Below are 72,089 nucleotides of genomic sequence, written 5' to 3'. Positions count from 1 at the left end.
CATGTTCTAGTGACTTAAACAATTCCAAGAACTTGGTTTCTCTTCACCTTTTCTTTCTGACTTCGAAAACAAAAAACTGCTTTACTGAGATATAATTTACATGCTATAAAATTCACCCATTGAAAATATGCAATTAAATAGTTTTTAGTATAGTTACAGAGTTGGGTAGTCATCCCCAAAATCAATTTAAAAATATTTTTCATCATCTCAAAAAATAACCTCTGTACCCTTTAGCTATTACCCCCTAGAATCTCTATACGGTGTTCCTCATATTCCTAAGCAACCACTGTTTACTGTCTGTATCTCTAAATTTGCCTATTTTGGACATTTCATATAAATAGAATCATACAATATGTGATGGGTTGTGACTGACTTCTTTCATTTAGAATATTTTTCAGGTTTATCCATGTTATAGCATATATCAATACTTCATTACTTTTTATAACTGAATAATATTCCATTATGTAGATATACCACATTTTGTTTATCCATTTATTAGTTGATAGACATTTATATTGTTTACATCTTTTGGGTATTATGAATAATGCTGCTATGAATATTTATGTATATGTTTTTGTGTAGAAATATGTTTTCAGTTCTCTTAGGTATACACCTAGGAGTAGAATTAATTACTGGGTCATATGATAACTATATGTTTAACTTTTTGAGGAAGTTGCAGATTACTTTCAAAGTAACTGAAGCATTTTGCATTCCTACCAGAAGAGTACAAGGGTTTCAATTTACCCTTATCCTCATCAATAATTATTGTTTGTCTTTTTGATCATAACCATTCTAGTGGTTGTGAAGTGATATTTCACTGTGATTTTGATTTGCATTTCCCTAATGATGTGAGCATTTTTCATGTTTTGATGGCCATTTTTATATTTTCTTTGGAGATAGATGTGTTCAGATCATTTGTGCACTTCCAAATTGAGTTGTAATTTTATTAAGAGTTCTTTATATATTCTGTATACAAGTTCCCTATCAGACATATGATTTCCAAATATTTTGTCCCTTTATGTGGATTTTCTTTTAATTTTTATGATAGTATCTTTTGAAGCACAAACTGTTTTAATTTTGATGAAGTTTAATTTATCTGTTTTTTTGTTACTTGTGCTTTTAGTGGCATATCTAAGAATCTAATGAAAAAGACTTACTTACCCCTGTTTTTTTGTAAGAGTTTTATAGTTTCAGCTCTTACATTTAGGTGTTTAATCTATTTCGAATTAATTTTTGTATATTGTGTGAAATAGGAGTCTGATTTCATTCTTTTGTGTGTGGCTATCAGTTATCCAAACACCATTTGTTGAAAAGACTATTCTTTGCCCATTGAATGGTCTTGGTATTGCATTGAAACTGAAGATCAATTTGAGAGTCTAAATAATAGTAATTATTTCACTCCATTAACATAGGAATGTTAATTTGCAAATGAACATAGGAGTTTCCATTTATTCAGATCTTTCAGAATTTCTTTCAGTAATGTTTTATAGTGTTCAGTGTAAAAATCTTGTACTTACATAATTTACTCCTAAGTATTTTATTATGTTTGATGCTATTGGAAGTGGGATTGTTTTACTTTTAATTTCTAATTGTTCGTTGCTAGCAAATAGATATATAATTGATTTTTTTTTGTATCCTGCAATGTTGCAGAACTCACTTATTAGTTCTACTAGCTTTGTTTTTCTTTTTTATAGATTTTTTTAGTATTTTCTAAATAGAAGATCATGTCATCAAGGAATAGTGATAATTTTACTTCTTTCTTTTTCGGGGTTTCTTCTCCTTCTCCTTCTCCTTCTCCTTCTCCTTCTCCTTCTCCTTCTCCTTCTCCTTCTCCTTCTCCTTCTCCTTCTCCTTCTCCTTCTCCTTCTCCTTCTCCTTCTCCTTCTCCTTCTCCTTCTCCTTCTCCTTCTCCTTCTCCTTCTCCTTCTCCTTCTCTCTCTCTCTCTCTCTCTCTCCCCCCCCTATGTTTAACTCCCCACATCCCTCCCTCTTTCATATGCATTTCTTTCTATCTTTTTGCCAAGAATGACTTGCTTGTAACCCCTTAGTATAATGCTGAATAGAAGTGGACCTCCTGTCATATTCCTGATCTTAGGGGGTAAAGCTTTCAGTCCTTCTCTATTAAGCATGATATTAGCTGTGGGTTTTTGCTGATGTCCTTAAACAGGCTGAGGAAATTTCCTTCTATTCTTAGTTTTGTCATGGTCTTTAACCATGAAATGGTGATGGATTTTGCCAACCCTCATACATTGTTGTTAAATCATGCAGCCACTTTGGAAAATGGCCTGGCAGCTCCTTAAAAGATAAATATAGAATTAACCATATGACCCAGAAATTCCACTCTTAGGAATATATTCAAGGCAATTGAAAACATATGCCTATACAAAAATTTGTAAACAAATATTCATAGCAACATTATTCATAGTAGCCCAAAGTGAAGACAATTCTATTGTCTGTCAACTGATAAATGGATTAACAAAACCTGGTATATCCATCCTATGGAATATTATTCAGTCATAAAAGCAACAAAGTACTAATGTATGCTGTAATATGGATAAATCTTGAAAACATTAAGCTAAGTGAAAGAAGCCAGACATCAAAGACCACATATTGTTTGATCTGTTTTTGTGAAATATCCAGAATAGGCACATAAAGACAGACAGAAAGTACATTAATGGTTGGCAGGGTCTGGGGAGATTGGGAATGGGGAGTGACTCTTCATGGGTATGGTGTCATGTTCTGGAATTAAGTAGGGATAATGATTGCACAACTTTGTGAATATACTAAAAGTTACTGAACTGCACACTTTAAGAGGGCAAACTATATGGCATATGAATTGTATTTCAATAAAAATCTCTACCTGTTCTTTAAGCTTTATTGGTCTTCCTCAGCTTCTACTCTGAAGTGATGTATTCGGTTCTTCCTGTGAGCTTTTATCTTTTAGGCAGAATTCTTTTATAGTAACTCCTGTGACCTTGACATATTATTATTTGTGTGGCTTTTAAAAGTCCAAAGGGGGTATTGTTAAAGTCTATGTCACCTTTAGAGACTGGTTTGTTAGCCACACAGTTACTGGGCATTATAGTAGAGAATTTGCTGTGGTCCAATCATGATTCCAGCCTCGCCATCCAGAAATTGTATCTTGTCAGTGTTCCAGAGTTACTCAAACCTGTTCATTCCTAAACTCACGAGAGTATGAACATGAGCCCAGAACACCATTATGGTAATTTTGATTGAGATCAACTGTCTAGTGCACTGGTCATATCAGTGTGTGTTCTTCCTCTGGGTATCTACCAATGGGAATAGCAAAAGCCAGAAATTTGCTTGGTGGGCACGAAATCAGAACAGTGCTGTGATTCAAAAGCTTGGTACAAAAGGCACTCAAGTCAAAAGCAGCTTCACAGCAGGGCTAAACCAGACAACAGAATTGAATAGTGTTTATCTCTGTGGCTTTCCTTTATCCAAGAATCGCCTGATTCTTGTCCATCTTGCTTCAAGTCCAGGAAACATTTGTCTCTCAGCTTCCTCTTTACAGAATTTTTATCATTTCTTACATGTTGATTTTATAGTTCAAATCCTAGACAGCAGCCTGGCAGTAGCCTCAGCCAATGCTCAATGAAACTGTAAGTTCCATCTGTGTATCTCTTACAGCATCTAGCACAAAATTGTGTGTTATAAATATGACTGAAATGAATTATGATATAATTTATTATCTTCAAAAGTATAACTTGCTAGTTACAAAATAGTCATGGGGACAAGCACAGCATAGGGAATATAGTCAATGATATGGTAATAACTATTACCATATTATTGTTCATTTAAAAGTAATTGCAGTTTAAAAGGTTAAAAGTTGCAAAATCTGCAATTACTTTTGCACCAACCTAATATGTATAGTGCCAGGTGGGTACTAGACTAATCGGGGGATCACTTTGTAAATTATATATATATAAACCACTGTGCTATACACCTGAAACTAACATAAAATAATATTGAATGCCAACTGTAATTGAATTTTTTTTAATTTAAAATGTAAAATGTTAGGGAAAAAAAGACCAGTAAAATAAATAAAATGAAATCTTAATTGTCACTGTCAAAAAAAGCCAACACATTCATTGGTAATGTTCTTTTCCTTCATACAGTTATGTATGACAATCACAGAAATGTAAAATTCTGTCGATGTGGCTAATGTCAATTTCTGAAATTATACAGCTACTCTATCTGTATTTTGAGTAGATTTACTCTGAGGATTATTGTCATGCGGGGGACCCTGCTCGCTGCACCATTCGTCGTGCTGGGCGGCCTGCGGGGTCTCTGCTCCCACTCCCCTCATAACGCAGGATATGGTGAGGCCAAAAAGGAACACCCAAGGAGCCATAGATGGGGGAGTCATACCACTATATTCTCCTGGTGGCACTATACTCTCACTGGAGGCTGGATCCACACTGTCCGCAAACCGCCATCCACACTTGCCAGCCCAGCCGCCATCTTCTTGCTAGCCCCCATTCTTTCTCTTTTTCCTCTCTCTCTCGTAGCCACAGCAGTTATATTGTAGCCAATGGCTCACTGGTTACAGCTGATGGCCATGCAATTACAGTTGGCCATTTACTACCTGAGCCAGCACCTGTCTATGTGAGGCCGAGAGCCTGGAAACTACTCTCTGGGGCTCCGCCCCCACAATTATCTGCATTGTTTTATGTAGAAGTTACTCAAATAAAGATGCCTTAAAAATAATTATTGCTAGTTCACTACCTTCTACTTCCGTAGTCCTCAAATTTAGGGGGCTTGCTAGTACACAGGTTGCTAGGCCCCAACCCTAGAGCTTTTTACTCAGTAGGTCTGGGATGTGGACCCAGAATTTCATTTCTGTCAGGCTTGTTCTCAGGTGATGCTCATGTTGCTAGGCTAGGACTAACTACTCTTTGAGAATCATTGCTCTGCTTCATACTCTTTGGTCTTCATTGTTTGAATTGAAGCCCCAAATTGTGGTCTGTGGACCAGAGCACCAGCCATACCTGAGAGCTTTTTAGAAATCAAGGATCTCAGGCCCCACCTGTGACTTCTGAGTCAGAATCTGCATTGTAACAAGATCCCTCAGGAACTTAGTATGCTGTTATTAAAATTAGAGAAACACTGACTCAGAGCATTGGGAAAGGTCACTTGTAGAAGAGGCCAGAGAGATGTTAAGTGAAAGATGGTCTAATGAAAAGTAACAGGAAACTATAAGTGTGTTAGATTGTGCATCTTTGAACTACCGTGTTTCCCCGAAAATAAGACCTAACCGGAAAATAAGCCCTAGCATGATTTTTCAGGATAACATCCCCTGAACATAAGCCCTAATGTGTCTTTTGGAGCACAACTTAATATAAGACCCGGTCTTATTTTCAGGGAAGCATGGTAAGCTGAGAGAGAGAGAGAGAGAGAGAGAGAACACAGTAACTAAATCAGTCAAGGTCTCAGCAGGACAGATGGGAGAACTCAAAGACAATATTAAAGAATCTTTAATGAAGACACTATTTGAAAAGGTGTGGGCAAGTCAAGTTAATTTATAATGCATGGTGAAGCATTTAGATAATAATAACAGTAAAAATCTGTTACCACCCTTAGGCCTAAAGTAGGGACAATGGGAGGAGCTGTAGGGGGTAGAGCACAGGTAAATATCCAGATCTCTTTTTCTTCTCATCCTTTGGTGTCCTCAGTTTGCTATCCACTGGCCAAAACCACCTAGAAGATAGAAGGCAAGAAGCCTAGCCAATACGATCCCTAGAAGAGCCTCCTGGGGGCACAGAGGAGAGTTTAGAAGACTGAGGTCTCCCCCTTAAAAGGACCACTTGCTGTTCATGTACTAGTCAGGACAGGTCAGGCCAAACATTATACTCTTCAAATGAAAGTATGTGGGGAAAATGTCAGTTATCTTGACATAGAAAATTCAAATATTCCCTTTCTACCTGCAACCCGAGAACACTCTAATGGCTGCCACAGAAAGAAAAAGCATGTAAGGCGATGTGTAGTGCAAGTTAGTGAGCAATGGGTGAATTTGCTGACCAAGTTTGTCTTCGGAGCTCATATGGTAAGTTGAGGCCCTGCAGTGGAAAGGTAAATAGGTAGCTGATCATCTCTGTGATTCTAGAAACTGTGCAAAGGCTGGGGGATCTTTACTGGTATGAGCATAGTGATAAATGATTAAAGCCAGAATTCATGTGGGAACAAGAGTGAATGGGGAAATTATTCCCTTGAGTAATTTTGAAATGTCTTAGTGTGGATTCTCTCCCTCTCTTTTTACAGCTTTACTGAGATATTGTTGATATATAAAGAACTGTACATATTTAATGTGTATACTTTGAGGAGTTTGGACACATACAAGCACCTATGACGCCATCACCCCAATCAAGGTAATAGATATATCCAGCACCCCCCAATGTTTTCTTATGTCACTTTGTTGTTGTTTTTTGTGTAAGAACACTTAACATGAGATCTATCCTTTTAACAAATTTTGAAGTGCGTAATACCGTATTGTTCTATATTGCACAGCAGACCTCTAGCACTTATTCATTTAGCATAACTGAAACTTTATATCCATTGAACAACAATTTCCCATTTCCCCAAGTCTCAGTTCCTGGCAACCACTATTGTATTCTCTGCTACTGTGAGTTTGACTAGTTTAGATAGCTCATATAAGCGAAATCATGTAGTGTTTGTCCTTCTGTGACTAGCTTATTTCACTTAGCATAAAGGTCCTCCAGGTTAATCCATGTTGTCACAAATAGCAGGATTTCCATTTTTTAGGCTGAATATTTTATTGTATTTCTGTATCACGTCTTCTTTATCCATTCATCTGTTGACAGACACTTGGGTTGTTTCTGTATGTTGGCTTTTGTAAATTAGTGTGCATTCTCCTGAAAACTGACACTCCATGTGTAGCTTACCCTAGGTCAGAGCTTCTCAAAATTTAATAAATGCATATAAATCACCTGAGGATCTTGTTCAACGACATAGGCTTGTTCAGTACATCGAGGGTGGGTCCTGAGGTTTTGTATCTTTAACAAGCTCCCAGCTGATGCTAATACTGCTGGACTGAGGAATACAATTTAAGTAGCTAGGTACAGAAAGATTTCCTTAGGTGCAGAAAATCAAGAGCAATCCTGATCCCACTACATTGAAATTTTGCTGTCTTTGACCTTTGAAAAATTGGTGGTAAATTAGAGAAGATCCATGGAAGGAGGTAAGGATGGCTCATGTCAGCCATAAAACATCATGAGTTTCTCGGAGCTTCTAACTCATTCTCCTTTCTCCCACCAGAACAAAGCTATAGAATTTGTTCTTTTCATTTTCAACTTCCTGTGTCTTAGCCCTTAACATTAATCTCATACGTATGTACCCTATCAACAATCTCTTCAGTCTTTAAGTGAACGTGGTTTCATCCTATTACAGATGTTGAAACAGGAATCACATTTCTATTTAGTTTGTGTTCCGTATTTACTTGGAACTTGTTTCTCATGTACATAAGTCTAATATGAGGCAGGGAAAAATACAAGTTTCATTCTACTATTTTTGATGATAAAGTATATTTCAGTCCCTTTGAGCAAAAGGCATAATACCAGTCTATAACATGGCATACCTAACATTTCCATGGACATAGAATCTTTGGGAGTAAGTCATCAGCATTGCCTGATAATACAGCTAAAAAGTAAAAAGTGTGCCTAAAGGACAAATCAGAAACCTAAACTGCCTCCTTTAAGAAATTGCAGATCAATTTGGCAGTGAACAATCAACAAACACATACAACCTGCCATGCATTATGGAAGATATTGTGACAATATAGATAAAACAAGGACTCAGGATCTAGAAGATGATAACATCAGGAGGAAGACAAAATCAACATGTGAAACAACAAAATGTGATTGGTCAAGGAAGACTTTGCCATCTTAAGTTGGCTGTACACCATATACCACATACAAAAAGGACATTCCGGTGCTGAGTCACAATTTCAGACATGAATCACTCACCCCTCAAAACTCATTCCACCTGCTCTTAGCTATCAATTTTACAACTTATTCTGTTCTTCCTTTGCTATTTACCATGATTGTAAATTATCTCTCTAATCCCAATTTTAGATTAATCTGGACTCTTTTCAACCCTTTTGGTTCTCTACCCACCCGTCCTGACTCAGGCTACCTTGACTAATACAATACCTGTCCCTGGAGACCACCCAATCTCATGATGAGGGCTTTTACAGACTAGACCTAAGGCCCATGGGTACACTAAAAAAAGTGATATTTGAGTTGTACCTTGAGGAAAAGAGTTTGTCAAGTAAAAAAGTTGGGGAAAATGTTTATGGTTGTGGTAGGTATGATTTTTAAGCAGTGACAATGATAAGGGCTTTGGTGCAATGGCATGCAATAATATCAGATATACACCAGGGAAATAAAGTTGAAAAGCTACTCACAAAGTGCCATGATGTGATCCTCCTACAGTGGAGTGATACCAATTGTTCTTCCATATGTTTTAAAGCCATTGAGTACGATTCAGTTTCCAGTGGTCCTCAATGCAGGATAAAACCTTGATTTTACTGACACCAGATTCTGTTTTGAAGCACATGTGTCCTGAGGATTCACAACAATGGTCACTTTATGTCCTGAGGATTCTCAACAATGGTCCTAGTTATTTCTAAGCCTAAATATTTCCCTAGACCATCTACAAGACACATTGATCTTAAAATGGTATTATCATATTTTATGGGACAGACAAGCAGGCATTGACAAAAATTAGATTAAACAGCTTCACAAATATTTAACTAATATAATTTTGTCCAGTGGACCCTCATGTGCTTTTTGACCTTTGTTTTCTCAAAACACCACTCAGACTACCACCACTGTCAGGGAAAGAGATTAATAGTCTAGCAATAAGATTTAAATTTAGAATGAAATACCACTAAAATGTCATGTTGTCTAAAACACTGGGGCAAAGTCAACCCAGAATATTTGGTTCATATGGAAACCAGAAAAACAGAGAGAAATCCATGCAATGACCCATGGAGAGTTGACACATGTGCTGATGCTCTGCATCCATCATTTTGAGGAGAACTCCCAGGTTGATCCTAAACATAGCTCATCAGAAGCTACATCTGTTCCCTTTCCCCAAGATGTGACTGTGCTCTGGCTTGATCAGCTGCCTGAAGATTTTAAGGCCCTTTTGTCCTTTCCCTATATAAATAGCAAGGCAAGGCCTTTTGACTTCACGTTGGAACACTATCAAAACTCAACAGGTGTCAGCCTTTGCTGACCTCTGGGGACCTTACCTCTTTCAGGGAGGGAACTGTCTACTCTTCCCGACAGGCATAGCCCTACAATCTGACACCACAGGATGACAGCTGGTCTCCTCTCACAACACATGCCAGCAAGGAGGAAGCTCAGTAGCAACAGCTGAGATTACATGGCACTAGGCAATCCTCATAAACCACCCATTAGAGTAAAAAAGAAAGAAAGAAAAACAGAACTGCTGAGAATCTTCTGTTTCCAATGAATTCCATTACGACAAATGTAAAAGATTTAGGGTTGCAGGTTATCATCAGAAATACCCAATTACTTATAAGTAAAAGTCATGTCTTTGTAATATGGTAAATACAAATGCAAATTGAACTTGTTAAAAAATGTTGCTTATAGGAAAGGATTGAAGATGATGCTGCTGCGTGGATTTCTTTTCTTTTTCATTCTTTTCTTTTTGCTGTGAGATATTGGCCTCCAAATCTGGGTTGCCAAATTATGCAAATAATAATAGAGGATGCCCAGCTAAATATTCATTTCAGGTGAAAAATTAAAGAAAAACTTGTTCAAATATGTTCCAGGGAATATATGGGATATACTTATACTAAAATATATGTTTGTTGTGAACCTGAAATGCAAATTTAACTGGATGTTTTGTATTTTTTTTATCATTTGACTCTACATCCAATAATCTTCCCTTCCTGATTCCCTATTGCTCTCCTCCTGAGACCGTTAGTGGTATTCCCATGCCAAACACAAATTTATTCCAAGCTTTGGATAGAAATTAAACCTCGGCCGCATGCCCTCAATTGGATTTGACTGGACATGACTGGGTTTTACTCTCTGTATAATGCTGCTCACTTCTCTCTGCTTATTCCAATTTTCATACATATTTAAATAATCCATCTTTTGTTTCAGAATACCTTATTAATAACTGCTTTGTCAGGGGAACTCTGACAAGTATATTAAATGAAATTTAATTTAATTTGATTAATATTTGTCCTGTGCTTGAGTCAGGCCTGATCTGGAAGGAGAGGGGCTGGTGAGGTGGCATGTAAGGAACATTCTGTTTCTTCTGCTTCTGATGGACTATGGAGTTGCATTCAATCCCAAAAAGAATAGATCAATGTGGCTTACCCTTCAGCACAGTTAAATAAATACTTACTCAATGCTCACTATATACCACCTGCTGGACTACATGCTGATGATGTAGAAATGGGTAAACCATTGCCCAACAAAACTGACTCTTGTAGGGAGTCCCGCATACATAATGAGGGAAAGATGAACTTTATTTGGTAGCATCAGGAAAGGCTTCACAGAAGAGGTGATGGAAACAGCAAATCTATCCTGTTAGGGAAAGTGTATCAGGGACCAGAAGTTCTTAGAAAGTGTAATAGCTAGCCTATTATCATGTAATTTCCCTGGCCTTTCTCATCATCCAATGCACATTTGTGGGATTACTCGCTTCATTCCTGCATGTTAATAGTATTCAATGGTAAATTTTAGAAAGTTAACATGTAGTTATTACTATGGGGCAGGGAATCCATACATGGCTCTGGAGTTTTATGAACCTCCTTAAATTATATATAGAAATGTATATGTACAGATAATGTGAATTTTTTTAGGGAAGAAGTGTTTATAATTAAAAAAAAAAAATTCTCAAAATGTTCTATGACCTCCCAAAAGTTAAAAACTCGGTCACAGAGAAATCAGATAGAATGTTGATCCAAAATAGCATAGCTTATTATAATCAATAAGTATAATCAATAAGTAATAGTGAATGTCAACTATAATTTAGTATATATATATATATATATAGTCATAGGATGTGGAATACAGCATAAGGAATAGAGTCAGTGGACCTGTAACAGCTATGTACAATGTCAGAGGGGTAGTAGATTGGGGGAGGAGGGTTGTGACTTTGTGAAGGGTAAATGTCTAACTATTACATTGTTTTGTACACCTGGAACTATACATATATGGAGAGAGAGAGAGAATCAACTTCCTGCAGAGCTGTTATTACAAGCATTGGAGAACAAAACAAGAGGCACTATGTTTATACAAAACTAATCTCAAGATTTGGAGAAACAAAATGAGAACACATGATCAAAGTACTGTATTTAACATACAGTCATACTACAGAAGGGGTACTGAGGGATTGTGTGTTCCATTAGAGCTCATTTTCACTCACCAGTGAGAATCTCCCTGGCTCCATGAATCTCCAGGTAGAAGATTTCATAACTGTCTCAACATTTCCTAACTTTATACTATTCATACTGATAAACATCAACTCATGAAACCACAGTTTAATAAAATTCAGAACAGGTCCACCAAAACACTCAAATCTATTTTTCTCTTACTTTTATTTCTTTTTAATTTTCTTCATAATCTGATTCTAAGAGGAGAATATTTATCAAGTGACTATTTTGTCATTTCCACAACCCTAGGAGGCATAGGTGTGTTTTTTGTTTGTTTGTTTTTTAATTCCCACTTTACACATGAAGGGTTTGAGACTCAACAAAGTTAAGTTACTTACTTATGTCTGGAAATCTAAAAAGGGCATCCTGAGTATTGGTTGTCAAAGCAGGGTGGAAGCAGGTGACTATGCAAGGAAGTAGAGGGATCCAGGCTAAAGAGAGGAATTGAGGAGGGTTGTGTTACATTTGATGATGCAGCTACTTACCTGCTCTCTGTATTTCCAGGTCTTTTAACAAGTCCATGATTATCCCTCATATGCTTACTGGAAATTTGCTGTTTTCAGTACTTTTTATTTTATGTGAAAACGTTACTGAATGCAGATGTTACAATTAAACACTATAATTTTATGTACAATGCAATAATGGAACACATTATCATGGCATTTCCTGGGCTTTGGATCTTTAATAAATAATCACTTTATGGAGCCAAGTGAATCAAAGAGCTATGGTTTTGTTCTGGTTGAATAATGTAGTTTAGATGAAAGCAAAACTAACAATGATAAAACCAAGCATCTATCCAAGAGATATTAAAATTTGGTAGTTTATCCAGTCCAACATTAGATCCTGGTACAGAGACCACTAATGCTCACCAATTTACATGTACTCCTCTGCATTTCCCAGCCTCCCTTGCAGTTCAATTGGGGCCATATTCCTGCCATATGTCATACGTTGCTTCCAAGTCGAGGCATTTAAAAGCCATGGTGCCGCCTCCATCCCTTTCATCTCATATTCTGGTAACTTTGGGGGACAAAAGTTACAAGTGACATAGCTATGAGATGGAGGAAGGCCATCCAATCCACATGGGCTTTCTATGAGTAAGAAGGAAATATTTAGTGTGTCGAGCCACTGAAATTTGGGGGGTTAATCTTTTGCAGCTGCCCCCAAAGTATAGTTACAAACCAGCAGTACCAGCCCAGCCCTGGAAACTTGCTAGAAATGCAGACTCTCTCTCTCTCTATATATATATATATGGTCTCTCTCTCTCTCTCTCTCCCCCCAATGGTCTTAACCAGAATCTACATTTTATCAAGATCTCTGGGTAATTGATGTACATATTAATTTGAGAAACTCTGTCATAAACTATACCTGAAATTCTGGTAATTTGGACTATTAATAACGATATTCAGGTCTGGGAATTCTAAACCTGATTTAACACCAAAGTCAATATAGTGTGTATTTTTAAAACTACAGAGCTATAAGACCTACTAGATAAGAATCTCTAGAGGTGAGCCCAGGAATTTTTATTTGTTAAAACTTTCCAGTGATTCTGATAATCAACTAGGTTTAGAATTTTGTCTGTTCTAATTGGGAAGACAGATAAACATACACCACCAGCTTAAATTTTGCTATTTCATAATATTATGAAATATATAGATCTTCAAAGTTTAGTAAATAGATATTCTATGAGGAGGACTTAGTATTTATATGTAGAGTTGCAATTAATAATTTTTGTTACTTGTTATCTGATCCTGAAATGCAAAGTGAATATCCTTTTTTCTTAGGCTCAGAAACACTGGGGGACAGCAGCTGAGCAGTGGGAAGAGGACAGAATGTGCGGCCTCCGTCAGCTCTGCTTTTTCGAGCTATCTGGCTTACTTCAGCCCTTTCTGGGCTAACCACGTCTCCGAGTTTAAAAAAGACCCTGCAGCTGTCTTTATTTAGCAGCTTCTTTATCAGAATTAGGTTGTTCCATTTCCCTTTGTGTACAGACATTAAAATACTGGGACTTCCCTAATTTTTTTTCTGTCTCTTCCTCAAAACTGCACATGCACAAAAAGAAGCATTATAATCTAGTAAACTCACTACCAAAGAACAGGAGAGAGTCTGGCTGCTTCATGAAACAGCCAGGTAGAGTCCTTCCTCTAGGTTTCTCACTGGCATGGTTGTTATTTTGCATATCATTTCTAAAACCTCCTCTCTGTCCCCTTGAACCAGTTTAGCAAACTTCAGCTCCCTTCGTACCCTCTCTTGGCTCCTAGCCTTTGGTTTCTGAATGTCTTTCAGCATGTCAACAACAGGAAAATCTTTACATATGGTTTTGCATAGTTTTCTCATGACAACACCAATTTTAAATTACACACAAAAAAAAATACCCTTGTGTTTTCATAGCATGGTACATCAAAGACAATCATTCAAGATGGGTGACATAGCTGAGTGGACATTTGACTGATTTCATGGAGACTCCTAGCCATGTTTAGAACAGAAAGGACATAAGCTGCAGAAGCTAATGAAGATATGCCATTGATTTCAAGGATTTAGGGACAATGGAACATGGCTGGAGAGGAGGGGGAAGCACAAGTCCCCAGGTTCTGTAGAAACTATGGACTCAAGGGAAGGGGAAAGATGAATAAAAAGGGTAGGATGTCAGAGGTGAAAGGAACAGATCCTGAGGAGGAAAGGAGAGAGTGAGGGGACAGTGTTGAAGGTAAGGATTTGTTTTTCATGGATTAAGTAGCAGGTCCTTCTCATGAAAACTAAACAATCTGTGATTTGTTTTTCAGTGCCATAGAGTAGGTACACACAAAGCAAACTGGACTGAAGATGAATGAAAATGTCATTCAATTCAAACAACTGGTTAATAATTGGTTAGTATCTGTGTGGGGTGGTGGTCGTATTAACAGGCTTATATGTAGATACCACCTTAAATGATCCTTCTTCCTACGCAGGGTAATCAGACTGGTCAAACGTGAAATACATAACAATAGCAGAATTGTGAAGTAATATTAGATTTTCTTTTAATGCCGCCACAAATTATAGTCTACCATGACGTTTCTCCTCCACCCCTCTCTCTCATGACTTTTGTGTTTTATCACCATCTCAGTTTCACCTCTTCTCTGACCTGAGGTCACTCTAAACTAAGACTGCTTTTGGCTCTCTTTTCATCTCTTTCTTTAAACTGCTTTCTCTCATTCTTCCTTGCCCTCCAGTCTGTGCTTTCCCTTCACATCATCTGTTTCTCCCTGGAGGCAACATTTTTTGCCTTCTTTTAGTTTTAAATAGCTAATTCAGAGCTGCCACCTAGTGCTTCTATGTAAGGCCTTACAAAGGCCTAACAGTTTTTCAAGAGAAAACGTGCAGTTGGAAGACCTCTGTGAGCAGTGCTGAGTTCCTCAGAACTCATTGTGGAATGAACAGTGAGTCCTATGTGCCATCCATGGCAGAGACAAAATAGTTCTTCTGCCCCCACAGAGAGATACTTGGCTGGGAATCTCCAAAACAGGATTCCTCCAAGCCGGAAGCTACCATTATGAAAGGAACCCTGAGGTTGAGACCCCAGCAAACTTGATTCTTGGAGAGAAGGATGACCAGACATTTGTAAGAAAGCCATTGTGTTCACCAGGAGATGCAAATGGAAATGCGTTACTAACTGCCCTTATGGCTTTAGCTAAAATGGATCATACCTAGGAGTCTTGATTTTCAGTTCTCTGAATAAAGGGAGGGAAAGAAGAAAGGAAAGGAAATAAATAAAATGAAGAGATATGGCAAACCTAGTCTGTGCAGAAAAAAGTTAGCAGAGCAGACCTGAGGCTGCTGTCCTGTGAAAGGCCTGCTTACAAGGCTGGCTCTTGGCCAGAGCCTGGGAACTTAGACTTTGGAAGATTTTCATAATTTTCTGAGAAGAAAGCCTTACTGTACCTAAACTGTTTGTGCAAATGTGTGCCTTCTGGGAGTCTGGAATTTTGATACATGCTTAGTAGAGGGTGCCTGCATGCCCAGCCCCTGATAACCTTGCACACTGAGTTTCTAATGAGCTTCCCTGATAGATAGCATCTCACAGGTGTTGTCACAATTAGTTGCTGGAGGAACTGTGTAACACTGCTTGAACCTGGGAGAGAATTCTCAGAAGCTTGAATCTGTTTTTTTCTGGAATTCACCCCATGCACCTTTTCTCTTTCTGATTTTTATTTTGTATCTTTTTACTGTAATAAATCATATTTTGAGTCCTGTGAGTCCTAGCAAATCACTGAACTTGGCAGTGGTCTTGGGATCCCATGACATATTGCCTTTCTGCTGTCGTTTAAACACTTCCATTTTTAAAACTTTGTGTTGACTTTATAAACTACCTGAGAGAAATTTTGATTCACCTTTTCTGTAGCCACTAATTTTGAGTTTGTTTGAAAAATTACATCAAAATGAATAGTCTTTTGAAATGTTTGCAAGGTGAGACCAATGGAGAATGTTAATGTGCTTTAGATTATGTACAACTAATTAAACAGTTCACAACCGAGATGTTGGCAGCGTAGTGCCAAGTGAGAAGCAGGTCAGAGCAGAGTCAGAAATTTGAGTTGTGAGGCTTGGTGCCTCCCCTTAATTGCTCTGAGCTTGAGTTGTTTAAAGTCTATAATAAGCTCATGGTAGTACCTACCTGTGAATGTAGTTTTTGAAATTAACTTGAGGTAATTTATGTAACACACTTGACACGGTGCCTGGCACATTCTAAGTGTTTGTTTGATCAGTGGTGGACATACGTAGATGTTGTTAATGAACAATACAACAGACCCAACTTAAAGATTCTGTCAAGATCATTTCTAGGGCAATCTGCGATGCAGAAGCCTCCAGCTGAACCTGGGAGGCTCCAGTCACATCTGGAACCACCCCAAGATGTGTCATTTTAAGACCAGTGTAGACTACCCGGGGGTGAGCCTACCCCTCACAGACCTCTACTGAGTGCTTCCTGCACACACTCCCCATATCCCCAGCATAACGTCAATCTCTTACAGGTACCTGCAGGTGAAGGTAGACTTCAGGGGTTTCCTTAAATCCTTCCCCTAAACTTCAATAGTGCAGTCACCAAGCAGTGTAGAATGATTGAGGTGGAAAGACACATGGCCCTATCTGTCTATTTCACCCCACATGGCCCTGGGAAAGTCACTTCTCTAAATCTCAGTATGCCTCACTGTAAAATAAATTAATTAAAAATGTCTGTTCTCTGCCACCTCATTTGACACTTGTCGAGAAAGAAAATTTCAGATAAAGTTGGCAAAATTTCTTTGGGCGTTGTAAAATACAATACAGAGAACCACTCAGTGACTGCTCTGCGTTTTTTCTAGGGTGGCCATAAAAACCATTATCCATGGTTGTTTGGATGTTTGGCAGAGAAAAGTGACAGGACCTAGGATTTAATGACAAAAGAGATATCCTGCTATTACATTACGCTTGAAAATATAAATTGAGAGGGGTGTAAATGTCTAACTATTACATTGCTTTGTACACCTGAAACTGAGGTATGTATGTATGTATGTGTGTATGTATATATATATTCACACACAACACACACACACACACATATATATATATATAATGTATATATATGCATACATTGAGTCCTAGGTGTTTATTTTGATGCCACAAAGCCTGGCAAAAATCAGATCACCCTCCAGCTTGAGCCGGAGTAATAGATAATGAAACCACTGCTTTGGTATTTAATTGCAATAGCTGGTATCATCCTACTTTTTTTTGGTACAGTGATGCAGCATGATTATTTGGGATTGATTTATTGCTTTGTTGTGAAAACTTGTTTTTCATTGATTTTTTTTCTCCTCGGCGCTCTCCTTCACTAATTGATTGATTTGATTGTAAAAGCTTTGCCTCCATCTCTGAAGATGGATTGGAATAATTATTGCAGCCTGCTGTTTAATCATTTTGCCACACAATTACTGCTGCTATTGTGTTCTGCACCAGTGCTTTATTAGCTGTAGTAATTGTCGTCGAGTTTAATAATTTAATATCACACTTGGAGATGATAACTTGGTCGTTATTCAGGGGCACTCCTGTGGAACCTGCAGGATCCTGTGCAAGTGAAAGCCTCAGTACCTATTTCTCCTGCTTTGTAACATTTTAAGAAATACTTGAACATTCCACCTTCCAAACAACTGTGGCCATAAATGCCCAACCTGAAGATGTGAAATGGGGTATTCCATAGCTTAGGGGATGCCAGTTGTTTAGAAGCCTGAGCCTGCAAGTTGTAACACTTTTCCTCCCTGAGTGCCACCATCTCCAAGCTTTGGGGTATTATGGGATATGCTGCACAGGAAGAACATAATATTGTTCTTTGTTAATTGTGTCTCATGATGATACTTTCTGATAAGCCTGTCAAGCTCCTTCACCAAGGTTCTTTCTTTCCTGAAATCAGAATAAGCAGAGCAGAGTAACCTTCAGAAGTAAAATGTAATGGTTTAACAGTGTGGGGTGAAGCATCCTTTTCCCTGCCCTCACCTTGTTGCAGGGAGTTGGGTGAATTCTCCCTACGGTCCTGCAGCCCAGCACACAGCTTGCCCTGTCCACCTCCCTGTGAAAAGAGACTAGCACCAGTGCCAGATGCTGCTCCGGACTGCTCTAACTTGATTTCAAAACTCAGTCCTAATTCAACTGCACATAAACCGCATACTAAATGATTTGTGCAGTGTTTTGCTTTCCATGTAATGAAGACAGCCACACTTGTTTGTGAAGATATTTGAGATTCTCATAAAAGAGCATTGTTTAGTGTTAAGTTGTATTAATAGTCTACTACATCAGTGTTGCCCAGATTGGAAGCAAAACACTTTGGATGCTAATTCTGATTTCCTCTTTTGTTTTCTCCTTTAATCACAATTACAATACTTACTCAATCAGTTGTGAAGAAAACAGTTTTTAAAAAACACTCACTGTTTAATAACCCATAATTCTGTCCCTCCATCTCTCTCTTCTCTCTCTCTGTCTTTCTCTCTCATGGGTGCATGCATATATACCATTGACATTATTATTCCTATTATCTCTCATGCCAATACCCCTGATTTTGGAGCTTATAATTTGGACAAATGCTAATCTACAAACCCAGAGGAAGTAAGCTGTCCAGACTTGTTTTGACATTCAGAACTGGACAATTTCCCTCCTTGCTTTATTTGATTTTTTTTAATCGAGGTATAAGAAAAAAATTGGAATGTACGAATCTTTAGGTAAAATCTTCTCAAACGACTTATGCTTAGAAGACATTCATATTTCAGAATATTTTGCAATTACAATTTATTATATTGATTTTTGTTAAGCTAAAGAATTCTTTCCCAATCCAACTGCACTGCTGTCAAGGAAGTCGTGTTGGCTGGAGAACAAATTGCTGAATTTGCAAACAAAGGACACACAGAGGCCTGGCAACAATCCATAATCTGAAAACAAGGCTTTTACGTTTTTTTCTGTAGAGCATGTTGACAAGTTAAGGAGAGACACCTAGGTCTGAAAGAAATCTAATGTTTTCCATTTCCCCCTCAATGGCAACTTTAGGTATGTATAGATCTTGCTGTGAATTTGCAAGTTAGAAGAGAGAGAATGCAACCCCATCTGACTGTGTCAGATAGAAAATCAATAACAACAACTAACTTCTGTCAAGTGAGCTACCATCTTCTGACCTTCCTGAGCACTTCTGCTAATCTTCAGAAAATATATCTGACTCAAATTGTTTCTAGGAAAGCATAACAGATTCTTTCTCATATGAGTTAAGTGGGAGAAAGCCAGGATCCTATAGCTGTATTTGCATCAAGTGTATATAGTTTAGTAGATGCTTATGAGATAAGCATCTTTTGATCTGTTGGAATAGATTGTAAGTACTGAGCATTTTGCAGAGATACCATGTACTTTGTGTATTTATTTTGTATAGAATTATCTATACCACTTTATCAATTCTAATAATAATAGTGATGTGGCTGGCTGAATAATGGCTCCCCACATTATCCAGGTCTTAATCCCTGGAACTGTTACCTTCTATGGCAAAAGAGACTTTGCAGATGTGATTACGTTAAGGATATTGAGATTGGGAGATTATTTTGGATTATCCAGGTGGACTCCAGATGCTATCACAAGTAGCCTTATAAGAAGCAGGCAGAGGAACGTTTGACACAGGAGAGAAGGTCATAGGAAGGACACAGGGAGAAGCTAATGAGCTCTCTCTACATTCTGATGATGGTCACAAACAAGGCTCTGTGGGTCTAGGTATATTTGTAAGAAGCTACTGTTGCTATATAATCTTAATAAGTAGAATTGGAAATGAATATAAACAAATCTACTCATCTACATATCCCTGCCTAAATGGTTCCAGGCATTTGAATGATCATATATCTGCACTTTCTGTTATCCTACTGTCTAGCTATTGGAGTTATATTAGCTTGGTTGGATCCATTAATGTCAAGGTCTTGGTCCTTTTTTAGTCCCCTTTTAATAAATGTCAATATAAGGATGATAAGATATAGTGACATAAGATGCCAAGGACTAATTCTAAAATACGTAAATATTAGAGGTAACATTAGATACATCAGGACGAAGGGAGAGGTTGAACATTCTGTCTTCCTCTCTTTATTAGTTTCCCTCTACCCCCTCAGTACTCGAGTCATAGGGATTGGGGTAATTATGGCAATGGATTGGAAAACAAGATGGGATTTCTGAGAGATGACTTAAGAACTTATTGTGAATTTTAGAGCTCATTAAATTTTGTTTAAGCCCCTCTTTCCCAGTTTATATTCAGTAAGATCATTTTTTATTTACTCTCCCAGCATGGCAGATGCTATGTCTCCAATAAAAACTCCTAAGATCCTGCAGCCTAGTAATTAATAGTCCTTTTTAATGTATGCATATGATACTCCAGAATAGCATGAAGCATAGTAACAGGGGACAGGATGCATCCTTGTCTCTGAAACAGTCATGCCCTTTGAAGGGCAGTTTATGTGAATTTAAAAGCCCTTTCTTAAGCTTGGTATGTCTAGATATCCTTTACTATCACAACATCTAATGAAGATATATTTGTAAATGGAAATGTAAAAACTGTTGTAAAGTGGCACGAAATAATGGAGTTGACATGTGGTTCCTTTAAAACTCTAGGTGAGTTAGATGAAAAGAATGGAGTTGCTTCACATTATGGTACGATATGACATCTCCCACCAGTGGTGGTGTTCACTGTCGTTTTTTTCACCCCTGAAGTATTTAAGATTCAAAATGATCAATAACTCTGTGAGCATTGCAGTTGAGTGATTTCCTACAAACCTACTTTGCAAAAGCCTAGGAAACACTGATGCCTACTGCTTCTCTACATGCTCCCTAAGCTATAGTCAGAGAGAAATATGGTGTAGTTCCTTAAATACATATGTTGTCTCACATAATGTATTTGTGCCTTTTTATACAATTTAGGGAAATTCTTGGCTAAAGATCAGGAAAAGCTTTCTTCTTTTTAGGCCCTAAAGGAATTTTTTTCCACATATATTTATATAGGTGTGTGTGTAAAGAAGTCAGCACTCTAATAGTCAGCCAATAGAAAGATATTTAATAAACTTTTTTATTTTCTTCCACTAACTGAAAAAAAGAAAGAAATTACAGACTATCCTCACTGGTTTCTCAGCCCTTTGCTATTGAGGTATGTTTTGCCTCAGTAATTTGAACAGTGAAGACATTCTCTAATTTAAGAGGAAAAAGTAGATCTTTCATCATGTAGACCTTTCGATCCCACTTGCTTACTCAATATCAGACTGGCGGTGAGTTACTTATTTTTATACTCAAAATTATTATAGTGGTAATACTGAATTATAACGTTTTCTTTCTCACTTGAGGCATGGGAAGTGGGCTTCCTCTAATCCTTAGCAGAAATATTACAAAATAGCAGCCATACGAAAATTTTCACAATGTGAAAATTAAAAACTGCACAGCATCTCATTTTCTTGTTGTCTCATATTGTAACTATCGTGAGACTGCAATAGCCCAAGATCTCCTAGGTGTTATGGGTTGAATTGTGTCCCCTGAAAGAGATATTAAAGTCCTAAGCCCAGGCACCTGTGCATATGACCTTATTTGGATATAGAGTCTTTGTAGATGTATTCTAGTTAAGATGAGGTCATTAGAGTAAACCCTAATCCAATATGACTGGTGTCCTTATAAGAAGAGGAAAATGCCATGTGACCACATTAACACAGAGAGGAACACTGATGACACAAGCAGAGACTGAAGTGGTGGAACTGTAAGCGAAGGGATGCCAACAATTAATGGCCACCACCAGAAGCCAGGAAGAGGCAAGGAAGAGTCTCAGCAGGAGCATGCCCCCCTTGATATCTTGATTTTGGACTTCTAGCTTCCATAATGTGAGAAAATGTATTTCTGTTTTATGTAAGCCACTCAATTTTTGGCACTTTGTTTGGCAGCCTAGGAAACTAATATACCATGTGAAGGAAAGATTATCACTTGACAACAAGCTAGGAAGCCAAGATGCAGAATATTTCAGGGATCTCTTAAAGCATTCTTCCTAATTGTTGGGGAACAATAGGTGCAATACCCTTAAGGCATTGTAAAAACTGTATTAGACTACTATCCAAGGCAAAGCATGAACGAAGGACTGGTATTGATTAAATGGAATTGATAAAACGATGATATTCAATGAAACATAGACTAGCCCATAGCTTCTAGGTAAGGATACTTTTACTCTTAGGAGCTTGGAATCTACCATCCAAAGGTTCTTAATTTATGTAATATATCACCTTTATTGCCAGATCTGCTTAATTTCTGAAGATAAGGACTCTTCATTTCATACTGATTTTTTTTTTATGTAATGTCAGATAAGATTGCTTCCTTTCAGTGTGATCCACGTCAAAGTAACTAGCCCCAATCCATCTCAGTTCATTGGATCTAAAGATGTTAATCCTTGCTTAAAAGAGTTTTTACCCAAATATTCCTTCTGAATATAAGATTTTCTTTCCCCCTTGGCTTTGAGACCAGGGATACCATCATGTGAGTACTAACAGTAACAATTGAAGTTAAACTGACACGTGTAATTTATCAACCAGTATTAGATTTGTCTAGGCTTTTTTTCAAGTGTCAGAGAAAAATTTTAATAACCTGTAATGAATGGAACTCCAGGGTTGAGTCAGAAAAAAGAATACCCCTTGTGTAGTGGTAGCTAGAAATGGAACAGTTGCCAAAATAATGCAATTGATTGAAGAACAGAAGTGAACTGACACTTCGGACATTGTATTGAGTAACTTCCAGTCTCAATTCTTTAACTCTATTATTAAAATTATGCCAAGTAGTTGAACACACATTTTATATTCATAATTTTATTTTACTTTATTATTTCATTTTAAAAACCACTTTATAAAGTATGATTGACATGTAAAAAGCTATATATATTTAATGGTTATAACTCAATGAGTTTGGAGGTAAATATACACCTGTGAAACCATCATCATCATCAAGACGACAGACATATACATCACCTCCCAAAGTTTCCTCCTGCCCCTTAATTAATCAATTAATTTGGGGGTAAGAACACAATATAATATCTACCATTTTTAGTATGCAATACGATACTTTAGCTATAGGCAATATGCTGTGAAGCAGATCTCCAGAACTTTTTATCTTGTATAACTGAGACTTTCTACCCTGTGCCCATTACCTCCTCATTTGCCTCCTCCCTCTACTCCCCAGCAATTGGTATTCTACTCTCTGCTTTTATAGTCTATTTTAGATACCGAATTTAAGTGAGATCATATAGTATTTGTCTTTTTGTGTTTGACTTATTTATTTAGTATAATGTCCTCCAGGTCTATCCATGTCATTGCAAATAACAGGATTTCCTTCTTTTTTTAAGGCTGAATAATATTTTGTATGTATATATCACCTTTTCTGTATCCATTCATTTATTTATAGACACAGGTCATCTCCTAACCTTGGCTAGTGTAAATGATGCTATAAGGCACACGTCAATGCGGATATCTCTTCAAGATCCTGATTTCAGTCCCTTTGTATGCATATACAGAAGTGGGATTGCTGGATCATACAGTAGTTCTATTTTTAATTTTTTGAGGAACCTCTATACTTTTTTCTAGAATGGCTGTACCAATTTTTATTTCCACCAACTATATACCAGGTTCTCTTTTCTCCACATCCTCTATAAAAATAACAATCAACCTGACAGGTACAAGGTGAGGCCTCATTGTGGTTTTTGTTTTGCATTTTCTTGATGATTAGGGGTGGTAAGAAACTTTTTCATATATTTATTGGCCATTTGTATTAATTCATTAGAAAAATGTCTATTCAGGTCCTTCTCCAATTTTTTATCATTTTTTTGGTGTGTTCTGTTTTTGTTTTTGTTTTTGTTTTGCTATGGACTTGTAGGAGTTCTTACATGTTTGGAATATATTCCCTTATATCACTTATATGGTTTGAAAATATTTTCTCCCATTCCATAGGTTACTTTGTACTTTTTATTTTATTTTATTTATTTATTGGGTGACAATTGTTAGTAAACTTACGTAGATTTCAGGTGTAGAGTTCTGTATTACAGTATCTATAAATCCAATTGTGTGTTCACCACCCAGAGTCAGTTCTCCTTCCATCACCATATATTTGATCCCCTTTACCCTCGTCTTCCACCCTGTTCCCCACTCCCCTCTCGTAACCACTAAACTATTGTCTGTGTCTATGAATAGTTTTTGTTTCTCATTTGTTTATCTTGTTCTTTTGTTGTTTTTGCTTTATATACCACATCTCAGTGAAATCATATGGTTCTCTGCTTTTTCTATCTGACTTATTTCGCTTAGCATTATAATCCCAAGATCCATCCATGTTGTTACAAATGGTAGTATTTCATCTTTACTTACTGCTGAATAGTATTCCATTGTGTATATATGCCACAACTTCTTTATCCATTCATCTGTCGAAGGAAATTCTGGTTGTTTCCATGTCTTGGCCACCGTAAATGTAATTTTCTTGATTGTTTCCATTGCTGTGCAGCAATTTTTTAGTTTGATGTAATCTCATTTGTTTATTTTTGTTTTTGCTGACTGTGCTTTTGGTACCATATCCAAGAAATCATTTCCAAGACCAATGACAAGAAGATTTTCCACTATGTTTTCTTCTAGAAATGTTATGGTATAAGATCGTATGTTTAAGTTTTTAATACATTTTAAGTTTATATTTTTGTGTAATATCAAGATAAGGGTCCAATTCTGCTCTTTTCTGTGTGGATATTCAGTTCTCACAACACCAGTTGTTTAAGAAACTATCCTTTGTGCCTGTTCTTGACACTCTTCTTGAAGATTAACTGACTGTATACAAGTGGGTTTATTTCTGGGCTCTCTGTTCTGTTCCATTGTTTTGTGTCTGTTTTTATGCCAGGGCCATGCTGTTTTGATTACTATAGATTTGTAATGTAATTTAAAACCAGGAGTTGTGATGCCCCAGCTTTCTTCTCCTTTCTCTAATAGCTTTGGCTATTCAAGGTCTTTGTGGTGTCATACGAACTTTTTTTTTTTTTTTTTTTTTTTCCTATTTCCATGACAAATGCTTTTAGAATTTTGATAGGGATTGCATTGCATCTATAGATCAATTTTGGTAGTATGAACATTTTATCAATATTAAATCTTCAAATCCAAGGACACAGATTATATTTTCCTTTATTTGTGTCTTCTTAAATTTCTTTCATAAATGTATTATAGTTTTCCCTCTATAGGTTATTCCACTTCTTGGTTAAATTTATCCCTAAGTGTTTTGTTATTTTTGATACTATTATAAATGAAATTGCTTTCTTAATTTCTTTCTGATAGTTTGTTGTTAGTGTATAAAAACACAACTGATTTTTATATATTGATTTTGTATCCTACAATTTTACTGAATTTAAGTTAATTCTAACAGGTTTTTTTTTTATCTGAAGTTTTAGAGTTTTCTATATATATGATCATGTCATCTGTTAACAGAGACAATTTTGCTCCTTTCATTCTGATTTGGATGTCTTTTATTTATTTTTTTTGTCTAATTCCTCTGGCTAGGAATCCCAGTACTATGTTAAATAAAAATAGTAAGAGTGGACACCCTTTTCTTGTTCTTAAAGGAAAAGCTTTCAGCTTTTTACAATTGAATATGATATAGCTGTGAGCTTGTCATATATGACCTTTCTACATTGAGGGTCATCCTTCTATACTTAATTTACTGAGAGTTTGTATCATAAACATTTTGTCGAATGCTTTTTCTGTATCTATTGAGAATATTATATGATTTTTATCCTTTATTGTGTTAATGTGTTGTATCACATTATTATTTTCCATATGTTGTACTATGTTGCATTCCAGTGATAAATCCCATTTGATCATGGTGTATGATACTTTTAATGTGCTGTTGAATTTAGTGTGCCAGTGTTTTGTTGCAGATTTTTATGTCTATATTCATTAGGGATATTGGCCTATAATGATCTTTCTTTTAGTGTCCTTGTGTGACTTTGGTATCAGGGTAATGATGGCCTTTTAAAAGGAGTTTAAAAGTGTTATCTCCTCTACAACTTTTTGGAAGAGATTGAGAAGGATTGGCATTTATTCTTTACATGTTTGGTAGAATTCACCAGTAAAGGTATCTGGTGCTAGGCTTTTCTTTGTTGGGAAGTGTTTGATTACTGTTTCAATCTCCTTAGTCATTATTGGTCTGTTCAGTTTTTTCTATTTATTCATGATCTAGTCTTTGCAGATTGTATGTTTCTAAGAATTTATTCAATCTTAAAAGTTATTCAATTTCTTAGCTTATAATTGCTCATAGTGGTCTCTTATGATTTGTAGTTTTTCTGTGGTATCAGTTGTAGTGGCCCTCCTTTCACTTAAAATTTTATTTATTTGACTCTTTTCTTTTTTCTTACTTAGTCTAAGAGTTTACTTTTTCAAAAGTGCAACTCTTAGTTTCATTGATCTTTTCTATTGTTTTTCTAGTCTCTATTTCATTTATTTATGTCTAATCATTATTATATTTCTTTTCTTCTGCTAATTTCTGCTTACTTTGTTCTTCTTTTTCTAGTTCCTAGAAGTATAAAGTTAGTTTGTTTATTTGAGTCTTTCATTTTCCTTAATGTAGGCCTTTATCACTACGTCACTATGATCTTCCTTCTTAGAACTGCTTTTCCTACATTCCGTAGTTTTGATATGTTGTATTTCCATTTTGGTTTTCTCAAAATACTTTTTGATTTCACTTTTGATTTTTTATTTGACCCATAAGTTGTTCAGGAGTGTGTTTAATTTTCACAAATTTGTGAAATTTCCAATTTCCTCCTGTTATTGATGTCTAGTGCCATACCATTGTGGTCAGAAAAGATACTTGATATGATTTCAAACTTTTAAATTTCTTAAGACTTGTTTTGTGGCCTAACATATGATCCATGCTGGGGAATGTTTTGTGTGTGCTTGAAAAGAATGTGTGTTTTGCTACTGTTGGATGGAATAGTTTGTATATATCGGTTAAGTCCATTTGGTTTATAGTGTTATTGATGTCTACTGTTTTCTTATTGATTTTCTGTCTGGATAATCTATCCAGTGTTGATAGTGGAGTATTAAAGTCCCCTGCTATCATTGTACTGATGTCTAATTCTCTCTTCAGTTCTGTTAATGTTTATTTTTATATTTAGGTGCTTCAATATTCAATGCATTAATATTTATAATTGTTATATCCTCTCAATAAATTGACCCCTTTATTATTATATAATGGCCTTCTATGTCTCTTGTGACAGATTTTGAGTGAAAGACTATTTTGTCTGTTACAAATATAGCACTTCTGGCATCTTTTGGTTGCCGTTTGTATGGACATTTTCTTTCCCTTCTTTATAGCCTGTGTATGTCCTTAAAGCTAAAGTGAGTCTCTTGTACACAGCATATATCTGGATCTTATGTCTTTTACCCATTTAGCCACTCTGTGTCTTTCGATTGAGGAATTTGATCCATTTGTATTTAAAGTACTGATTAGTAGGTAAGGACTTACTATTGCCATTTTAATGGTTTTTCAACTTTTTTTCCCCCAGCTGTACAAAGGAACGTAATAGTTAGACATTTGCACCCCTCACAAATTGATAACCCCCAATCTACTACCCCTCTGACATCATGCATAGCTGTTTACAATACTATTGACTATATTCCCTATGCTGTACTTTACATCCCATGACTATCTTGCTCCTTTCTTCCTCTCTTGTTATCTTCTTTTGTGAATTCATAATATTTTTTCTTTTGTAGTAGAATGCTTTCATTCATTTTTCTTTATATTTTGACAGTACTACAGGTTTTTTCTTTGTGAGTACCATGAGACTTACATAAAGCATCTTATAACAGTCTATTTTAAGCCAATAACATGTTAACTTTGATCACACATAAAAACTCTACACTTTTACTTCTCCCCTCCTACATTTTATGTTATTGATGTCACAATTTATATCTTTTAATATTTTGTATTAACAAATTATTGTAGGTATAGTTATTTTTAATAATTTTGTATTTTAACTTTTATATTAGAGTAAAAGTGATTTTTACCTTACCCTTTTATTAGAGTGTTCTGGATTTGACTATATATTTATCTTTACCATTGAGTTTTATATTTTCATATTGCTAATTAGCATCCTTTCATTTCAAATGGAAGAACTTCCTTTAGTGTTTCTTATAAGACAGATTGGGTGGTGACGAACTCCCTTAGTTTTTGCCTCTATGGGAGAGTCTTTATCTTGCCTTTATTTCTGAAAGATGCTTTGTCGGATAAAGTATTCTTAGTTGATAGTTTTTTCCTTTAGCATTTTGAATATATCATCCCACTGTCCTGTCCTGCAAGATAACTGCTGAGAGATTCTGGTTGTCTCATGGGACTCCCTTATATGTAATGAGTTGCTTTCCTCTTTCTGCTTCAAAGCTCACTCCTTGTCTTTAACTTTGACAATTTGATTATAATGTGTCTTGGTGAAGACTTTATGTTCAACCTATTTGTAGTTCTCTGGGTTTAATGAGTCTGGATATTCATTTCCCTACCCAGATTTGGCAAGTTTTCTATTATTTTTTTTTTCAAAATAAGTTTGTTTGTTCCTTTCTCTTTCTCTGCTCCTTCTGAGATTCCCATGATGCATATATTGATTTTCTTGCTCATGTCATGTAAGTCCCATAATTCTCATAGACGTTCTCCACGTTTTTAATTTTTTTCTTTTTGTTCTTCTGACTGGGTAATTTCAAATTATTATGATCTGTCTTTAAGATTTTTGATTCTTTCTTCTGCTTCACCTGGTCTTGTGTTGAAGCTCTCTGTTGAATTTTGCAATTCAGTCATTGTGTTCTTCAGCTCCAGAATTTCATTTTTTATGGCTTCTATATCTTTGTTCTCAAAAAGTTCTCATTTTTTTCATGTATAATTTCCCTGATTTTTGTTTAGTTGTCTCTCTATCTGTGTTCTCTTATAGCTCACAGAGCTTTTTAAGATGATTATTTCGAATTCGTTTGCAGGTAGTTTGTAAATGTCCATTTCTTTAGGATTGGTTACTAGTGCTTATTTTTTGTTCCTTTGGTGGTGTCATGTTTATCTGATCCTTCATGATCCTTGTAGACTTACACTGATGTCTCTCCATTTGAAGATGCAGTCATTTTCAATCTTTACAGACTGGTTTTAGCAGAGGAAGCCCTTCCCTAATCAGCCTGGCCAAAGATTCTAGATGGAGTGGCAGTAGGGGGACACAGACAGGTCTGATGCTGATATCTGCAGGTAGGCAGGCCTGGTGCCAGAGTCCTCTGAGATAAGAGTGGCACCTGGGTCCATCGGTTTGGGCCTGGAGCCTGAGTCAGTGGATGCAGGGATGGGCCTGGATGGGGGCAGTCCTGGTGCTGGGATGAGCCTGATGCCTGGGATTTATTTCTCCATCTTGTTCTGTCTGAATGTACAACTGTAATCTGTTTATTATTACCTCTTTAGTAAAAATTCTTCCCATATAAACTTCAAAATTGTAAACCATAACTCATTAACATGCATTCTACTTTCCTAAGTGAATTTTTAAATTTTGGTGATAATTTCTACTCAATACTCAACTTCAGTTTTTTGAAAAGTTGCGGCTCAGTGGAGGCTTGCTTTCTACACTTGCTCATTCTTGTGCGCTGTGTGCCTGAGCTTCAGAAATGTCATTAAAGTTTAGAGGGTCTCAGAGCATTTTGGTCTAGCCAACCAAAAGCCATTATATTTGAGCAGAAATTTAATGTGATCTATCTTTCTACTTTATACTTTCATAGTTCTTTTGCTAAAAGGGCTCTAAGGGCTGTACCTCGTCAATGGAGTCCTCCAATTAAATTAAATTCATTGTTCTGAACTTTACATATGAACAGAAATTTATTTGAGACCTATATCACCCAAGATAATAGTGAACTGAATGGATGACCTGAATACTATCTAAAAACTTATCTTAAAAAAAAAAAGATTTATTTTGCTAGAGGTGCTCTATTATACTTTATCCATACAACCATCTGTATCTAATGTGGACTAATAATGTCCATACAACAATCTTCTAGGTTGGCTAAGGGGAGGTACACAAAATTATTATTAGCTTTGTTTTAAAGTATCGATGGCCTTCTCTGATGAGTATAAGAGAATATTTGATCTCTTCTGTATTTGGATATATATATTTTCATGCAGACTGTTTTCACATCGATTGTTCAGATGCATATTTTTGTCATTTTATAAATCAGAGCCCCATGGCTGGTCTCCATATATACTGCACTGTGGCATGGGGAGATTAGTACTTGCTAATCAGAGACAAGACTCTCTGATTGAGATTTTTCTTTATAGGCTGGATTGCCTTATAAATACCACAAATTTAATTATGATACCAATTTTACGTGGAATGGAAAAACAATTTATGATTTAAGTAAGATTTCTATGAACCTTTCTCAAAAATATACATTTCACAGAATTGTAGCAAACAGAACATGTAACATTTAAGTTCCTATGATTTGTTTATAAAAAGAATAAAAGGTTGTCATTTAATGTTCTGTGAGAGAAGAGAGAGAGAGAGACAGAGAGTGAGTACTGACTATTCCTCCTATCTAAAATGAGATGATAGATTTGGTGTGAATGTCATCACTGCCAATTGTACCTGCCCAGAAGTTATACTGAGGGCCAATGTACTTTCTCCCTTTGAAGAACATGTATGGTTTTGAGACAATTGTGTAAGCTACTTTTTATGAAGTTTGGAGGTCCATATATGCTCTCAGATATAAAAGAGGTGGACATATACTGTGTAGGAGGCTGGAACCAAAGTGGAGCCAAAAGCTGGAACCATATTTGAATGTCAGGTAATATTGTTTAAAATTAAGACTAAAAGGGAATAGAATGACACTGGACTAGTGTCTAATTCTCTTGGTAACTTAAAATGTCTGCCTCATAGCTTATTTAAAATAACAACACAAAACAAAAATTAAGTCTAACTCAAAGACGGAAGCCATCCCTAAATTGGCAAGTGTTCGTACATGCAGACCAGCATCTCTCCTGCTGTGCCCTTCCACTTCTTTCCACAGCTAGCTGTGTCCACATGGCCAATTCTTTCAAGACTTCAATCAAACATCACCCTCACCATGAGTCGTTTTCCAAAGTTAAAATGTTTTCCCATCAGAGATCTTACTGGATCCTGCATGTATCTTTCCAATAATCTTGATTGCATTGTTTTCATTACATTGTCTGGCACATGTCTTAACAGCCGTGTGGTAAACAAATGAATCAGGTACACCTCGAAGGCCAGGTGATTGGATGGGTGGTATTCGGGGGTGGGCACCTAAACTTAGAATCTCTTAACATCATCACTGGATAAATCAAATTACAGAATATTTAAGAGCTTAAAGTTTAAACATGCACTATCACTTTCAGCAAAAGAGGGAATCAAGAGGACTACATTGACCACAGACTTTGTAGGTACAGAATAGGAAATGAACCATTCCTTCACAAGTATGAAGAATTTACTTGTGGGATGACCATGAGTATTTTTTTTTCTGTTCATTTACCTAACATGGTGTTGGAGCTTCATGCTTTCTAATGGACCTTGACGCTGGCTTATCTGTGTCTCTTCTCTGTGTAATGTGGTCTCCTCCCAGGTCAAATTATCTGCTGCCGGGATGCTCTCATGCTCTTTCAGTCTTCATCGTAGTATTTGCATGTTTTTTCATTTCCATAGAAACAACTCCAATGACTCAGAACTGCCTCTGTCCTCTTAAAACAGAGATATTTATCTTTCAAACAGTGCGATATGCATGATATAAGACAGACAGGGAGTTCTTTCCCTGCAATCCTCACCTTATAAGACTCTGCTCTTTAAAGAAATTTATAATGGTCTGCCTTTAGGTTATTTATTTATATTTTGCTCCATGACTGCTTTTCTAGTAATGACTTTAAATATAAGCAGCATAAACACATCTGGAAATAAAATTATGCACTAGCTTCACGACAAAAGATAATTACATTATAATCAAACTGTCATTTTTCGGAGATAGTAGGAGATGAAGCGTGCTATAAACTGACATGTAAAGTGTATAGATTGTTCTCATGAATATCCTCCACAGTGGCTGGGAGACAAAGATTCCTAGTGCATAATATCAGACTTTGTAACTGGAAATTTTCTGGGAGTGACCAAACATCTAGTTTCTGAGAGTAATATCTACTAATACAGGACTAAAGGCTAAAATCAGAATTTCTGTGCTCTGGCTTAGATCTCAGCTTGGATACACTACAACCACTTGGGTTGTTCTCAGTTTCAGAGCATGAGCCTTAATTTTACTGTTCTATAAACTTGTCTTCATTCTTAGGTTATTATTGTACTTAGGCTGGTAGGAGATTGACACTGGTATCCTCTGACATGTTTAGGCAGAATGTGGAGACTTGTCTAACATGAGAAACTGAAATTTTTATGAAAAAAGAAATGACAGTCATTGAAGTTAGTTTTCACCACTCTGAGCTGTTTTTTTCTCTTGCAGCAATGATATGAGGCACCGGTTTTTATGGCTGCAAGAACTTTTTCTGTTCCCTGAGCTCATAATAGCTACTATGACAAAGGACGTAGTTTACCACCAAACATGTTCTGGGCTAGAGCATCAGGAAAGGGAGATTAGCATAACTGAGACAGGAACAGGACAGAAGATTTGCCAGAAAGGGAACTGTTAATACTTGTCCTCTGTCACAGCTTCTACCATAGGGGAGAACTCATCACCTCAGAGCAAATATGCTAGCCAAGGAGTCCCAGAAAAGCAAGCTTGTGCTACCTTCTTTGCTTGACAACATCGTTGTCCAAACGGATCAGAGAATGCCTATTACAGAGCAGCGCGAGCCCATGTCCTCCTGGGACTCTGTAAGCTCCTGGCCGATGCTTACTGCACAGTAACTGACTGTAAGTCGCGTCTTGGCATTCCCCAGCTTCTCGGAATTCTGAGCACTGATTTCTTCAATCTATACTCATCTCTCCCACCTCTAACCCTCACCCTTATGCCTTGGTGAGGCCTGAACAAGGCAAGCAGTACCTCGCTGCTCAAAGTGTGGTCCTCAGACCATCAGTGTCAGCGTCACCTGGGAGTTTGTTAGAAATGGAGGACATGAGCCCAGCCCCGCATCTCCCCAGAATCAGAATCTGCATTTCAACAAGATCACCAGATGATTTATACATACATTAACATTTGAGATGCACTGTAATTGGAAGGTTCAAACTACTAACTGGTGTGATTGAGCTTTGGGCTTGCTACATCCCACCCCAAGTTGGCTCAGGTACACGTGGGATATGTCACTGTTTATTGGCCATGTTTCTGTACCCTGGATTTCTTTTCAGTATTCAAACTTTCCATTGGATCAGAGCCCCACACAGAAGCCCAAACTCTGACTGGCATCTGACCTGCTCAGTTCCTATCTCTAGTCCAAGGCTGAATCCTGTCCCTGGTCCCTGGTTGTGGTTCTTTTATTAAATGACTGCCACTAACCTGATTTTCACTAGCTCCTGCCATCTGTCCTTCTGTTCCATGACCATCTCCATATTGGACTGCCTTGTATGTTGATTATGGCACTTCAAACTGACACCAAATCCATCATTTTCATAGGACAACTGAAGTACTAGGAAGGCCACTACTTCTAGTCACCCTGTATTAATGCCATGTTAGCATCCTCTACATATATTGTACCGTCCTAGTTGTCTTCATTTGTCCTAGGGCCCAGTCAGCTGAGGTCCCAGAAGATTTCTCAATTATTTTCAGTTGAGTTTTGGCAGCTGACCAAAAAGGCAGTTCTCTTCAAATAAGAGGTAAGAAGATCTCAAGTCTGAAGCAGACAGGCATACATTTATTCCTTTCTGTCTTGGAAAGATGGACTTCCTGTTACATTTGTGCAATATATTTGACTCAGTGGCTCTTGGAAGTGCAATCTATGAGTAATCAATCTATAGACCCTGTGAGGATTAATGATGGAATTATATATCAAACCTTAGATTGAAAACACAATAAGAATGAATAAGAATGACTGCAAAAAGTATGATTGCCTTGTGGTTTCTTCATAATGAAATACAGACCAGAATCTATCAGAAAATCAGGGTTGACTCCAGAAGGAAAATTTTCTTCCAAAATGAAACTTTTCTACAAACATAATGGGGAAAAAAATCAAATGTGGGGCACCTGATTCTTCTGTGTTTGAGAAAAAGCAGAGACGGGTCTGTCTTGAACTTTGCTAAAGGAATTACCTAGCATATTAATGTATTATGGGAACTTTCTTTAAGGTGGCTATATACTTTGACCTTGAACATCAATTTCAGAATTAAAATAGGCACAAAGGACAGAGCCATGTGTAATTGTTCTCCTTTAGAGAAGCTACCAGAAGTAAGATGATTTCTGCATTAGCACAGAATGGCAACCATTAGTTCTGAGAAACAGGATTTTGTTTGCTCTTTGGTCCTCATCAATGTCTCTTGCTACTTAAGTAAACAATACTAAGGTTTGGGTTATGATGAAAAAGAAAGTGGTATAAGTAAAAAGGTAAAGGGAGGCAATGTTAGGTGAATAAAGAATGTGAGATTTGAAAACAATCTCATATAGACTGAAAGAAGTCCAAAGGAAAACTCAGTGATTAAACACACTCACACACACACACACACACACACACACACACACACACACACACACCTCTACCTGTAGAATTGGATTATATATTTACCTCATGTGTCAAATCATGAAACACATAGTTGAGTTCTGGGCAAGGATTCTGACTGCAGTATTAGTGCCCTGTCCAGATTTCTGTTCTCTTGACAGCTCTCCATCTTAAGAATACTATGGAATAACAATATCTGATATTTATTGTACACTTACTACATTTCAGGCCTTGATTTGAACACTTTATATGCATTAAATCATCTATACACAACTACAGAAGAGGCTTTAGAATGGTGATTTGTACTTAACCAGTGATTTGTGCAGCTGGTCTAGTTGGGCAACATTATGATATATGAGATTTGGTTCTCCTACCTATGTCAAGCCAAAATCCAATTAAAAACTGACTGAAGGAACTTTGAAAATAACTCCATTCCTGCTTTGCTCTGATTAAGGCCCAGGGAAGCCACATCTACAAGATTAGGTTCAATCATAGTCATGCTGGGACTAAATGCATAGCATAATGGATAAGAGAAATGAGTCAGACCTGGGTTCAGATCTTTCTCTATCGTTGACTACCAAGGGGGCTCCTCTGCCTCAGTTTCCTCATGTGGCATCCATGTCATGAAATTGCTGTAAAGGTTAAATTGGTTTATATTCAATTCTTGAAACATGACAGCTACTTAATAAATGTTAATTATTAGTATATTAAATATTGTTATTATAAAAAGATATACAAAACAAGAAATATGCCAAATTTATGTTTGAAATGGAATGTGAGCTATTTTTGGTGATAGACAAATCCTATCTCTACCACTTACTGTCCATGTGAACAAGTTACTTAGACCCCTGGAATTCAGCTTCCTCACCTTCTAAACGGTGATAATAATACATACTCCATAAGGTAGGAATAAAATGAGATAACATATATAAATTACCTGGCACACGAGTAAACACTTAAATATTGTTAAAAAAAAAAAAAAAGAAAAAAAGAAATCAAAGCATTCTACGATAGCTAATATTCTTCATGTGTCAGCTCCGGATACTCAGCTAATTAGATAAGACACTTATCAGGATAATTGAATAAATTTTATTTTTGGACCTCATTAAACTAAAAGTTCCTTGAACTTTTAGAAGATGATCCATTTGAGTTGCAATTAAATAGCAGTCATCTAAATAATTAAACAATAGGGTATCTATGTATAGCAACTATTAGACAGTTTTTCTCTATCTATTTTAAAGACTTGTGGGTAAATGCTATGCAAATGGATTTTCAGGGATTTTTATTAGCATCAATAGGCTGAAGTTTAAGTAACTGAGGCAGCACAGACAGTATGAGTCAGAACATTTTCATTTTTTCTCGAATTCCCTGAGTTCTGTGACAGCCACGTTTCAGGAACGCTGTAACAACGGGGCCTTGTGAAGGATCCAGGAAATCTGAAAACACATGTTGCACAGTGTTGTTACTTCAGATACTCAGATGTGCCCTGAGATACACCCTCTCCACTCACAGAGTTTAATGGAAGTGAAGACATCTTTCCCCATTCTTCATGATACACGGAGCAGCAGGTTTGTCAGACGGGCTGGTCATTTGGTCATTCCTTGATACCAAGCAAGAGGTACCTTTGGTAATTGATTGATATTTCCTAGTAGGTATTTCTCATTGCAGAGTTAAAATCATGAGTGTGATCAGGATCAAAGGTCATAATCCAAGAACAAATAACTTTTAAGATAAAATCAAAATATTAAATGAACTGGAAGCCTACCTTCTTTGCACTGTTTAGACCTGGATCCTTCACAAGGCCCCATTGTTACAGCGTTCCTGAGACGTGGCTGTCATAGAACTCAGGGAATTCGAGAAAAAATGAAAATGTTCTGACTCATACTGTCTGTGCTGCCTCAGTTACTTAAATGTCAGCCTATTTATGCTAATAAGAATCCCTGAAAATCCATTTGCATAGCATTCACCCACAAGTCTTTAAAATAGATAGAGAAAAACTGTCTAATAGTTGCTATACATAGATATCCTATTGTTCAGGGCTCCTTTCATTTCCCTTTTGCTCTTAGTCACATCTAGTTTAGTGTTCTTCTCAATTTGGCCTGGACTCCAAGGTTCACGTTTCAACTCTTCACTCCCTACCTCTCAAGATTATCTCCTTCATATATCTGTCATACGAACTTTGATAACCCATAGCCCTAGATAAATGCAAATATCCATTTATTCTGAGTTGTTGAGTGTCGATGGCTCAAATCACATGGCAGTTCTTTATACTGATGATTTTTAGTGGCGATTTCAGAGAATGTATCATAACAGCCCTTCTATTGCCTGTGAGCCTCAATACACTTTGAAGTAAATTAACATTCCCTTCTTCAATCATTTGTTAGTATGACATGGTTGACATCCAATTGGACTAGAAAAGATACAGGGGGCACAGAAAGAATGAGAGGTTTACAGTTTATCAGGTATTTCATAACAGAACTTTGTTTTTAAAACATGTACTGACCATACTGATGGCCCCTAAATTATTTTTAACTAACTTCAGTAGAGCCCTGAAAATTGCCTGACAATTCTTCTTTCTTTGCCAGCCAACTGCTTATTTCATTAATCAGTCCTGCAGCTCTTTTAATCTCCTTCTATTCCTTCATAAGCAGCCAACTCTGTTCTAAACTGCTTTCCTTTCATTTTATCTAGTCTAATAGGTTTGTAATGGTATCTGTATTGGTACAAAGGCTGCCATAAGAAAATGCCAAATACTGGATGACTTAAACAACAGAAATTTATTTTCTCTTAGACATCCAACATGAAGATGTCAGCAGGTCTGGGTTCTTCTGAAGCCTCTCTCCTTGACTTGGAGGTAGCCGTTTGCTTGCTGCGTCTTCATATGGCTGTCCCACTGTGCACATACACGTCCCTGGGGTCTCTGTGTATCCTAATCTCCTGTTCTTATAATACCAGTCATACTGGATTAGGGCCTATCCTAATATCTTATCTTAACTGTCACCTCTGTCAAGGCCCTGTCTCCAAATACAATCACATCCTGTGGTACTGGGGGTTAGGGCTTCAACTATGAATTTTGATGGCGGGGAAAACAATTCAGCCAATACAGTGCTTTATTTTTTTGATTTTACTTTGAGGGCTCAATTCTCATGTATCTGAACACTTTGCAAACAGAGGCACTGATTACCATTTTATTTTGGACTATTTATTTAAAGATATTTGGATAGTGAACAGCCTTGGGAAATAGGCTCTCTTGGGCAGTAATGCTTACTTTTCAGTATATCCACACATTCCTTAAGCTAAGAGTTCCTCAACTCTGATTTAAAGAAATTACATGTGTGGCATGTTTTTGATCTTAGGAGAGAATCAGTCTTTCACCATTAAGTATAATGTGAGTTGTAGGCTTTTTGTAGATGTCCTTTCTTTGGCTGAAAAATATTTCTTCTATTCCTAGTTTGTTGAGAGGTTTGTTGTTTGTTTTTTGTTTTGGTGTTTTTAAATGAAGAATGGACTTTCAATTTTGTCAAATACTATTTCTACATCTGTTGAAATGATCACTAGATTTTTCTTTTTTAGTCTGTTAATATGATGAACTATATTGATGAACAAATGTTAAGGTAACTTTGCATTTCTGGGATAAACCCCATTCTGTCATGTTTTACTATCCTTTTTATAATACAAGGTCAGACAATTAAGTTCATGAACTCGTCCTAGAAAAATTGCTATATACCTCATTGCTGAATATCACTATGGTCACCTTCGAAGTATTCCCCTTGGGAAGCTATGTACCAATGCCAGCATCTAGTCCCCCCTTCAAAGCAATATTGGAACTCTTTCTGGAATGGCCATCAGAGCTGTCATTGTATTACCCTTGATGTCCTGCATGTCATCAAAATGTCTTCCTTTCAATATTTCCTTTATACCTCTAGGTAAAGAAAGAAGTCATTGGGGGCCAGTTCAGGTGAGTAGGGAGGGTGTTCCAATACAGTTATTTGTTTACTGGCTGAAAACTCCGTCACAGACAGTGTCTTGTGAGCTGCTGCATTGTCATAATGCAAGAGCCATGAATTGTTGGCGAAAAGTTCAGGTTGTTTTCTTCTAACTTTTTCATACAGTCTTTTCAGCACTTCGAAATAGCAAACTTGTTTAACTGTTTGTCCAGTTGGTACAAATTCATAATGAATAATCCTTCTGATATCAAAAAAGTTTACCAACATAATTTTGACTCTTGATTTGGACTGATGGAACTTTTTTAGTCGTGGAGAGTTGGCTGACTTCCATTGTGCACTTTAACGCTTTGTTTCAGGGTCGCATTGTTACACCCATATTTCATCACCATTGACAACGTGGTCCATCTTGCCTCTCCAAAAGGTCTTGGCAAACTTTGTCCTTTGCTTTTGTTCATCAGTGAGCTCCTTCGAGACCATTTTTGCACACAGCTTTCTCATGCCAAGATTTTCAATTAAGATTTTCTGAACTGTTTCTCTATCGATGTTTACTTGGTCTGTTATACTTCTCACAGTCAGCTGACGATTTCGACACACAATTGAAGGAAGTTTTGAAATATTTTCATCAGTTCTGCTCATTACTGGCCACCCTGATCTTTCTTCATCAGTGACACGTTCTCTCCCCTCAGAAAAACGTTTAATTCATTTGTACACTACCGTTTTTTTCATGGCATTATCTCTATAAACTTGGACTAATATGTCCTTGATTTCACTTCCACCTTTGCGAGTTTAACAAGAAATTTAATGTTTGTTTGTTGCTCTAATTCAAGCTCAGACATTCTCATGACAGCACACAAACACACGCAACAACAATAATGAATGCCACTCAGCAAGACATCGCTACACGTCGACACAAACATAACTGAGACACTGATATAGCAAGGTTATGAAACCTTACTGAGCTGTTTGTACAGTGCTGCCAGTGTAAGTGCACGGTGGCGAGTTTGTGCACGTAATTGTCAGACCTCGTACAATGTTTTCTATGACCTGGGTCTCTAAATAACTATCTCAGCTTTATCTCCCTCAGTGGATTACAATATCTTTAGCTTATTTGTTGCTACTATATTTCTTCAGTATCCAGCTGTGGACCTATCTGAAAGAGATAGCTAATAAATATTTGAGTGAATAAATTTACCCACTACAAGGATGGGGAAATGGTCAATATATAATAAGAAATTGATTGTTTTAAATAAAAGAAAATCCACTATGAATTAGAGAATAAGGTGGTGATGGGGAAAAATGAAATGGACAAAAGGGAAATTAGTAATTGGGAAGGTCAAATGGTCAAAAAAGGACCAAGAACATAGTTGGGGCAGAGAAGGTTGGCTGTGAGGAGGTGATGAGGACCAGATAGCAGAACATGCTTAGGGCTTACCAAGAACCCGCCCCTCAACAACAAACAAACAAACAAAAGCCCAGGAACACAGGAACAGAAAAATGTAAACAAAGGACAGGAAATTTGAGGCCAAAAGGCAGAGGAAAAAAAGAGACATATAACATGAATGATAGTTTAAGAAGAAAATGAGCAAAAGTTTCATTTATAACCGTTTCTCTAATGTTGACGTGTAATAGTTGTTATCTGTAATTTAGTGAGCTCAGGAGAATTACTGCCACTTTGTTCTTTACTGTCCCCATTATAAAATAAAAGTAACAATAATTATGTCCTCATTCCTAAGGATTTAAGCAGTTCAAGTATTTTCTACAGACTATGTGATAAAGGCCAGGAAATGATTCATATTTTACAACTCAATTTCTGCTTGATTCTCTGAAATTCAACTGTCTCTTCCCTTTTTTCTTTGAAAATTGTAGTTTAGTTGAACAAGATTTAGCCTTGACTTTTTACCCAAACACTTTAGAATAATGGCTGTGTTGAAATTTGTGATATTTATAGTTATCTATAGTAAGGCCATGACTCAATGACTGTACTTACTGAAACATTATGATTTGAAACAATATGAAGCACAGTTGTGAGTGGAACACAATGAGAAACAAATTAAAAATTGTTTGAAGACCTAATGATGTGTGATCCTTAGAATGCAATGCCTCAAAAAATGTTCTAGCTATTATTAATTTGAAGATTGAAATAGAACAGACACTCTACATAGGCAAAAACATTTTCACAGGAAAAAAAAATCTGGAAATAAATAGGGATGTTTGGGGAATTGCCTTATGGCAGGAAAGACTGGCTTCCAATTTGTTTCTGAACAATTCCAACTTTTTTTGTGCGGGCAGATGAATTCACAGAATGGATAAAATAATGTCCTGTGTGAATCACCTTGGCCAGCCATGATCTCAGTTCTTTGCCCCAATAATACCCTCCTTCACATAAGCAGGCATATTGCCTAAGAAGGGGAGATGATGCACATGAGCCCCAGTCCTGGGAACTGCGAGTCAAGCCAAAGTCTCCAAATCACTATGGAACTCCTTGGGAATTGAAGCTGCTCTCTATTCAACCACAGATGCAACGTTCTCTTAAGAACAACATGGATCTTACCAGAGCTCAAGAGGCCCTTGGTGACCTAGCTGAAGCCTACTCGTCACCCTTCCCATGTATTACATGCTCCAGCAAAACCCAACTACTGCAATTACTGTATAGGCCATGTACACTCTTTTCAGACTTCCAAAACTGCATCATCTGTGCTCTGTTTGGAAGTCCCTTCCCTTCTCCTTTCCCATACTAGACAAACTTATTTGTCCTTTAAGACATCTCAAATACAACTTCCTTTGTGAGGACTTTCCTTATCTCAGCCTCAGCTGCCTGCCACCATTTTTCTTAGATACCTTCACCATGCAGGGACCAATTAAGACTCTTGAGACCCAACCAACAAAAACAACTATACAGCCACCCCTCTGTATAATGCAAATAAAATATTACTAAATCCTAAAATAAATACAAGGGAATTTTTAAGAGTTCTGAGTTTTCCCAGATAACCTGAATTCTTAAATAACAACTATTATGTTCCCCTGTGAAGACTATGTCTTATCTGTCTTTATGTCTTACCTGTTTGAGTAACTATCACATAATAGGTGTTCCAACAAAGGCCTCGAATAAAAGAATTAATCCTTGCCTCAAAAAAAAAAAAAAAAGCTATTTTCCAACCCTCACATGTTTTTTTATTCCCCTTTATGTGGTACTGTTTAATGAGAGACATTTAAATAGGTAAACCATAAAATGAAAGGACAAAACTGAAAATAAGGAATAGTTAAAAATATATCTTTAACTTTTGAGATTCAAAATCTTCTTTGTATTCTGTAGTCTTGAAAGTAATTCTTAAATGAAATTCTTGGAGGGGGAGTGTTTAATTTCAGAATGCTCCTATCCATCATCTTTCCATGCCTGAGTATTATCATTGTCATCATGATGATCTTCTATAATATATGTATGTGGAAAGTTCCAGAATAAGGAATTATGTTAGAAAACAAACCCTGATGGCAGATTAAAAAGGGAGCCAAGCACCTTCAGGGTGAGTTGAGGTCACAGAGAGGCTTAGAATGAAGAAGAGGAGAAGGGAGCTAGTGGAGAAGGGCCTTGAACACAAAATATCTCTCTTACTACATAGTGGTGAATGACACCACAGATTTAAAAAAAAAAAAATGGAATCTAGAGTGCTCTGATCCTGCTCCAACCTTTAGACTCTATGCTTGAGGTCTTACTGCTTCTCACTGGATATGGAACATTATAGTAACAAAGACTAGTATCTATTGGGCCTTATTATGTGCCGGACAGTGTTACAGGCATTTTACATATACTAGTTTACTTAATTTTCATTAGAAAAATCCTATGGGGTAGGAACTATTACAACCCCCATTTTACAGAGGAGGAACCAAGTATCATGGATGTAAATCTAGTCAGGGTGGCTCTGTAACCCTCACTTATTTAACCTCTAGCCTATTACTCTTGTGATTTTTGAGTGGGAGCTGGAAAGGGCTTTAGAGACCACATAACCTAACTCCCACTTTGTACAGGAGAGCAGGAAGGTCTGGAAAGGTTAAGTGAGTTACATGAGGTCACTCAGTTACTGAGGAGTGGAGTTGGATTTGAACCCAGCAGCATGTGTGATAGCAGGTTGCCCACACCTTTGCGGGACCTGAGAATACACACTCGACCATTAGTGCTGTTTGGACAGGTATAGGAAGATGGGCCAGAGCTAAAGATCTTAAGCTGTAAAAGGACCAGTCAAAGTCCAAGGCCAGAGTGGAGCTCAGAACTCCTCACTCCCAGTCAAACTTTCTTTCCACTACACAACTCTGTCTCTTCTGTATGAAGATTCCAACTCAAACCCAGCACTTGGGATTTTTTTTTTTTTACTGACGAAGATCTTTGTGAAACTCCTACTGAAGAGGAAAGTCATGAAAGGATACTACCTATAGACATGCAGCTCTGTAGTGGAGGAACTGGGACTTGAACCCAGGTGTATTTGACTCCAGGCCCATGATCCTCATGGCAGATAATCAGAAGCAAAGACAGGTCAAGAAAATTATTGCAAGCATTTAAAAATCACATTGTTTAATAAACATTTAAGTCACATTTAATAAAATTAGATGATTGGCATTCATGCTGTCCCTTGATTTACAGTCAATGAACTGAAACCTAGTCCCCCAAAGTCCACAAACAGAACATTGCAATGTATTGTTACACTCCAGGCTGAGGACATTTTACCATGATGACTGGGCTGCCAGAAGGGGTGAGCATTGTATCACTCAGAAAATGGTATGCAGTCTCCCTGAGCAAGAGCTATACATAAAGGTGGGCTTTGCCTGCAGAAAGAGAGTCAGACATACCACTGACCACACCAGCTCAATGCATGAGAACCTGAGAGGAGCAAAGCGGAGCATTAACCACTAGTTCATATTTATCAATTTTCAACAGGAAGTGAAAAGCCTGTGCTGCTGCTTGGCCAGCCCTGTCAAAGAGGCTGAGGTTACCTGAGTGGTTTAGAAATATTTCTCAGCATCTACTTCTTATAGCCAAAATGTACAGACATTTTTTATTTTTTCTTCCCGTCTTCTCTTTCAGGACTATAAGATATATCTTGGAATGTAAAATCTCTTTAACAGAAAATTATAATCATTAAAAATATATGTGGCTTTTATATTGTAGTAATAGAAATGTACTCAAGTGCTTTTACAGTTTGCAAAGAATATGGTGAGTTAGCTGAAACTGAAGTTTGCATAGTCAATATTCGTAAAATTGGAGAGTACCGTGAATGTGAGTGGAAGAACTTGTAAAATTCTACACTAAAAGTAATGAGCTATATGATTAACTACAATGATACAGCAGTGAGTTTTTCCTGAGCCTTTCTATTGTCTAGGCACTGGACTAGTTTCTGTGATAGGGAAAAGGATGACCAAAATGCCTTCCCTACTCTCAAGGATTTAATGGCTGACAGAGGAGGATTAAGTCATGATGTGACTTTCTCTACTCTGTAGAGGACTTGGTGTTACCAACTACTAAGGAAGTTCAAGAGAGGGAGAATGAAACCCAAATAGGAGGAGTAGAATCTTGGTAGATAAAATGGGGCATGAGCACTTCAGGAACAGGAAACAATCTTAGGATTTTCTAAATAGATAGTTATGTTTTCTATAAATGAAGACAGTTTTCCCCTTTGTTTCCCAATTTGGATGACTTTTATTTCTTATTCTTGAATTTTTTCACTGATTAGAACCTCCAGTATGATATTAGATGGAAATAGTAAGACTGATTTTGTTTTTTTCTGATCCTGAAAGGAAGCCATTCTGTTTTTCACCTCTTAAGAATGATGTTAGCTGTAGTTTTTTTCTTATGTGCCCTTTATCAGGTTGAGGAAGGTCTCTTCTATTTCCAGTTTTCTGAGAGTTTTTATCAGGAATAGAGTATTACGTTCTCAAAGTTTTTTCTGTGTCTATCAAGAGTATCATATAGATTTCTTTTTTTTCAGTCTGTTAACATGGTAAATTACATTAATTAAATTTTGAATTTATTCTTGCATTCCTAGAATAAATCCCACTTATTTATGATGTTAATTATACTTTTACATATTGGTGGATTGGATTTATTAAAATTACATTAAGAATTTTCACATCTATGTGGATGAGGAATTTTCGTTTGTTTTTGTAATATCTTTGTCTAGTTTTGATATCAGGATAACACTGGACTTATAATAAAATATGTTGGGGATTATTTCATCATTTTTTATTTCCTGGAAGAATATGTGTAGAATTAGCATTATTTGTCCTTAAATATTTGGTAGAATTCATCAGTAAGTCACCTGAATCTTGTGTACTGTGTGTATATATATATATATATATATATATATATATATATATGTATATGTGTGTGTGTGTGTACTATTAGGTTATCTATTTCTTCTTAAATGAGCTTTTGCAGTTTGTGTCTTTCAAGGAATTTGTCCATTTAATCAAAGCTTTCAAATTTATTAGCATAAAACTCTTCATGCTAAATATTTATGCACCCAATAACAGAGCTTCAAAATCCCAAACTGATAGAATTGCAAGAAGAAATAGGAAAATCTGCAGTAGTAGCCAACACTCTTCTCTCAGTAGTTGATAGAACAAATAATAATGTCAACTAGGTCTTGGCTGATAATGTTCTTCAAATCTTCTACAACCTTACTCATTCTATCAATTTTCCAAATGTTTTTTATTATTGGTTTTAAGTTAATTTCATTGTGACAGTGAACATACTTTATATGATTTGGATGATTTTTAATTTACTGAGACTTTTGCATAGCTTAGAATATAGTCTACCAATGTTTCATTTCACTTGAAAAAAAAATTGTATTCTGCTATTATTGAGTGGAGTGTTCTATAAGTGTCAACTGGGTTCAGTTGATTGATAGGATTGTTATTTCCTCTTGTGAATTGATCCTCTTATCATTATGAAATGTCCTTGGCAAAATATTTTGCTCTGAAATGACTTTGTCTTTAATTAGTATAGCCAGTCCAGCATGCTTTGATTAGTATTTACATATCTTTTTTTATTATTTTATATTTAGCCTATTTATTTCTTAATATTTAAGGTGGATATTTTTGCAGGCAGGCTACAGTTGGTTTTGCTTTTTGATCCAATCTGATTACCTCTGCCTCTTCTTGGGATATGTATATGATTTACATTTATTGTGATACTGAAATGGTTAGAATTAAATCTATCATCTCACTGCTTTTCTATTTGTACCATTGGTTGTTTGACTTTTCTGCATTTTTTACAATTTGAGCGTTTTTGCTTTATAATTTTATTTTTATTTCTTTTGTTGGATCATTATTTATAACCTTTGAATGTGTTATTGTGGTGGTTACTTTAGAGGTTATAGTGTTTATCTTTAACTTATCACAGTCTGTCTTCAAGTAATATGACCCCACTTCATGTATAATAATAAAAATAAAAATAAACTTAAAATAATAACTTATTTCCTATTCCCAAACTTGGTGCTTTTGTTGTTATACATTTTAATTCTACATATATTATAAGCCTCACAATACATGGTTATAAGTTTTGTTGTAAACAGTCAAATATCTTTTAAAGAGATTTAAAAATTAGTAAAATACATTTATATTAACACACTTATTTACCATTTCTAGTGTTCTTCATTTTTTTGTGTTAATTTGGATTTTCATCTGGTAATGTGCTCCTTTTGCCTGAAGGACTTCTTTAAACATTTCTTGTATTACAGTTTTGGTGAAATATTTCAACTTTAGTATGTCCAAAAATGTATTTATTTTACCATTGATTTTGAAGGATATATTCACTGGTGATAGATTTCTAATTTGATAGTTTTTGCTTTTTGTTTCTTGGGTGTTTTGTTTTGTTTTGTACTTTAAAGTTGTTGCTCCATTTTGTCTGGCTTGTATCATTTCTAGTGGAGAGTCTACTGTCATTCCTGTCCTCATTCATTTGTATTTAGTGTGTCTTCAAGTTCAGTATGTTTTCTTGCATTAGTGTTTTATCTGTTGTGAATTCCATCAAGCGTATCTTTTCATCTTAGACATTATAGTATTTTTCATCTCTAGATTCTTAATTTAGGTCTCTTCTGCATCTTTTATGTCTCTACTTAACATGCTCAATCTTTATTTTCTTGAATATATAGAATATAATTTTAATAATTGTTTTAATGCCCTTGTTCTCTAATTGTATTATCTTTGTTCTTTCTTGATCTGTTTCTAATGACTGGTTTACCCTTTCATTATTGGTTGTATTTTTCTGTGCCTTTGCAAGTCTGATATATATATTTTAATATATATCACATTGGGTGATGAACACACAATGTGATATATAGAAGATGTATTACAGAATTGTACACCTGAAACCTATGTAACTTTACTAATCATTGTGACCCCAATAAACTTTAAGTCTGATTTTTTTGATGGGATACCAAACATTGTGAATTTGGGGTACTGGATATTGTTGTATTCCCATAAATAGCCTTAAACTATTTCTGGATCTTTATTAAGTTCATTGTAGGCAAGTTAATTTTTTGAGGCTTCCTTTTAAGTTTTGTTAGGTGGGACCTGGAAAACATTTAGTGTGAGGCTAACTTTGCCCACTGCTGAAAAAATACCTTCTATCCAGTTTCCTATGAATTATGAGTTTTTCCACTCTAGGTGATGGGAATATGAATTATTCTGAGCCTTGTGTGAGCTCCAGGAATTATTCACTTTCGTCCTTTTGGCTAATTTTTTCCCTATCCTTGGGTTGTTTCCTCACATACATATGCAGTACTCAGAATCCCTTGCATATCTTCAAAGTTCTTTCTCTATGCAGAGTTCTCCACTCAGATGCTTTGCTCTGTTGATTCTAACAACTCTGACGTCCCCAGATCTCACCTCCATCTTATCCACTTAGTAAATTTGCTGGAAACCACTTGTCTTCCCCCTCTTTATGATTTAGTTCACAAACTCTCTCTAGAAAGTAAACTAGGGAAATTATGTGGCTCACCTGTTTTTTCTCCCCTCTCTCAGAGATTACTGTTCTCTGCCACCTGATGTCAAATATCGGACAACTGATATTTCATGTATTTTTCCTGGATTTTGAGACGTTTGGGGTAAGAGGATAAGCCCAACGCTCATTACTCTATCTGACCTAGAAATGGAAGTCCCAGTGTTTTTTCTGTTCCTATATATCACTTCCAAGTCATTTTTTGAGTTATAAATGGGCATATTGTATTAGTTTCAGATGTACAACATAATGATTCAATACTTGTATGTATTTTCAAATGATCACCAAAATAAGTCTAGTTAACATCTGTCACTATACATAGTTATAATTTTTTTATTATAAGCATTTTTAAGATATAATCTCTTAGCTACTTTCAAATATGCAATACAGTATTATTAATTATAATTACCATGTTATACATTACATCTCCATGACTTATTCCAAGGCATTTTGACATATATTAGTATGTATCTGACTGTGACCTAATATCAGTTCTACAGTTTACAATGGGGTTGTGTACCTTTGAAAATGTATCTTTAACGGGATGTGCCATTCTCTTAGTTAACACTCTCTGAGGTAGATGACTCAGTTCTAGGAACACCTGTTGAGCAACTGGAATATATATGGTATCATGTTTAGTTCTATAAGAGTGACAATATTAGTCAGATTGGTTTCATATCCCTAAATGCTATAGAATATATAGTGATAATATCTAAAGTTCTATTGCTAAAGCTGTCTGAAAAGTATTATAACAGTAAGCATAATGTGAAATTGGTGTTAAAATACTAGAACACATTGCATTAATAAAATGTCTCTCTAAGACCCCTGATTTCAAAAAGCACGAAATGCAGGGCATACATGATGTGGCACTTTGCATTGCTAACTAAAATCTGGAAGAGTTATTTAGGTCTCTGGGAACTGATAGACAATCTAATCCATGGATATTGATTGTAGGTCTTTTTGCATGTTATATTTTATGAATTTATTCTCAAGATAATTCTAAATCTTAAATGAATATTAATATATAAAAATATTCATAGATCTGTTTGGGGGAAATTCACCGTCAATGATACTTATCCACAATTTATTGACTCAAGCATGGGAACTAATTTGTCTATGTTATGCATTAAAGACAATTAAACACTGACACCATTTTCCCAATGAACTAGAATACTTCAGTAATTTTCCCACTTAATAGACCTTTTATTTCTTACCTACACAGTCTAATATAATTAATGTGTTTATGGATTAGCTGTCTTAGACTGTGAAACAATTGTTCTAGAAACCCCACTAATCACTAATTACTGTAAATCCTTTATGGAAAATCATTTTCAATGTGCAGACCCAGGGGTTTCTAATCTGGTTAAAGGATTTCCAAGTAGGATATATCGGACTTCAGCCAATCTGTACAAACTGAAGACTATGTAGTTAAGTGTCACTAAAACTTAATCAAAATCTTACATACATAACAGAGACTTATGAATTTATACACATTTTGGATGTGAATGAAAATAATTGTTGAAGTGTGAGCTGGCACCATACCAGACTTGCAATTTAGCCCAAACTCTTATTGACATATTCTTACTTTCTTCTGCTTTACTATACAATATACAGTTTGCATTATATCCTCATTCACATTTTATATTTTCCTTTTTTTTTAATAAATAAGACTTGTTACTTGATATAAGAGAAGGAGATTTCAGCTCCCCAGGAGAACTAAGGCTACTTTTTGATTGTGTGTCAAATACAGCTATGGTACATGGTGCATGCTGTCCTATAGCCAAAAGATGAAGATTTCCTATCTTTAGTGTACACTTGAATTACTCAAAGAAGTTGTTAAATGCAGATTTTCCATCCATGTGTCAAGAGATTCTGATTCAATAGGTGTGGGGTGAAGCTCCCAAACTTGAATTTTTAACAGACTTTACAAATAATTCTGGTGATGGTGGACTGTGGACCACTTTTTAAGAAAGACTGGACTAGACCTTGGTTTTCCAAACTCTCCTCATGGCTGTATATTACCTTTGCTTAAAACTCAAATATATTCTTTTATAAAAACAAATAAACAACAACAAAAAAAACAGGTGCTAGTACTCACACTTTGATATTTTAATTAATAAAAAGTCTTCTTTCTCCCTCCCTCATATTCCACACTCTCTGCTTGCTGGTCTATTGAATGTAAAATTTCTGACAATATTGTGTTACAAGAAATAAAAGGAATAGGCCAATAGATGCTCCAGTAAAGAGTAAGAAAAGTTAAAGATTTCTTTTTAATGTTTAGTGCTATGGTAATAAGCCTTTACTAGAGACATAGTTTTGTCCCCTCCCCCAACTCCTAAGTCACTCCTTCCCAAGGAAGCAGAGTGAGGTACTTGATTAACGGGTGACATGGGTTAGCTGTCTCGGTTGGAGGAAGATAATACATTAAAATCTGTATGTAATGGAGAGTTAGTCTGTTCTCCTCCCCCATTCTCAGTGTGAAACAGACATTTGAGTAATTGCAACTGTCTATAGATTCACTTTTCCCTTGCATTCTAACACTAGACTAAGAGTGGGGGAAGAAGTACTTGTAAGTCCACTTGGTCCTTGCACTAAATCACATTCTCTCAAAGACTTTATAAGCAGTATAGGCAGTATTTTTTTTAATCCACACACCACACTTGTGTTCCATCTCTCAATATTTTTTTAACTTGGGTGGGGAAAAGTGAGTACTATTTATTGATCCCTACCTCTTTGATCCTGATACTTGGCAGATGGAAGCACACGAATACATTTTGCATGTCTCTCTTTCCATGGGTCTTTGTATAAGTCAATTTCTATCCACTTACATGGTTGTGTAAATTTGTCTATCCTACCAAATTTTCCATGAATGAAGAAAAGTATAAATTATTTGAAGTCTGAATGAAAAAGAGGAGTTTGGCATTCAACACATGTCAGAAAAAAAGGCACTAAACTATTGGACAAATGTGAATGATTCTGTACTAGTACTAAGCAGTGTAGAGCAAGGCACCAAAGCTGTAGCAATGAATTTCTGGCAATCTAAGAGAAACAGATGCTTGTATATGGCGTGTTCTCATTACATGTTTCTGTTGTGCTTTTAAAGCCAAGTCCCACATGACCAGGCTGGGGCTTGTTGCCTTTAAAGAGCGCAGCCATCCGCAAAGAAATCCCAATCTTTATTCATATCACTTGAAAACATTTAAAGGAGTTTCACATTTATGGTCAACGACAACTCTTGATAACCTCTCTTGTCCTCTCCCTTTCTCGAGCATTTCTATCTGAAGAACACTTCCTCTCTCCTAGCCCAGAACTTTCTCTTTGATAGTGTCATATCCCAGTCATGTTATCCTATGAACTCCCTCTCTTATCCCTGTGTCCTTCCAAGAAAATGCCCCTGGCACATTACACCTCTGCCATGCAGTGCCCCGTTGGAGCGTGGTTCATCTTTTTTCTGGAGTGCTTGTGGATTTTGTTCTCTGTCCACTTGGAGGCTAAGAAGCCAACACCAGATAATACTCTTGGGTGAGTGTGCATGGGAAAATGACAGGAATGGGGTGAGGGTGGTGGTGAGGTTGAGGGAAAATTGTGAGCCTCTACACTTCAGTAATGCTTTTGTTTCGTCAGCGTTGTACCATGGAAAATCATCAGAACCATCTAGATAAATTATATTGAATAGCTGCCCATCTTCATGGAAAAACATTTATGAGTTTATGTTTTAATGTTTTGTGTTAACTTTTATGAAGTACACAGTATTTTTCTGGGGTCCTGAATGATTATCCCTACAATTTGAGACATTGGAAGAGGAGGAGACAGTGAAGAGGTCACCTACTAGATCTGGTGATCCAGCTCTAAAGATCCTGTGATTGGGAGCCCAAAATAGATTTGTATCAACATTTTTCAGATTGTCTATAGATCTTTGTGAAACATCTGGCTCCCACCCCCATCACACATAAATACTCTGAGAAATAGAATGTGCAGAGGTATGTTTACTTCTGTTTCTGTTCTTACATATTCTGAATCCCCTGCACTTTGAAAAGAAAATAAAGAAAAAATGTTTGATTTTTAAATTCCCCTTTGTAGATACCTCCCCAACCCGTCTTCTTTGTAACAGCAAGTTTAGGGCCAGGAGAGATTCCTCCCAAGTTTTAAGAATATCAGTCAGTTTCACAGATGGAGGTAAATACATCCCTTGGGAGCATTTCTTCACATGAAGCAGAATACTTGGTTAGCCTCAGGATGTATTAAAAGAAAGGAGAACCAGAACTCACATTTCTAGTCCTGTTCAGTTATATTTTTCTTCTCTTCTTTTCTAACTATTTCTCTTCTTCCTCCCCGGGACATTGAGCTGTGGAGCTTATGATGGTAAAGAAGCGAGTCACTTCCAGCCTTGCCCAATGTCAGTCAGGGCTTAAGTGATGCTTTGTCCTTTTCCTAGGCTAAAATGTGCTAAATACTTTCTGAAACTCACAAGGACCAAACAATCCTATAAATAAAGGCTGCCTTTTAATTTCTGAGAAAGCTATATCTATCTACTGACCTACTACCTATTTATCTCAGACACAAACCCATTCGTGCACTTCAAATACATAACCTCCCTGTTGTAAGCCAAAATTAATAGCAAAGTTGGATCCAGGTGGTCACATAATCTCAGTTTTCCTAGTTTTATGGTAAAAATGTCATGGGAAAGGGGAAACCATGAACAGACATATGTGTGGCAGAGCAGTCTGGATAACCTGGAGTAATGAGATGATTTTTTAAACTTCGATGAAGGGTGTGATGATTATCATGCAGCCATGATGTTTGCGCAGGTGAATGACAACATTTTTATATCCTAACGTAGGCAGGTGGTCAAAATGGAAAGTTGCTGAGGTTATTTTGTTTTAATAAATCACAATAAGGCTTAGTAACCCTTACCTGTGTATCTTTTACAGTATTAATATTTGTCTGAGAATTTGGAGAATGAGGCTGTCCACACTCCCTGAGTTTAAAAAGGTTCTAGTGATTATGTGTCCCTAGAGCATGTAGAGGGCAGCCCCAGGCAAGCCCTTTCTAATACTTTCTGTGCCCCAGCAGCAGGAGCTTCCTACCTTAAATCGTGTCTGCCTGAAAATACCCTGCCTGGCTGATGAATTGCTGTTGGGGTGTCACCTTACTGTCTAGTGTTAGTCCTCCTATGTGGGTTTTACTTGAATTTTAACAAGAAAATGTTATTCACAATCCACTTGTCTTCTGTGGAAAATAGATTCCACCCACGTATGTTCCTTTATTTTGCTAAACAAAGTAATATGTGAGAATGCAATTTGAAGAAGCCACAGAGTGTAAATTTCTCAATTTGGGTGGAAACGCAGTGTTGATGCTGGTAGTGGTGATATGAGGGGGCCTCAGGGAGTGAAGTAAATAGAAGCAATGTGTGGCTGGTAATGCTGAGTAGAGTTGGAGAAGAGAGTTAAAAGACACAGAGAGAGGAGCCAGAGTGGGGAGAAAAACAGAAGAGATAGCCTTCCCTTCTACTTCCTACCAAAGCTTCAGTAAAATCTACTTTTGACTTTGGATTTCTAGGTGTTGAGGAAGAGGTACTTGAGAATGAGGTTGCAATAGAGTGCTGAGAGCAGCCTCGGGCAGGAGTAGAGTAAAATCACAGGCTGCTTTAGGGAGCCCAGAGGTAATCTGCGTACTCCAGCATCAAGACATTTATCTAGCTATCATCTATCTATCTATCTATCTATCTATCTATCTATCTATCTATCTATCTATCTATGAGCATGTGTCTATCATCTATCTATCTATCATCTATATCTTGATCAAGAATAAATAAAAATATAAAAACTGAACTAGAATAGCATTTTTCTTCATTTCACATAATATTTCAAAAGTAAGGATTATAGAGCAGTGAATATTAACCCATCAACTAATGATTTATTTGTACTAAAAGAACCAGTACTTTCCAATTTGATTTGTGAAATTGGGCTCTAGCACTACACAATCTATATCAATCAAACACATTCCTGCTTTTGTGAAGTTTTTCTTATTATTTGCTACATTCCTCCCTTCATTTCATTGATAGGACTCTGCAGCTTCCCCTGCCGAGACGTTTTTGTCTCTTTCATCAACAACCCTACACAGTCATGGTTGTAGTTTTCCTGAGCAAAGATTTGGTTAGAGCTACAGGCACTTCATGGGCTTAAATTTCAAAAGCTTGGGTGAATATCAGTTGTTTTGCACTGTGATTGCATTCTTTCCCATTGACACTATATTATAAATTGTGTAGCAGACTTCATAAATCTGTATGTAGCCTAAAACCCCTTTAAAAGATGTTCTTTTCATGTGGTGGGATGGATTGTTTTCCTTCTCCTCCTGAGCCTGGCATACAATATTTAGCTAGGTTAACTGATATGAGACTTGGGTAATGTAACTCAAACAAGGGCAAGAGACACTAGGTAATAAAAGAACTTGGATTAGTGCAAAGGAAGGCCCATCTTGGCAGTAGGGCAGGTCTAAGGCCTTCCACTCTGGGTTTAGATTAGACCACAATGAGGCCTTTTCTCAGCACTCCCCACAGCCTCTCACTTACTGCCTGGGTGCAGGCTGAGCGTCAGGGCAGAAAACATATCGAATGGGAACAGGGAAGCAAAGGAGGAGGCTAGAGTTCAACAAATAATGGGCCATGTGGTTGGAAGAGAAGACAAAAGAGGGAGAGGTTTTTCTGATAAATGGATGCGGTGGTCACATGAACTGCCCCAACTAGAGAAGTTATACCCTAAGCCCATTAGCTCAGAGGTAGACACGGAAGGATGAACAGAAACGAGAGAAAAGCACAGATAATAGAAAACGGAGGAGATTTTTCACAGCAGCTGGGATTGTGTAATTTGAAATTGATTTATGGGAACATTTTTCTGCGTTACACTATATAAAACCCCAAAACTAGCCCTTACAAGAAATGTATAGAAAATATTTTCATTATTCTCCAATACACCTGAATTCAGTTTTGCCTACAACTTCATGAACATGTTTGCCAAGTGAGAGCCCAGGATTTATCAGTTACAAAGGCAGAAATTGCCTATTCCTACCAGAATTTACTTTTTGCCAGCTCCAAGGAAACAAAAATGAACAAATTTGGTTATAAATAGAGCTTAGAATATGTCACTGCAAACATTTACTGATATTCTTGGTATTCATACTATTTTTCCAATGTTTGTAAGTCCTCCAAGATATGAATTATGGTAGACATAATTCACGGCAAAGCAATCTACAATTTCTATCAAAAGGAGAGGAGGCTGATGAAAAAAAAAAAATAGGCCTGGGCTTCTCTGGAGCTAATTTTCCAACTTGAATCTAGAAGCGCGCAGGCACACACACACACACACACACACACACACACACACACAACATTTAAAGTTAAATATCAGTATCACTATTCTTAAAATGACTCATGTAACCCCACCACGGGGAGGTATTGCAGATGGATAGCCTCCAGAAGCAGAATCTAAGACAAAGATTAGCATGCGGGATGGGAACTGCTCTTGGGTTTGAAACGTGTGGAAGCAAAAACAAAGAAGAAGGATTAGGTAGAGGCAGAATTTGGGCTGTGACACATCTTGATGAAGACTTCATATGACTCCAGGGAGAACTGAACTGGGATGACCCTGCAAAGTTGTCTCCAGTTGGGGCAAAAAGTACAGGCCTTTATAGTGCTGTGTCATTGGAAGTGAGTTGCTCTAGAAAGGGAACAGGGAATGTCATTGAGGGAGGTGGTGCAATCCTCTGTCTAAGCTAATTTCAGAGGGCTAACAGCCGAGAGCTTTCTGTGGACACCACTCCTAGCAGCTGGGAAAACAAGTCTTTGATTCCTAAAAGAGGTTCTGATGGGGCATCACAGTGCAGGACACTTTGACTGGCCATCTCTCTCCTTTGTATAGCTTCAGCTATGTTGCTACATCCTACATTCTCCATTCTTAGCCTATTTTCCATCTTCTCTTTTCTGAGTCAAAGGAAGCTCTCCCAAACCCAAATTCAGAATATCAAAAGGAAAGTGACAATTTCCTGTTATTTATTGTTTTATCTCCACTCTATTGTTTAGTCTCCACTCTAGGCTAAGTAGTTTCTTGCCTTTCGTAGCTCAAATGTCTATTAATGTGTCCTCTTTAACAAAATAGCTCACCTTTGGGACCATAGAGAACAGTCAGAAGCTTTGGAATCACAGATTTTCCTTAATGACTCTGTAAATTCCATATTAAATTCTTAGGTGGTACCAAAGATCCAATTCTCTGTTTCCTTTGCTTGCTTACACTGAATTTTAAATAAAAATGATACATTAGAGTCAATAAAGAGTCATTCTTCCCTTTTCCAGAACAAATGTGAATAATTTTTGTGTGTGCTCCAATTTATTTTCTCTTATAAAAGTGAAATAAATTTGCATTTAATACTACTAATATAAGAACTTCATATATATCTATATATATATTCCTACCAGAATTTACTTTTTGCCAGCTCCAAGGAAACAAAAATGAACAAATTTGGTTATATGTATATGTATACATATATGTATATGTATAATGTAGTCTTTTAAAAAATGTTTAGAAGTTATCAGTGGCTAACCTAATTCTATTTGACAACAAAGACTGTAATCAAGTCCTTTTTTTCTATATACAAAGAAATCCTCAGAATATTCTTGAACTAGTGAATTACAGATATATCTTGATTCAGAAGGTGATTTTGGAGACACTGAAAATGCTTATCAATACTGAACTTTATGAATAGCTTGAAAAATACAAATATAAATATGGCAACCATTTTTTGAGGTTGTATTATGTTCTAGTCACTTTGTATATAGTATCTCATCAGATCCTGGTAACACCTCTGCAAGGTAGGAATTGTTATCCACATTTTATTGATGAGAGATGTGAAGCTCAGAGAGGTTAACTGATTTCCCCAAAGTGATAGACATGATGAGATTTTAATCCAAAACTCATTGGCTCTAAGGACCTTGTTCTTTTGACTCTTCATGTGAGATGCAGCTTAGGAGTCCATCCTTAAAGGACTGAATAGTCCTGGGCCTTGGAATGGTGGGTTTGGCATTTTCAACCATTATCATTTCATCACTTAATTCAGTAAATGTTTATTTGTACCTATAGATGCTAGTAAATGGGATAGTGTGACTGAACCAGTGGATTTTGTATGCATGCTTAAGTGGTTAATTTTGGGGAGAGAACGCATAACTGTGGGGAATTTGTTCATGTCATCCATAAGCACGCTTTGGGGATGGTTTCATAAATGTGCCTACTTAGAAACGCAGGCTAAGTCCTGGTAAGACCTTAAAGTGCCTGTAATCTTTTCTATGAAAACAAAATAAAATAATTTAAAGCCTGGGAGAAATTTGATGTTGGCACAGTAAATTGAGGTGAAAATGTGGATTCATTTATTTCCTAACCTAATTGAAAGGACACCTGCAGGTTTTATTGATTAGGTATCTTAGCAACAACTCTGTTGCCTTAATTAGCCCTCATATAATTACATGGAGATTAATTTTCACTCTGAGTATAAAAATCACAGGAATCAAATAAAAATATTTATTGAATGTCTACTGAATGTGTGTAATTGTGAAATGAGAAATGGAAAAATCCAATGAGATAATCATATCTGTCCGCCATGTAAGAATAGTGTTATTTGTCTTCTCCAATATTTCTTCCAGGACCTTGTCTGATATAATTTTTACTATCTTTTACTAAGTCACAAATTTTGTCAGAGAACTTTACTTGCTTTTCCAGATGACCAGCCTGATTCTTTTATCAAGTGGGTGACACTTGGAAAATCCTGTTGTTCTTCCCTATAAAACCTCCATTGTATTGTAAGCCCTAACATTAGGGCATAATACAGGGCATATGCTGTTTAATAAAGGGCATATGCTGATTTTGCTTATTCAGCTCCATTCCTTATTCTGTTAAGAGCTCTCTGGTTTTCCTTTTGAGAATCTCTTCACATCACTGTGAGCCTGACATTAATTGCAGGCTCCAGCAAAGACCATATAACCTAAGCAAAACTAGTTAAAACATTTTTCACCTTGATAAGTTTAAGGATGGGAACATGGCCAACTGGGTCAGTGAGAACCCCTCCCCAGGATTTTCTGGAGTTATTGAGGGGGAGAAACTCTTCACCCTTACAAGATCTAAGTCTGTATCTCCTGGGTATCACTATGTGAATAAAGCCTGTCAGTGAGTGAGGCCAACCAAGAAAAGTAGAGATAAGGAAGGGGATAAGAAAATTAGAAACGAAACCTAGCTTACACCATCCCAGCTTTTGATTGGGCTTTTCTAATACATAAGCCAAAAATTTACCATTTTGAAATGGCAAATTTGAATTGGGCTTCAGTATTTACCATGGAAAGTTGCCTGACAAATAGGCATATCCAACTGGCCAAATGCATCAAAGGAAGAGGCAGCACTACACTTGCTGAACAGTCCTTGCCCTTGTCATCTAGTCCTGCCCTTATCATTTATATCATTTTCCTCTAACACATTTCCTTGCTTTTAGCAGCTTTACATGACAGTAAAGGGAAATTTACTTCAGAAAAGCCTATCTTTGCGATCTGTTCTAAGCCCAAGCTACCACAACAATTTGAGATCTGCCCAAGTCACCTGAAATGAGGAGTGGTATAGGAATTGTGTTTGTGTGAGATCATCTTGGGACTTTCTTCTGTAGTGCTTCTAAGCTATCTGTCACCTTGCTTTGTTCCTACAGTTCACTGAATCTTGACAGCTGTCAGTCAAGCTTTGATACAGTGACAATACAATTAATTAATATTCCTGCAAATAGACTGAGAAGAAGATGCTGGCTGCTTCCTAGCACATGAGTTCACCTGTCTTCCCCAAGCACTAATTAACTATTCTGTTTGGAGATTGTTCCACTGTGACAGAATACAAGGGCCTTCAAACAAGACTTTGATGCGAAGTTTTGTCTGGCTTGTCCAATTGGGCCACTGAATCTTTTAGAGCTTTACTTTTCTCGTGGAGTTTGACATCAAACAGACTGGCAGTCAGATTCTATGGTTATAAGCTCAGCTGGAACAGTGTTCCTTCCTCAGGGCTCTTAAACCAGCCTGTGATATGCATTGTTGGAGGTTTCCATGAATGCTTACCTACCACTCTGCACTGTTAGCTCCATGAGACTAACTCACCTTTAAATATGTAGTACCTAGCACAGCACCTGCCATATAAAGGCATTCTGTGGATATTTGTTGACAGAATGAATGAATAAAAGAATTAAAAAGGGCATAGAGTCACATTTCAGGAGATGCATTGCGAAGAACCAGTTGGTAAAATGGGGGTGACAGGAAGCAGAATATCTGGAGGTGAAAAACAGAAATCTCTCTCACTGAGAAAGAGTAAGTATTCCATCTGCAGGACCCTTTGTGTCTAGTCTTCCAACCTGAATGTGAGCCACCTCACAGTAAAACTGCAGTAGAGACTACAGTGCCCATATTCCTCTGAAAATGGGGAGTCTCCATAAAAGACCTTGCTGAAAAGGGGGTGAGATCGGGCAAAAGGAAAGAAGTTCACAGATTCACATGTCTTGGTGCTAGAAATGAGAAGAGATCACTTTGTAGGGCCTCCAGCCTTCATACGGGGATGTTTGCGTTTATACATGTAGCATTCATAGAGGTTTGGTGACTTTTATGAAGTTCAGAGTCATGGTGATCTACAGAAAATGGTTTGAGTCTGTTTCAGAAACAAGCCAGTTTAGACTCTTCCCAGAGTACAATTAGTTCCCTGTGACTTAGAGATGGGTCACACAAACTTTTTATAACTTCTTCTTGGAAAATGACTGAGATAAGAATGGAACAAAGCACCATGTCTGTCCACACTGAGGGTATTTCCCACAGCTGTGATGTGTGGCGCTAATAGGAAGTGTGGGTTAAGTGTGGGAAAAGGTGCTAGGGTGTCAGTCACATAGGGTGCTTCAAATTCTCTCTTCAATCAGCAACAGTGGCAATACCACAAAACACAGTGACCCTCACTTTCATTGCCTCAGCTAAGGAAGTTAAAAAGCATGGCTTGTGATTGATGATTTCCACACTCTGGTGATGGAAAGCTCTCTGGAGGAGCTCCTGCCAGCATGTCGGGTTCCACAAGATGACTGTGAACATGAACTCAGTACCATCCAAAGACACCTTCCCTCCGACCTCACCATGAAAGGACACATGCAGCCGGAAGGAAACATTTCTCCACCTGACTGAATCCTGAATAGAAAGAGCATGTCCTGAAGGGAGCCAAGCCATGTGAACACTGGCTGACAGAACCATAGCACTGCAAATATGGTGCGGAACTGAATCCCTTTTTAATCAGGATTGTCAAAACTCCACAAAGGATCTAGGGGACCCACCTTCCCTTTTAACCCCAAGGCAGCGCAGATGCTGAAAGCTGTCTTCCAAAGGATGCAGGCGTCAGAGTGGTTCAGAGGATGTGCCACAGGGTCATGGATGTGAGCAGTCAGGGGGTACCCTGCAGTCAGGTCCTCAGGCTCCCTCACTGCAGGAGCCACAGCTTGCACCCAGGGAGCAGCTGCTGAGTGAATCCTGATGCCAGGTGAAGAGAAATGCTGTAGAAGATTAACTGGTGACACGGCCTTGAGGGCACTGTGAGATGCGGCACAGCCAAGCTTCCTTAATTAGGGACAGTGTCACCAAGGTGACCACATTAGGCTCACTATCTACATTCAAAATGGGCTGTAGGAGCAGGAAGGGCAGGCAGAGGCAGGTGAGGGGCAGAGGCCAGGCCAATGGATGTGGGAATAAGTGAGGCCGGGCAATGTCTTCCTTCGAGTGCCTGGAATGCACAGGCAGTTAAGAAATGGTTTTAATCAGTAGTGAATAGTAACATTGTTGCTCAGACAGCCAAAGGAAGGATTTTCCTGTACCCACCCCCTCGCTAGGCCATGCTGGGATGAGAGACCAGGCCAGCAAGAAGCAGTGAAAGTGGCCATGTCTCTGTGGAAAGGTAGCTTTCATGCAGTCATGTACCTGAGCTTGCTCGTCCCAGGTAGCTGCTGACAGTGTCCTTCCAGGTTCTCCTCTCTACTGCCAACTACAGATTGAGGGGTCTGCCTGTTGGGGGATGTTGTTAGGATACAGATTCTGATGTGGCAGGTCTGGGATAGAGCCCAAGATTCTGCAATTCTACAAGTACCCAGGGCCACATTTTGTGTAATGAGATTATGAACCAATGTTTTCCAAATTTTGCTGCACCTCAGAATCACCTGAGGGTCTTGCTAAAATGCAGATTCTGATTCAGCAGGTCAGGGGAGGGGCCCGAGATTCTGCATTTCCATCCGGTTTCCAGGGGACGCCACACTGGTGCTCTGCAGGCCACACGTAAAGTGATGAAGTCTCAGGCTGCTCGCTCTCAAGTTTGAATGTGTCTAGGAGTCGTCTGGGGAGCTAATAAAAATGCAGATTCCTGATTTCCACCCCCAGAGAGTCTCATAAACACTTTCTAAAAGAGTATGAAAATGAAAAGCTTGAGATTTTTTTCCTTCTATGAAAGTTATAATTAAGGGAGAAAAAAATGAATGTTGGATTTTTCAAAATCTTTTTACCTTTATATTGTGACAATTTTTGCATTCTTGTACTTTTTACTATTTTTATTAGATCCTAGAGGAAGCCTGTCACTCACATAAGCAAGGGAAAGTTGTCATTGGATGGCATCATTGTCAATCATCTTTGGATCACGTGAGGGAAGCAGGTCACCTCAGTAGGGGCAGGTTGGAATCAAGTTGTGGGCTTTATTGAAAAACACCGTCTGAGTGATATAACTTTGAGTTCCGAACTTTTCAAGCCACCATTTTATGAAGAGATCCTATCAATTGTTTGGGGTGTGGCAAATATGGGAGCCTTCCAGGTCTTTGACTAAGAATTCCCCCAAATAATAGGTCTGGACTGGTGTACAGTTTATTGGTTCTTGTGCACACTCTGAGAAACACTGTTAAAGAAAAGGTCATGGTTCTGCAATGTCCAGTTCTTTTTTGTTACCCTTCTAATTAGTAATGTAGTGATTTTCAAACTGCTCCTGGGAGCTGTGGATGCACAGATATGTCTTTGGAGCCACCCCCCATAAACCAGCAGAGAGCCTAGCGACCCTAGTTCTCTGGACCTTGATCCCACACCAGAAGATCTGAGCTTTTATTTATATATTCATTTATAAAGGAGTAGCACATAAGAGTTCATTGGAAAAAAAGAATGCCACTGTGAACAGCGAAACAAAACAAAATGCCTCTGTGAGCAGTAGCAACATCTGAAAGTTGCTAGACCATATAGGTTCGTTGTAAAGCTCTCTGTGTCAGGCTCTGCCTTGACCTTTCCAGCTTGCTGAACCTAAATTTTTATGTGCCTCACCTGCAGAGCAGGCCCACTGGTGTCATTGCCAGTCCTTCCTGGAGAAGGGAGCTTTTTGGCTACCTCAGCACCACCCTCTGGTGGGCACTGGATTGCATGGTACTGCCCTCAGGGTACCTGGACCCTGCTGTCATCGGCAGGTTGCTGTGGGCCCGACTGACTGGCTTGGGTGTGTGCCCAGTTTCCTAGGGAGAGGCAGTGAGGCTTAAGAAAAAGGAAAAGCTCTGAAGTCAGACAAACTTAGAGTCTAGGACTAACTCTGCCGTTTCTTAATTCTTTGATCTTAAACAAACTGTCTCACATCTCAAGGTCTGCTTTTCAAGGATAAGCATAAGAACATTCACCTTTCAGGGCTGTTAAGAGGATTCAATTAAATATGTAAAGAACCTAGCATATTACCTGATATGAGAAGGTGCTCAATGAACGGCAGCTTCTTTGTGATGGCAACTTAATGTTTGTGCTGCCAAAACGTCCTTGTAATTTGATGTAACATCACTAGACATTCCAGACTTCCCAGGCTGTTCATATTTAGTTTCATATTGGAATTTGAAGTTATTTGGAGGTAAAAAGATATTTTATGTGCTGGCACTTAGTTAAGTATAAAATATTTGACAATATTTCATGATAAAAGAGGAAAAAATTAACCAAAAGCTAATGGGGGTTTGAGGAAAACAGTGAAGTTTAGGGGAATCAAATAGGAGCTTATTGTCTATCCCAAATTTATTAAAAAGGCTTTGTCCAAATTGGTATTAATTTTTACTCTGGGTGTAACTATGTACTGCCAATAATACATCATTTCAGTTTGAATTTACTATTTGAACTCTATAAGGAATTCTGCAGTAACAGTAGACTTTCAGATTCAAATTGAAAGTGACCTACTTATTATCTTTATCATCTAAATTTTATGGAATGCTTAGATGGCCAGGCATTATGCTATGCATTGTACACACTTATTTCCTGTAATCCCCCAACAATTCTCTGTATTAGGCAGTATTGCCATTCTTACTTCACAGGGATGGCCACTAAAACTTGGGAGCTAAAGAACCTGCCCAGGGTAACAAAGCTAGTGAGGGGCAGGATGGCACTAGAACCCTGGTTGTACAAATTCAAGTTCATACTCAAAGTTAGTTAACACGAAGCCACTCGATTACTTTCAGTTAAGGCTTAATCAGAAAATGAAAAACAGAGCTCTTCCTAGCCCAATAATGGCCTTTCTTTTTCTGGTTCATCTATATTCCCAACTAGAAGCAACTCAACTCTCAATGTTCAAAAATTAAAGAAAGGCAAAATTATCATTAATTGATTTTGAAACAGGGGAAAAGGTGCTTCTATGTATTTCCAAGACTGAGATCATTTCCCTTGACATAAGCATAATAGCTATCACTATTTAATGTTTTCACTGAGTGGATGACATGTGTTGTGGCATGTAACACGCATATCACCCTATGAGATAGCATCACCCCTACAGGAACTGAGGCATAGAAATTCAGAGTTACTTTAATATGGTCACTTTGTTAGTAAATGTAGTAGTAGAGCCAGGATTCTAGCCTGATAGATGTGAGTCTGAAGTTTGTGCTCTTAGCCTCTATGCCACACTGCCTTGAATTATTGTAAGGGATTTATATATTTCTCATTCACATTTGTCTTCATTAGCGAGAAAGTACCGTGGAACGTCACTTTCTTTTTCTATTTCCTTTCACTTTCCTGCAGAGTCCAGTACAAAGCAGTCCACACAGCAAATGTTGAGTGACCTCTAAGATGTTCTGTTATCCACGGGGGGGGGGGGGGGGGGGGGGGGCATGGGAGGTGCTTTTATGAGCTGAATAGTACCACTAGCCACATTACTTTTGTCCTGCTGGTTTTTCTGGACGAACCTTCTCCTATGGAAAAAATCTCATAAATTTTCAAAGATTGTGATTCAATCTTCATTGGATATGTAGTTTATTAGTCCACTTTTGTGTCTTCCTGGTAAGTGTGGAACTTACGTGACTATCTCTGAGGGCAATGAGACTACTCAGAAACACAGAAGATGGCTTGCAGAGTTTCTCTGAGTGCGAGTTCATCAGACTGCGATCCATGCCATGTGGTTTACTCTTCATTCTACACGTTCATCAGCTGAATGGTAGCACTTTTGCTTTATACTAGACAGATGTTGGTGTCTGTTTCTGCATTTCTTGAATTTTTATTGTCCTGGTAAAAAGTCACAAGACAACAAAGGAGACTGTATAACTGTGCCTTATGGCATTGAAACACACAAAAGCAGCTGATGGTCTTTATGCTATCTTCCTACTGTTAATTAGTAAAATATGCTAAGGTTTTTCCATGTAAATCATTTCACTTAGTCCTCAGATCAACTCAGGAGGTAGAGATTACTATCAGGCAGCATTTAGGAGAGGAAAAATTAGGTTTTAGGGGTAAATATTTCACCCAAGCAACAGAACTAGTAAGGGGCAGGGTTGGGATTTTAACCCAGGTCTTCAGCAGAAAAGTCTATAGTCCTTTCTTAATATTACAGTGACATCACTTTAGTGTTGTTTTGAAATGGTTTTTACATTTTTACATAACTTTGGAAATATTTTCATCTTATTTCTTCATATTGTGTTGTTGATAGATCTGTTAGGCATAATTATTGACACCACACTGGAAAGCCCTAGCTAAACCTTTTAGCCAATTGGATTAGCCTCTATTTTCCATTCCCAAAACACTTAACTGTAGCTTATCACAGCACTTCTTTGTGATCCATCAAGGACTTCTTGGATGACAGTTCTAATTATCTGCGGAAAAGATTTAAATCTGTGTTGAAAGTTGTTTGTGTTTTGGATGTAGACATATAACAGAATTCTCAGGTGAACCTAACAGTGTGATAAAGATGGTGGTCTTTTATTTACCTTTGACTCATTTTTAAAATAATTTTAGACTAGTCCAATAGACAAAGCCTTTACACAATATGAGAATGTGCAATATTCTCACTTGAGCATTATGCAATAGAGAAGCAGGAGGATAAGATAGATTGGCAGATGAAATTCTAAACATTATAAAGGTTCTCTTGAATTCTTCTAACTTGACCATTTCTAAAAGGTCACTATTATAGAGACTGTGTTAACATTAAAAGAGTTTTGCTTAAATAATAGTACAAATGTTTCTGAAAACTTACTAATGATTTTAACACACTTAATAACATAAAAAAATTACACCACATAAATTATATTAGGGGTCTAATGTGTTCTTGCAATGAGGTTGCAATGGATTATGGATTTCTGCTGCCTTAAATGAGTCTGGAAGCAAGATGAGTAAATAATAAAAAATTAATTTAAAAAACTAATTTCTCTCAAGGTCAAACTAACTGACAAAAACCTGATTCAGGATAGCTTTTGGCTTTTGTATCTCATGTGGAATGAATATTTTCTAACGGCAACTTAGCAGTTGATAACAAGTGACTATTTCATAATACTTTAAATCCAGATCGCTCTAGGTGATCTCAATTATTCTGAAAGTGCATGGCATTTATTCAAGGCATATTTACTGTGCATCTACCATAGGCACAGGTATGATGTTTCAATTGTATAGCTTGGCTGCTGCCACCACACTCACCTGCCCATTGATTTAAAAGCTATCTTTAATCTTTCTGTAATATTAGTGCTTAGAATGTCAGCAAATCCAACCATCACCTCTCTACATACATTCATCTTCCTACCAGCATAAGTACAGTGTTCTTTTAAAACCAAGTGGGAGCTTTCTATGACTATACATAGTTTCCATATTTTCCCAGTAACTACACCCCAAAGCAATACCAAGCTCCTCCAGTTTATGTGTTCTCCTGATTCCCAGACCTTAACCATGTTTTATTTATAATTTCTCACTCCTTTGAGTTCTGAGTTGTAGTTGCTGTGTTTTGTCTGTACTTCTTTCCATGTTTCCATCCCTAGAATAAAGGAGTCATTCATTTTTGACATTTGTCAACACCTTGGCCTACTATGTTTAACCTCATGCTGAGTTACAACTAATGGTTACCATTTATTGAGGGCTTATGATGTGCACATTGCATACTGGGGAATTACAGATTTAAATTAGTAATAGTATAATAGTAATTTAAATTATTTGATATGTTGTTTTCATAATTATTAAGTAATTGTAAAACAAATTATTAATTATAAATTATTTATGTAATCTATGTAGTAACCTGGTGATGTACATACTCTTATAATTTCAGTTTTAACAGATGAGAAAGCAGAGGTTAAAGAGATTGATGTGACCAATTACATCATAACTACTAACAAATAGCATAATCTTTGTTCTCAAGAATCTCACATTCTATATCTTTTCAAATTAATGTTTTGAATTTCTTCAGATAAATACCCAGAAGTGGAATTGTTGGGTCATAAGGTAGTTCTATTTTCTATTTGTTGAGGAACCTCCATACTGTCTTCCACAATGGCTGCGCTAAATTGCAATCCCACCAACAATGTGTGAGGGTTCCCTTTTCTCCCCATCCTTGCCAGCACTTGTTGTTTGTTGATGTATTGATGATAGACATCCTGACATGTGTGAGGTGATTTCTCACTGTGGTTTTTATTTGCATTTCTCTGATGATTAATGACGTTGAGCATCTTTTCATACGTCCATTGGCCATGTGTATTTCCTCTTTGGAGAGATGTCTATTCAGGTCCTCTGCTTTATTTTTAATTGAATTGTTTGGGGGTTTTTTGGTGTTAAGTTGTATGAGTTCTTTATAAATTTTGGATATTAATCCTTTAACAGATGTATAATTGGCAAATACATTCTCCCATTCAGTAGGATGTCTTTTAATTTTGTTGATGATTTCCTTTGTTGTGCAAAAAATTTTTAATTTGATGCAGTCCTATTTATTTATTTTTCTTTTGTTTCCCATGCCTGAGGAGATAGATCACCCCTGTGTTCATTGCAGCACTATTTAGAAGAGCCAAGATGTGGAAGTAACCCAAGTGCTCATCAATAAACGACTGGATTAAGGAGATGTGGTTCATATATACAATGGAATATTACTCAGACATAAAAAAGAATGAAATCTTACTGTTTGTGACAACAAGGATCTTGAGGATATTATACTAAGTGAAATAAGTCAGATTGAGAAAGGCAAACACCATATGCTCTCACTTATATGTAGAATCTAAAGAACAAAATAAATGAACAAATAAAACAGAAACAGACTTGTAGATGCAGAGAACAAACTGATGGTTGCCAGAGGGGAACGGGGTTGGGGAGCTGGGTGATAAAGGTGAAGGGATGAAGAGCTACAAATCGGTAGTTAGAAAACAATCACAAGGATGTAAAATATAGCATAGAGAATATAGTTAATAATGTTGCAACGACTATGTATAGTGCCAGGTAGGTACTATACTAATTGGGGGGTGGGGGGGTCACTGCATAAATTATATATGTCTAACCATTATGCTGTACACCTTAAACTAATATAAAATAATATTGAACCTCAACTGTAACTGAAAAAAATTAATTTAAAAAAACCCTCACGTTCTAAATTTAAAGAGCTACGTGATTAGGGATCAGTTGACTATTAGCCACAATAAAAACAAAAGTTCAAATGAGAGAGAATATTTTGACCTTGGTTTTGGGATGCTTTTTCGAAATGGCAGAATTAAGTTGAGTTCACAGCTCACATTGAATGGTGGGTATGGAGTATAGTCTTTGTTAAAGTTTTGAAAATACATTCATAGAAATCCTGCACATTCATTGTTAAATTTACTTTTATTATTACTTTTGTGTTATTGTGAATGGCATCATTTTTCATTATATTTTTTTTTCTAACTGGTTATTGCTGGCATATAGGAAATCGATTGCTTTTTGGATATTTATTTTATAATCTGCGGCTCTCTTATTCTACTGTTTTTTCATTTGATTCTCAGGTTGTCTGAGTAGGCAGCAGTCATATCATTTTCAGATGAAGATACATTTGGTTCCTCTTTGCCCAAATAGATATCTCCTGTATTCCACTAAAGCATTAATAATATTGTTGATAGCTAGAATCCTCTTCTTATTCTGAATTTTAATGGAAATACTTTAGAATTTCACTATTAAATATAATATTGACTATTGGTTTAAAATGAAAGTCCTTCATCAAGATAGGGTAGCATTCACTTGGTTCTAGGTAACTAAGGGTTTTAAGCAGCAATGGATGTTGAATTTTATCAAAAAATTTTGGCATTGGATAGATAAGGTGTACATAGCCTAGAGTTGTTTGATTTAAAAGTCAGAAGAATGGCATAAGCCCAAGTGCTGCAGTGGAATGCACATGGAATGTCTGGATAGACAAATTTGGTTGAAGAGGTGGATTTATGTTGATGAAATATGTGAAGAGATTAGAGATACAGACTTGAGTAGAGAACCTAGAATTCTAGGCTGAGGCACTTGGCTTTACTTTGTAGAAGACATTGTGTGAAGACAGTGAAAACTTTTGGAGAGAGGGATGATGTGAGCAAAATTTTTGGTGATATTTAGTCTCCTATCTTTGTTCAGAATCTACTGGTTGGGAATCTTGTATTAAGGCCATTGTAATCATTGGCATGTAAGATAATGAGAGACTGGCCAGACAGTTACCCAATCATCAACTTCTGAAGAAGAGTCTGAGTAGCAAACAAACCAGTTAATTCCATGGGCATGGGGGAAGGGTTATATTTCGGGTATGTCCTGGTGAGGCAGAAATAGAAAATAGTATCAAATATATGGAAATGCCAATGTGAGCCAAATAGTATGTGAGGAGAGGAGTATAGGAGTAGTGTTAAATATAAAAGAAGGTCACAGAACCAAGGAAAATAAAATCAAGGTGTGACAAAGTCAGAAATAGAAAAATGAAAGGTGGTAACAAATGTGAAATTAAATTTTTTCAAACTGATTGAACTAAACCAAAGTGATCTTGAACAGAATTGACTAAAAGTTAGCTGTGGCTTAGGAGAAATATATAGGCTGGAGATACAGATCTGCAAATGATCTGAACAATAGCAATAACTCAAATAAATATTGACAGTTAATGCATTTTCCAAGGGCCAGAGCCAACTAAATTAGCAATAAACTCAAGGATGCTTTCCTCAAGAGGGTGGAGGCCTGACCATTTTTGAGATAGAGACAGAGCCAATAAAGAAAAATTGGGGGCAAACCACATATAAGGAATTACTGATAGAGAAAAGTCTGAAAAGGCAGGGAAAGTTGGAGGTTTGGAAATGGAGTGGGGGGGGGAATAGAACAAGGAGTCAGATGCGGGGGGGGGGGGGGGGGTGTTAATTTAGAAAACAGGATGAGTGTGTAGAAGTACATAGCAGTGAGCCCAGAGTATGTACGTAGATATTTTCTGGGAGAGAAAACAAAAAATGGACTCAAGCTTCTCAGTGAAATAATAGATGGGGTTATTTGCTCAGAAGATGAAACTGGGCCTAAAGATAGAAGCATGACAACAACTACAATGTGGAATTTTCCAGAGAATTAATTAGAGGGAAAAAGGATTTCTGAACATTAATTAGGAGCAACTGTCGGAATCTATCGGGCTATTGGGCTAGAAAATGAAGTTTGTTCAGTGTGTGACCTTTTCTAGCTGTTTTCTAGGGCACACGGTGATCTAGGATTGAAGATTAGCCTGGGAACAGGAAGGAACTAAAAGGAGGCAAAGGCATCAGGGGTCATAGTGACTCCATCACAGGACTAGTCAAAGCATCAAGACTGGGTAGAAATTCAGCAATAATGTAGTAGATTATTATAGATTATATTTATTCAGCATTTATTATATGCAAATTAACAGGAGCAAAATAAACATTAATAATTGTTCAGATCCTTAACTATATAGTTCCAATTTAGACACACAATTTAGACGTGTCCAATTTAGACACATCAAAAAAGCTGGCCCTTGAGCTGTGTAGTCTTAGCAGTATGAATTTAGTTAGCCATCGTTTATCTTTGAGTTGACTTTTTCATGGCATCGTTATGTGTGTTTTTTGTCCCCACCGACTGAAGTGAAAGGGAAATTGAGTTAGAAATCAGTAAGTCTAGATTTTTAACCTTCTTTTTGCCACACAGCTGTGTAATTTAGGGAAGATGGTATCACAGTTTTGGATCTCAATAATTCCTTCATTTGCTAAAGAAAGGGGACGGGAAGCAAGAGAGAGGGGGGGGGGAAAGAAGGGAGGAAGAAAGGAAGGGAGGGAAAGAGAAAAATATTAAAGTAGATGTGCTTAAAAGGTGTTCTTCCAGTTCTAAAAGTCAATAACCGTAAACCAATGAGCATTTACTGTGGCCTTTAACATCCTTTGTGAACAAGATCCTTTTCTTCCTTTTTATCTCTCTGTGGAAATTGCCCAGCTTGTGTCAACCCATTTTTTTCTTTATTATTTAAAAATCTCCTCTTCCTCCTCCTCCTTCTTCTTGAGCTTCTTCTTTGACAAAACATGCTAAAATAAGATTAAGACCATGATTTCTCTAATGTAAATTGTTTATACAACCTATTTCCTCTTCTCTTCCATGGTTCCCCCTTCTTATTAGGTTATCTCTTCATTATTTTTAGAAGTTAGGTATTTGTATTAGCATTATTATTATAACATTAATGCTGTTACAATGATATACATGGAAATTACTTTTTGGTCTAATATCTCATTTAGTTAGATTCCTGCTTAGAGGGATTAGCAGAACTCTACAAAAGCCCCAAATTAAGCTTTTACTTCAAGAGTCACCCAATGAATGTTGCTATTCTTCAATTAAAGGGAAAAGGTGAATTGGTTCCAAGTTCCAATTAAGAATAAAAGAAATAGAATGCTTATCCTCTGAATGTTTATTAATTAAGGAACTAAAGATTGAGTGGTCACTTTATTATAATACGTCAGGCAAAATATGTTCCTTATCTTCATTGTTACTTAAATTGGTGTCTATGAGTATATTCCTGAATGTACCTAAGTGTGAAGATTCTTAATGCACATGTGAATACACAGACACAGAATTCAGTACTCATACAAAGTGATAATATTTAACCCAGCCAGTAAGATCAAGTACTTTAGTATATTTCTTTAATTTTGTTTCAGTTTATTTATATCTTTTGTTATATACCTCCCCAAAAACCCTCAAAGCAGTCTAATAAAGGTAATACAATGTAGCATGATAAAATAAGTCTAGATATTCATATGCTCATAGTGCAGTATGTTAACAACGATTATTTGAGTGATGAGATCATCTTTATTTTTCTTCAAAAAACAGTGTCTTTCTGCATTATCTAAATTTCTCAACAATGAACATGTTTCAACAATATGATATAAATAATACTTATAAAGGTTAAAATAAAGGAGCAGTAACTTAAAATGCAGTCAAAAGTGAGATTAGTGTTTGGAATGCATGCTCTGGCATAATATATACTTGTTTGATGCCAGCCACAAATTTAATGAGTTTTTTAGCATCCAGTGCAAAAAAGGAAATAATCAATTCTACAATCCAGAAGGAGCATGATATTAAAAACCCGTCCATTTCTCAAGACAAGCGCACGCAATCTTGTTGCTGATACTTAAGAAATATTCTATACCTGGGTTACACTGTGTATTGTGAGAAATACTAACTCCAACGTCATTCTTCTAGAAAGCACAGGGTTGAGTTTTACAGAGTGGTCTGTGTATCTCTTAATTCAGACTAATGACATTTTGCCAAAGTATAATTCCGTGTAAAGCAATTGTCCAGGAGGTTGGCATAATCCCCATGATGTATTGGACAGATATAATGACCTGGCTCATTTGAGACTTGGATTTCAGTGTGCCTAGAGGAGTGGGTATTATGCATATCCTTCTAGCAATCCTACATAAATATTGTTGCTTTGTTCAAACTTTTAATAAATAAGTAATAATGAGTTTATTATCCTTTCTGCCAAGCCTTGAGAATGCAATAATCTGATGAGATTAATTAATGCATAGATATATATATTTTTTAACAAATTGAGGTAGTGGAAGAATGAATACCCTTTCACAAAAATTTAAGGATCTTAACAAGGACAGAGTCATGATAGCCACTCCATCTCTCTCGGAGGTTGTCAGAAAGAACACCGATGGACAGAACCCGTGCTCTCCTTTAAAAGTGATCATAGATTTATTTTAATACCCTTAAATGAAGGTTTAGCTTTTTACTTTGTGTGAACTTTAAAACTTAGTT

This window comes from Rhinolophus sinicus, linkage group LG01 (genome assembly GCF_036562045.2).
Source record: "Rhinolophus sinicus isolate RSC01 linkage group LG01, ASM3656204v1, whole genome shotgun sequence".
Lineage (NCBI taxonomy): Eukaryota > Metazoa > Chordata > Mammalia > Chiroptera > Rhinolophidae > Rhinolophus > Rhinolophus sinicus.
The sequence above is the reverse complement of the archived record's forward strand: the minus strand, read 5'-3'. Positions refer to the sequence as shown.